Source organism: Heptranchias perlo, unplaced genomic scaffold (genome assembly GCF_035084215.1).
Source record: "Heptranchias perlo isolate sHepPer1 unplaced genomic scaffold, sHepPer1.hap1 HAP1_SCAFFOLD_50, whole genome shotgun sequence".
In the NCBI taxonomy this organism is placed as follows: domain Eukaryota; kingdom Metazoa; phylum Chordata; class Chondrichthyes; order Hexanchiformes; family Hexanchidae; genus Heptranchias; species Heptranchias perlo.
The window spans coordinates 1,637,608-1,709,696 of record NW_027139516.1 but is presented as its reverse complement, the minus strand read 5'-3'; the positions used below and the strand labels follow the sequence as shown (position 1 = coordinate 1,709,696).

At 46.1% G+C, this 72,089-nt stretch overlaps 7 non-coding genes across 7 annotated transcripts; 2 read left to right on the top strand and 5 right to left on the bottom strand.

The window, feature by feature from the left end:
- Positions 1 to 3,544: 3,544 nt before the first annotated feature.
- Positions 3,545 to 3,763, bottom strand: LOC137314033 (small nucleolar RNA U3). The gene has a single exon (XR_010961170.1). It is a non-coding gene; the product is annotated as a small nucleolar RNA U3 (small nucleolar RNA).
- Positions 3,764 to 17,643: 13,880 nt separating this feature from the next.
- trnam-cau (transfer RNA methionine (anticodon CAU)) lies at positions 17,644 to 17,716 on the bottom strand. Its single transcript has one exon. It is a non-coding gene; the product is annotated as a tRNA-Met (tRNA).
- A 28,503-nt stretch (positions 17,717 to 46,219) lies between these two features.
- trnak-cuu (transfer RNA lysine (anticodon CUU)) lies at positions 46,220 to 46,292 on the top strand. Its single transcript has one exon. It is a non-coding gene; the product is annotated as a tRNA-Lys (tRNA).
- Positions 46,293 to 46,370: 78 nt separating this feature from the next.
- trnal-cag (transfer RNA leucine (anticodon CAG)) lies at positions 46,371 to 46,453 on the top strand. Its single transcript has one exon. It is a non-coding gene; the product is annotated as a tRNA-Leu (tRNA).
- Positions 46,454 to 48,518: 2,065 nt separating this feature from the next.
- Positions 48,519 to 48,591, bottom strand: trnav-aac (transfer RNA valine (anticodon AAC)). The gene has a single exon. It is a non-coding gene; the product is annotated as a tRNA-Val (tRNA).
- A 440-nt stretch (positions 48,592 to 49,031) lies between these two features.
- Positions 49,032 to 49,105, bottom strand: trnan-guu (transfer RNA asparagine (anticodon GUU)). The gene has a single exon. It is a non-coding gene; the product is annotated as a tRNA-Asn (tRNA).
- Positions 49,106 to 55,801: 6,696 nt separating this feature from the next.
- trnam-cau (transfer RNA methionine (anticodon CAU)) lies at positions 55,802 to 55,874 on the bottom strand. The gene has a single exon. It is a non-coding gene; the product is annotated as a tRNA-Met (tRNA).
- Positions 55,875 to 72,089: the final 16,215 nt, after the last annotated feature.

The window sequence follows — 72,089 nt, the reverse complement described above, 5'->3', positions numbered from 1 at the left end:
TTTAACCGCTTTCACAACTTGCCCTGTCACATTCAATTATTTGCGCACATAGACCCTCAGATCTCTCTGCTCCTGTAACCTTTTAGAATTGTGCCCTCTAATTTAAATTGCCTCTCCTCGTTTTTCCTACCGAAATGTATCAATTCGCATTTTTCTTCGTTCAATTTCATCTGCATAGATTTAAGGTGATTGGCATTTCACCAGCCTGCCTATATCTTCTTGAAGTCTATCACTATCCACCTCACTGTTCGCTACACTTACAATTTTTTTTCGTCTGCAAATTTTGAAATTGTTCCCTGTACACCCAAGTCGAAGTCATTATTATATATCAAGAAAAGCAGTGGTCCCAGCACCGACCCCTGGAGAACATCAATGTACACCTCCCTCCAGTCCGAAAAACAACCATTCACCACTACTCTCTGTTCCCTGTCACTCAGCCAATTCTGTATCCATTTTGCTACTGCCCCCTTTATTCCATGGGCCCAATCTTGATGACAAGCCCACCATGCGGTACTTTATCAAACGCCTTTTGAAGATCCATATACACCATATCAAATGCATTGCCCTCATCTACCCTCTCTGTTACCTCATCAAAAAACTCTATCAGGTTAATTGAACACGATTTGCCTTTAACAAATCCGTGCTGGCTTTCCCTAATCAATCCACACTCTTTCAAGTGACTGTTAATTCTGTCCAGGATTATTGTTTCTATAAGTTTCTCCACCACCGACGTTAAACTGACTGGACTATAGTTGCTGGGTTTATCCTCACACCCTTTTTGAACAAGGGTGTAATATTTCCATTTCTCCAGTCCTCTAGTCCCATATCTACGGATGTTTGGAAGATTATGGCCAGTACCTCCACAATTTCCACCCTTACTTCTGTCAGCAACCGAGGATGCATCACATCCTGACCGAGTGACTTATCTACTTTAAGTACAGCTAGCCTTTCTAGTATCTCTTCTTTATCAATGTTTAGCCCATCCAGTATCTCATCTTCCTTTACTGAGACTCTGGCAGAAGCTTCTTCCTTGGTAAAGTCAGATATGAAGTACTCATTTCGTACCTCGGCCATCCCCTCTGCCTCCATTAGTAAATCTCTTTTATGGTCCCTCATGGGCCCTCCTCTTACGACCCGTTTACTTTTTACAGGCCTGCATAAGACGTTTCGATCCACTTTTATGTTGGCCGCAGTCGGAGCGGGGCATTAATGTACAGAACGTCTGCTACGAGCAGGCGGCCACCCACCAACTCTTTAACCTCTGGAATGGTGAATTGAAGCAGAATCCCCAGGCCCGAGGAACGACTATCGTTGATTCCCGACCAGTTCGATTGCTACTGGGTCCACATGCGTGACCACTGCCGGTAGTTGCTGAGGTGCGGGATCCCGCACTCCTGCAGGAACAGCAGGTCCCTCTTGACCCTGGACAGGTAGTTCAGGGTCACAGCACATCGCGAAGTCTGTTTAAGACTACGCACGTTTATGGATGCAATTTTGAAAGCCGTTTTAAAAATACAAAGGACAACAATTAACGTCTCCCAATTGCATCAGTCCAGGTTCTACGTTACCGTCCATTTCCAATCCTGGGTCCAGATTCTGCATTGGTGTCGTTCCCTGGAACTTATCGACCGTTCTTGGGATGAGGAAGGAGGCCTGTCCTCCGTTGATGGAGGGTCAGCGTCTGTTCCTTCTCCAGTGGGAGTGTGAAGAGCGGCTCATCAGTGAGAAATGACAGTGGCCTTCCCTTCCGCTTCTCCTTGAAGGCCTGGGGCAACTTTTGCCATTTTGCGACATCCTTAAAGGTCACTTCCACGTATCTGCTCCTCGGGAAACCCTCATCCATGCTTTTGTTACCTCCAGACTCGACAACTCCAATACTCGCCTGGCCGCCCTCCCACCATGCAGGAAGACGATGTCTGCAGTCTTGAAACCGCAGGTTTCGAGAAGAACCTTCTTCAGGAAAATATTTCGTTGCCATGGCGAAGTTCCTTCACCCGCCCTCGCAGTCAGCCTGACGGTATTTCACACCTCGGGCTCAGGTGCTCGGGGAGCCCTTGTCAACACGTCCGCTGCAAATTAGTTTTCACTTTACTGGAGAAAGGTGTTCGACTTGTCTCCGGCCAGCATGAGGATCCACCTCTACATCAGCAAAGCTTAAACTGGTACTAGCTGACTCTACTTGATATGGCGCCTTCCTCATAATGGGATCTCCCCTGTCAGGTAAGCAGTTGATATCGCACCTTTCACTAACTCAGGGCGTCCCAAAGCTCTTTACAGCCAAAGAAGTACTTTTTGAAGTGTAGTCACCTCTCCTCTCCTCCATTGTCCAGCTGGATGGGACTGGCCTCACCTGGTTTATTTCGTGTCTATCCAGTCATAGCCAGAGAATCACGTGCAATGGCTTCTCTTCCCACTCCCCCAAGGATCTATCCTTGCCCCCCTCCTATTTCTCATCTGCATTCTGCCCCTTGGCTACATCATCCAAAAACTCGTTTTATTTCACATGTACACTGCCGACACTCAGCTCTACCTGACCACCACCTCTCTCCACACCTCCATTGCCTCTGATTCATCGCACTGCTTGTCTGATATATATCAGTGGATGAGCAGAAATTTCCTCCAATTAAATATTGGGAAGACCAAAGCCACTATTTTCGGACCCTGCTATAAATTCCCTCCCCCTCCCTGACCAATGTCTTAGACTAAACCAGACTGTTCGCAGCCTCGGTGTCCTTTTTGACCCTGAATTAAGCTTCCGACCCCAGATTCTCTCCATCACCAAGACTGCCGACTTCCACCTCCATAATATCGCCCGTATCCACCTCAGCCCATCTGCGACTGAAACTCTCACCCATGATTTTGTTACCGCCAAACTCGACAATTCCAAGGCTCTCCTGGCCGCCCTCCCATCATGCACACTCCATAATCTTCAGCATATCAAAACTCTGCTGCCCGTATCCTAAATCACACGAAGTCCCATTCACCAATCCTCCTGCTACAAAAGAAAGAACTGGCATTTATACAGCGCCTTTCATGACCGAAGGACATCCCCAAGCATGTTTGAAGTGTATCCTCTGTTATAATGCAGGAACCGCCGCAGCCAATTTGCCCACAGCAAGGTCCCACAAACCGTAATGGTGTATTGGGCAGATAATCTGTTTCAGTGATGTTGATTGAGGGGTAAATATTGACCAGGACTCCTGGGAGAACTCCCCCCAAGTTCTTCGAAATAGTGTCATGCGATCTTTTACATCCACCTGAGATGGCAGGCGGGAATCGATTTAATCAGCACTGCAAGTCCCTCAGCACTGCAAGCCGAGATTTTGTGCTCCATTAACTACGTTATTTCAGCGACCGTACCTAATCAGTTCAGTGCAAACTCTTACTGATGAGTTAAAAACCGATAAAAGGAGGGGAAAGCAACAGATAGCAGTACGAGCTCGGCTGAGGTGGCAAAGACTGACACTCTTACTGGAGGGAAGCACCTGTAAATATAAAATAATTGACAGATAAATATTCCTACTTTTGAGCTGTAGAAACACGAACCACTCAGAATGCATTTCCTTCTTCCACTTCTCGCACACTGAGAGAAGGGAACGGTCATCAATGGCCACAAGCGCTGGTATAAAACAACACTTGCAGCCTGCTTCACGCTCAGAAGGAAAAGCTACATCTCCTCCTCGCTGGTTAGTGAGACCAAACATTTCAGAACACAGTTCTCAAGTTCAAAAACTATAGAAATGATCCCTAAAAGTATAGTCTTACTGAAAGGATGCCGCAACACCGCTCTCCACCCTCAGCGAGCCCCCTTTAACACATGCTGAGCGCGGACCAATTCTTCGACCATTCATTGCACCCGGCAGGGAATCGAATAAAAACGCAATTAATCTTCGCTTCACCCTTTGTAAACTTATAATTCTGTGAAAAAAAAGCGTTTCTGTCGTGCAGCCATGACTCAGTAGGCACTAATTTGCATAATGTAGATACCAGCCTCCAGCAACTGTCCTGATCATCAGAACATAAGAATGTAAGAAATAGGAGCAGGAGTCGGCCATACAGCCCCTTGAGACGGCTCCGCTCTTCAATCAGATCATGGCTGATCTTCAACCTCAACTCCACTTTCCTGCTCGATCCCCAGATCCCTTGATTCCATCCAGAAGGACAAGAGCAGCAGGTACATGGGAACAACACCACCTGCAAGTTCCCCTCCAAGTCACACACCATCCCGAATTGAAAATATATCGCCGTTCCTTCTTTGTCGCTGGGTCAAAATCCTGGAACTCCCTTCCGAACAGCACTGTGGGAGAACCTTCACCACACGGACTGCAGCGGTTCAAGGATCCGGCTCACCACCACCTTCTCAAGGGCAATTAGGGATGGGCAATAAATGCTGACATTGCCAGCGACGCCCACATCCCATGAACGAATAAAAAAATCCAAATGTCTATCCACCTTAGCCTTGAACATACACAACGACTGAGCATCCACAGCCCTCTGGGGTAGAGAATTCCAAAGATTCACCACCCTCTGAGTGAAGAAATTCTTCCTCATTTCAGTCTTAAATGGCCGACCCATTATCCTGAAACCATGCCCCCTATCTAAACTGTCCAGCCAGGAGATACAATCTCTCAGCATCTACCCTGTCAAGACCCGATGATTTACACAGTGGGTGGGTGAACCAGCACTGTGATCATTGATTCACACAGTGGATGGGTGACCCAGCACAGTTATCATTAATTCACACAGTGGGTGGGTGACCCAGCACTGTGATCATTGATTCGCACAGTGGGTGAGTGATCCAGCACTGTGATCATTGATTCCCACAGTGGGTGGGTGACCCAGCACTGTGATCATTGATTCACACAGTGGATGGGTGACCCAGCACTGTGATCATTGATTCACACAGTGGGTGGGTGACCCAGCACTGTGATCATTGATTCACACAGTGGGTGAGTGACCCAGCACTGTGATCATTGATTCACACAGTGGATGGGTGACCCAGCACTGTGATCATTGACTCACACAGTGGGTGAGTAACCCAGCACTGTGATCATTGATTCACACAGTGGGTGGGTGATCCAGCACTGTGATCATTGATTCACACAGTGGGTGGGTGACCCAGCACTGTGATCATTGATTCACACAGTGGGTGGGTGAACCAGTACTGTGATTATTGCTTCACACAGTGGGTGGGTGACTCAGCACTGTAATCATTGATTCACACAGTGGGTGAGTGACCCAGCACTGTGATCATTGATTCACACAGTGGATAGGTGACCGAGCACTGTGATCATTGATTCACACAGTGGGTGTGTGACCCAGCACTGTGATCATTGATTCACACAGTGGGTGAGTGACCCAGCACTGTGATCATTGATTCACACAGTGAGTGAGTGACCCAGCACTGTGATCATTGATTCACACAGTGGGTGAGTGACGCAGAACTGTGATCATTGATTCACACAGTGGATGGGTGACCCAGCACTGTGATCACTGATTCACACAGTGGGTGGGTGACCCAGCACTGTGATCATTGATTCACACAGTGGGTGGGTGACCCAGCACTGTGATCATTGATTCACACAGTGGATGAGTGACCCAGCACTGTGATCATTGATTCACACAGTGGGTGAGTAACCCAGCACAGTTATCATTGATTCACACAATGAGTGGGTGACCCAGAACCGTGATCATTGATTCACACAGTGGGTGGGTGACCCAGCACTGAGATCATTGATTCACTCAGTGAGTGCTTGACACTGAAACTGTAATAATTGATTCACAGTTATGTCCTGTCCCACCGGCAGGTCAGACACACCAGGGCTGGCAGTACAGCTGTATACTGTCAGGGGAGAATAGCCCTGGAAGTGGTTAACATTGACTCGGGATCCCAAGAAGTCTCATGTCATCAGGTCAAATATGGGCAAGACAACCTCCTGTAATTACCACCTACTGCTCTCCCTCAGCTGATGAATCAGTCCTCCTCCATGTTGATCACCAATTGGAGGAAGGACTGATGGTAGCAAGGGCACAGAATGGACTCTAGGTGGGGGACTTCAACGTCCATCACCAAGAGTGGCTCAGTAGCACCACTACTAACGGAGCTGACCGAGTCCTGAAGAAAACAGCTGCAAGACTGGGCCGGCGGCAGGTGGTGAGTGAATCAATACGTGGGAACAACCGACTTGACCTCATCATAAGACCTTAAGACCATAAGAGATAGGAGCAGGAGCAGGCCATTCGGGCCCTCGAAACTGCTCAGCCATTTAATGAGATCATGGCTGATCTGATTTTTACCTCAACTCTACTTTCCCGCCTTTTCCTCATATCCTTTGACTCCCTTGCTGATCAAAAATGTGTCTAACTCAGCCTTGAATGTATTCAATGACTCAGCCTCCACAGCTTTTTGGTCTAAAGAATTCCAAAGATTCACGACCCTCTGGGTGAAAAAATTCCACCTCATTTCCGTCTTAAACGGGCGACCTCTCATTCTGAGACTATGCCCCCGAGTTTTCGATTCCCCCATGAGGGGTAACATCCTCTCAGCATCTACCCTATCGAGTCCCCTCAGAATCTTGTATGTTTCAATAAGATCTCCTTCCATTCTTCTAAACTCCAATGAGTATAGACCCAACCTGTTCAATCTTTCCTCATAAGAGAACCCTTCCATCCCTGGAGTCAACCAAGTGAACCTTCTCTGAACTGCCTCCAATGCAAGTATGTCCTTCCTTAAATAAGGGCACCAGAACTGTACGCATTACTCAAGGTGTGGTCACACCAGCATCCTGTACAGTTGTCGCATGACTTCCCTGTTTTTATATTCCATCCCCCTAGAATTAAAGGCCAATAGTCCGTTTGCCTTCCGGATTACATGCTGCACCTGTATGTTGACTTTTTGTGTTTCATGTACAAGGACATCCAGATCCCTCTCTACCGCAGCATTTTGTAGTATTTCTCCATTCAAATAATATTTTGCTTTTTTATTTCCCTCCCAAAGCGGATGGCTTCACATTTTCCCACATTATATTCCATCTGCCAAAATTTTGCCCATTCGCTTAACCTGTCAATATCCCTTTGCAGACACTTTGTGTCCTCATCACAACTTGCTTTTCCACCTATCTTTGTATTATCAGCAAATTTGGCCAGAAGATACTCTGTTCCTTCATGCAAGTCATTGATATATATTGTAAATAGTTGAGGCCCCAGCACTGAGCCTTGCGGCACCACAATAGTTACAGATTGCCATTTTTAAAATGACTCTTTTATCCCGACTCTCTGTTTTCTGTTAGTTATCCAATCCTCTATCCATGCCAGTATATTACCCCCAATACCATGAGCTCTTAGCTTGCGCAGTAATCTTTTATGTGGCACCTTATCGAATGCCTTTTGGAAATCCAAATATACTGCGTCCATTGGTTCCCCTTTATCCACGCTGTCCGCTACTTCCTCAAAGAACTCTAATAAATTTATCAGACACGATTTCCCCTTCATAAAACCATGTTCACTCTCCTTGATTGTATTATGAGTCTCCAAATATAGAGTCATAGTGTCATAGAGTTATACAGCACGGATAGAGGCCCTTCGGCCCATCGTGTCTGCGCCGGCCATCAGCCCTGTCTACTCTAATCCCATATTCCAGCATTTGGTCCGTATCCTGCTGCTACTTCCTTAACAATGGATTCTGGCATTTTCCCAATGACAGATGTTCGGCTAACTGGTCAAAAGTTACCTGCTCTCTGTCTCACTCCCTTCTTGAGGTTTGCGGCTTTCCAATCCGCTGGGACCTTTCCAGAATCTAGTGAATTCTGGAAGATTACAACCAAAGCATCCACTATCTCTGTAGTCACTTCCTTTAAGACCCTCGGATGCAAGCCATCAGGTCCAGGGGATTTGTCAGCCTTTCGACCCATTAGTTTACCAAGTACTTTTTCTCTAGTGATAGTAATTGTTTTTAGTTCCTCCCTTCCCTTTGTCCCTTGGTTTTCTGCTAGTTTGGTACATTATTCGTGTCTTCTACTGTGAAGGCAGATACAAAATATCTGTTCAATTCCTCTGCCATTTCTTTGTTTCTATTATTATTTCCCCAGTCTCATCCTCCAAGGGACCAATGTTTACTTCAGCTACCCTTTTCCTTTTTAGATACTTGTAGAAGCTTTGACTGTCAGTTTGCATATTTCTTGCTAGTTTACTCACATGATTTATTTTGTCCCTCTTTATTATTCTTATCGTCATCCTTTGCTGGTATTTAAAGTTTTCCCAATCTTCGGGCTTACCAGTAATCTTTGGCATGTTGTATGCTTTTTCTTTTCACCTGGGACCATCCTTGACTTCCTTGGTTAGCCATGGTTGGTTCATCCTTTTTGTGGCATCTTTCCTCCTCACAGGAATATATTTTTGTTGCGAGTCATAAAATATATTTTTTAATGTTTTCCACTGCTTATCCACCACCATACCATCTAATCTGTTTGCCCGGTCCACTTTCGTCAATTCCGCCCTCATTCGTTTATAATTGCCCATGTTTAAGTCTAATATAGTAGTTTCAGACCCAAAATCCTCGCCCTCAAACTGGATGTGAAATTCTATCATGTTATGATCACTGATTCCCAAGGGATCCTTTACTTTGAGATCATTAATTAAACCTGTTCCGTTACCCATTACCAGATCCAAAATGGCCTCTTCCCTTGTTGGTTCCCGACGTATTGATCGAAGAAACAGTCCCTAATATGCTCCATGAACTGTGATCTCACGGTGTGACCTATCCAGTAAAAGGGGCCTCGCCCTGTGATCTCACGGCGGGGGGCGGGAGGGGTGTGAGGTGACCCGTCCAGTTAAAGAAGCCTCAAGCATCATCTTCCGGTCCAGAGTCCGCTGCGTGGAGCAGGACGAGAAGTGCTCGCGCTTCGTCTTCCAGAAGCTGCACCGAGAGACCTCTGTAATCAGCAGCCTGAAGGAGGAAGAGGGCTCGGTGACGTCTTCACAGGCCGACATACTGAGGATCAGCTCGTCCTTTTATGCCGGACTTGCTGAACTTCAAGGCCAACCCACCTTGTATTGTACAGAATGTAATCTAAGATATGTACTGAGTCCAGCCCACCTTGTCTTGTACGGAATGTAATATAAGATATGTGCTGAGTCCACCTCACCTTGTCTTGTACAGAATGTAATATAAGATATGTGCTGAGTCCACCCCACCTTGTCTTGTACAGAATGTAATATATGATATGTGCTGAGTCCACCCCACCTTGTCTTGTACAGAATGTAATATAAGATATGTACTGAGTCCACCCCACCTTGTATTGTACAGAATGTAATATAAGATATGTACTGAGTCCACCCCACCTTGTATTGTACAGAATGTAATATAAGATATGGACTGAATCCACCCCACCTTGTATTGTACAGAATGTAATATAAGATATGTACTGAGTCCATCCCACCTTGCATTGTACAGAATGTAATATAAGATATATACTGAGTCCATCCCACCTTGCATTGTACAGAATGTAATCTAAGATATGGACTGAATCCACCCCACCTTATATTGTACAGAATGTAATAGAAGATATGTGCTGTGTTTTGCATTGAATTAATGGGATCACAGCGTGTGCGAACTATTTTGTATTGTTTTGAACTGTAATTGCGATTTTTACGCTGAACTGTGTTTTTCCTTAAATTTTATGAAATAAAGTATATTTTGAAATTTTATAAAGGTGGCTGCTCAAAGCCGCTCCCTGCTGGTGAGTAGAGAACAATGCTCGAGCGAAACAACCGTGTTCGGGCAGACACAGAACGCTTTTAGGTTTGGAGAAAGGAAAAGAGGTGTCGACATGTTGAGAGCTGTCGACTGCCTGAAAAGTTACAAGAGCGGCCTTGAGCTAACTCCTGCTTAATCCAAAAGTGCACTCGCTCCTTCAAACTGGAATTGAAACAGTGATCTGAGAATGATTTTGCTTTGATGTTAATTAATTATACTCTCCTCGACTAGCTGAGCTCAAGAAGGGAAGCAGCGAAAAATCCTTCTCTTTGTTGATTGTTCATCGTGCACCTTTTGACACTCCCGGACTCGAGGAGTCGCGTGTGCATGACCGAGACTGACTCGGTTCCGGATTATATCACAGCACTGTGGGAGTGTGAGGTGCTACTTACTCTGCGCACGCTGGAGCAATGGATAATATGTCCAGATGATTGTCCGATCGAATCCTATCTGCCTGGATGGCTTTTGCAAACTGCCCATTACTTTTTGAATTTCGAGAGCTTGCAAACTGTCTTCCTTGGTAGTGCTGACTGGCGGCTTCCATCGTGAGCGCATTTTGAACACAGCAATTAGTGCATCGGTTTCATTAACCTGAATGGTCCTGAATTCAATCCTCAGAGAAAAGCATCAGCATTTGTGGATCTTTTTCCATCTTTGCAGAGCACCAAAATCAAGAACTTTTGCTCATTCCAGCACACCAAATGATTTGCTGCCCCTTGACCTCTGTATTGAAGTTTAGGATTTCCGTGGGTTATGGGCTCACTGACAACTGACATCATTTTTGTTTCTGGAAAATTGCCCTCAGGTTAAAAAAAAGTGGAGAAGGCGGGTGTCGATCCTGCTACTTCTCATATGCTAAGCGAGCGCTCGACCATTTGAGCTGATCCCCCAGTTATTTTTAGTAAATTTCCCTTCACAGTAGCCGCTTCACACTTACCTCCAATTGCAGAGAAATCTTGCCTTGGATTGGACCCCTCCTTGAATACATTCAATACTTTCTCCAATCGGCGGTATCGAGCATCATCAAATGAGCAACAGAAGAACGGGAAGCCACAGTAATCGTGAATGATGCTGAGAAGAGCCCGAGCCTGCGGAAGGCAGATGAGGTCACAGGAAAGGAATAGCGGCCTCGAGATAGAGGGAGCAGCGGGAGTCCTGTCTGACTGATGGAAGGCATTTTTGCCTGAACGTGAGTGCGGTTTGACGTGTTGTTGCTCAAAGGCACTCCCTGCTGGAGAGCAGAGGCAAATGCTTGAAAAAACAGCCGTGCGAGGGCAGACACAGAAAGCTTTCAGGTCTGAGAAAGGAAACTCGTGATCTCCTGTGCCTCAGCGCCAAAATGTTAAGCTCCAGGCTGCCGAGAAAGTTAAGAAAGCGGCCTTGAGCTAATTGCTGCTTACTCAAAAAGCACACTCATTTCTTGGAGCCAGAATGAAACCAGCAACCTAAGGATGACTTTGCTTTGTTTTCGACTACAGTCCTCTGCATTACCAGTTGAGCGATCGAAGGGAAGCAGCAAAGATTGCTGTCTTTGGTGATTGTTCACTCTGCGCCTTTTGACACCAAAGAGTGGGACCTTTGCTGCTTCCCTTCGATCGCTCAGCTGGTCGAGCGGAGAACTGTTGTAAAATAACAGATCAAAATCATCCTTAGGTTGCTTGTTTGAAGTAGCGAACGTGCTTTTGGAGTAAGCAGCAATTAACTCAAGGCCGTTCTCTTTACTTTACAGGTAGCCGACGGCTTAACATGTTGGCGCTGAGGCACAGGAGACCTCATTTCCTCCCTCAAACCTGAAAGCTTTCTGTGTCTGCCCGAACACGGCTGTTTTGCTCCATCATTTGCCTCTGCTCACCGGCAGGGAGTGCCTTTGAGTAACAACACTTCAAACCGCTTTCAGGCGAAATCGTCTTCTATCCGTCAGTCAGAGAGACAGACAGGGCTCTCGCTGTTCCCTCAAGCTCGGGCGCCTGTTTCTTTCCTGTAACCTTGTCTGCCTTCCGCAGGCTCGGGCTCTTCTCAGCATCATTCACGATTACTGGGGCTTCCCGTTCTGCTGTTGCTCACTTGCTGATGTTCGATACAGCCGATTGGAGCAAAGTATTGATTGTATTCAGGGAGGGGGCCAACCCAAGGCAAGATTTCTCTGCTGGTCGTGGAGCTGCTTGGAGGCGAGAGCGAAGCAGCTACTGTGAAGGGCAATTTACAAGAAACAACTTCAAATATGGAATAAAGGGGGCCGTAGCAACATGTATGCAGAATTGACGAAGGGACAGGAAACAGAGAGTAGTGGTGAACGGTTGGTTTTCTGACAGGTGGGAGGTATACAGTGGTGTTCCCCAGGGGTTGGTCCTGGGACCATTGCTTTTCTTGATATACATTAATGACTTGGACTTGGGTGTATAGAGCATAATTTCCAGATTTGCAGATGACACAATACTTGGAAGAATAGTAAACAAAGAGGAAGATGGTGATCGAATTCAAGAGGATATAGACACGTTGGTGGCATGGGCGGACATGCGGCAGATTAAAATTAATGCAGAAAAATGCAAAGTGATGCATTTCAGTAGGAATAACGAGGAGAGGCAATATAAATTGGAGGGCACAAATCTAAAAGGGGTACAGGAACAGAGAGATTTGGGGGTGTATGTGCACAAATCATTGAAAGTGGCAGGGCAGGTTGAGAAAGTGGTTAAAAAGCACACAGGATCCTGGGCATTATAAATAGATTACAAAAGTATGGAAGTCATGATGAACATTTATAAAACACCAGTTTGGCCACAACTGCAGAATTGTGTCCAGTTCTGGGCACCGCACTTTAGGAAAGATGTGAAGGTCTTGGAGACGGTCCAGAAGAGATTTACTAGAAGTATTCCAGAGGTGAGGGACTTTAGTTACGTGGGTAGACTGGAGAAGTTGGGGTTGCTCTCCTTGGAAAAGAGACGGTTGCGAGCAGATTTGATAGATGACTTCAAAATCACGAAAGGCCCAATTAGAATAGATAGAGAGAAACCATTCCCATTGGCGAAAGGATGAAGGACCAGAGGTCATAGATTTAAGATGATTGGTGAAAGAACCAAAAGGTGACATGAGGAAAAAGTTTTTTACACAGCGAGTGGTTAGGAACTGGAATGGACTGCCCGAGGGGATGATTCATCATGGAAAGGAAAAAAATGGAAGGGCTACGGGGATGGGGCGGGGGAGTGGGACTCGCTGGATTGCTCTTGAATAAATCCAGTGTGGACTCTCTGCGTCGAATGTCCTCCTTTCGTGCTGTAATTGTTGTCTGATTCTGGTCGAGTGCTCGCTGAGCATGTGAGAGATAGCAGGATCGATTCTTGCATTCTCCACTCACCTTTTGACTTGGGTCAATTGTACAGAAACAAAAGTGTCGCCAAAATACAGCGAGCCCATGGTCCATGTACTTCTTAAACTTCACTTCGTGCTACGGTACAGAGAGGTCAAGGGGCAGTAAATCTTTTGGTGTGCCTCGGGAAGCAAAAATTCTTGATTTTGGTCTTGAGCAAAGATGAGGTGAGAGATGGACAAAAACCTTTATGATGTTTCCTCTGACGATTGAACTCAGGACCTGCAGATTATGAGACTGACGCGCTGCATGCTGCGCTAAGAAGGCACGTAACGGGAAATTTATCAGGCATCACGACCAAGTAGGAAAGTTTACAAGGTGTAAAGTCACAAACTAATCGGCAGTTTGAAAAACCATCCATCCAGGTCGTAATCGAATCAATAATCATCTGAATTCTGGTCAGACACGTTACCCATTGCTCCATTGCGTGCAGAGTAAGGAGGAGCTCACACGCTCACAGCGCCGCGGTATGAGCAGGTACCGAGTCAGTCTCGGTCATGCCCACGCGATTCCACGAGTCCCGGAATGTCAGAAGGCTCACGGTGAACAATCATCAAAGAGAGGGACCTTTGCTGCTTCCCTTCGATAGCTCAGCAGGTAATGTGGTAAAACTTGTAGAGATTAAAACTTGAAAGCAAAATCGCTGGTTTAATTCCGGCTCGGAGTAGCGCATATGCTTTTGGAGTAAGCGGTACTGAGCTCAAGGCCGCTTTCTTAACTTTACAGACATCTTATTGTTTAAAATGTTGGCGCGTTTCCTTTCTCAAACCTGAAAGCTTTCCATGCCTGTCCGAACACGGCTGTTTTGCACTAGCATTTGCCTCTGTTCACCAGCAGGGAGTGCCTTTGAGTGACAAAATTTCAAACCGCTTTCAGGCAAAATAGACTTCTCTCAGTCAGACAGACAGTGCTCCCGCTGTTCAGTCAAGCTGGGGGCAGTTGTTCCTTCCGGTAACTTCTTCAACCTTCCACAGGCTCGGGCTCTTCTCAGCATCATTCACGATTACTGTGGCTTCCCGTTCTGTTGTTGCTCACTTGCTAATGCTCGATAGCGACTATTCGAGCAAAGTATTGATGTATTCAAGGAGGGGGCCAACCCAAGGCCGGTCGTGGAGCTGCCTGGAGGCGAGTGCGAAGCAGCTACTGTGAAGGGCAATTTACAAGGAACAACCTCAAATATGGAATAAAGGGGTAGTAGAAACATAGATACAGAATTGGCTAAAGCACAGGAAACAGAGAGTAGTGGTGAACGGTTGTTTTTCGGACGGGAATGAGGGGTACAGTGGTGTTCCACAGCCGTCAGTGCTGGGACCACTGCTTTTCTTGATATATATTAATGATTTGGAGTTGGGTGTACAGGGCACAATATCAAAATTTGCAGATGACGCAAAACATGGAAGCTTCGTGAACAGTGAGGAGGATAGTGATAGACCTCAAGAGAATATAGACAGGCTGGTGGTATGGGCGGACATGTGGCAGATGAAAATTAACGCAGAAAATTGCAAAGTGATGCATTTCGGCAGAAATAACAGGGGAGGCAACGTAAACCAGAGGGCACAACTCTAAAAGGGGTACAGGAAAATAGAGATCTGGGTGTATATGTGAACAAATCGTTGAAGGTGACAGGGCAGGTTGAGAAAGCGGTTAAAAAGCATAGGGGATCCTGGGCTTTATGGATAGACTACAAAAGTATGGAAGTCATGATGAAACTTTATAAAACACTGGTTCGACCACAACTGCAGAATTGTGTCCAGTTCTGGGCACCGCACTTTAGGAAAGATGTGAATGTCTTGGAATCGGTCCAGAAGAGATTTATGAGAATTATTCCAGGCGTGAGGGACTTTAGTTACGTTGGTAGACTGGAGAAGCTGAGGCTGTTCTCCTTGGAACAGAAACGGATGCGAGCAGATTTGATAGATATCTTCAAAATCACGAATGGCCCAATCAGAGTAGATAGAGAGAAACCGTTCCCATTGGCGGAAGGGTGAAGGACCAGAGGACATAGATTTAAGGTGATTGGTAAAAGAACCAAAGGTGACCTGAGGAAACACTTTTTTACAAAGCGAGTGTTTAGGATCTGGAATGCACCGCCCGAGGGGGTGATTCAATCATGGAAAGGAAAAAAATGGAAGGGATGGGGCGGGGGAGTGGGACGAGCTGGATTGCTCTTGAATAAATCCAGCGTGGACTCGATGGGTCGAATGGCCTGCTTCCGTGCTGTAATCTTTCTATGATTCTGGCCGAGTGCTCGCTGAGCATGTGAGAGATAGCAGGATCGATTCTTGCATTCTCCACTCACCTTTTGACTTGGGTCAATTGTCCAGAAATAAATGTGGCGTCAGTTTTTAGCAAGCCCATGGTCCATGTATTTCTTAAATTTCACTGCGTGCTACGGTACAGAGAGGTCAAGGGGCAGAAAATCTTTTGGTGTGCTGCAGGAAGCAAAAATTCTTGAGTTTAGTCTTGAGCAAAGATGAGGTGAGAGATGGTAAAAAAAATCTTTATTATGCCTTCTCTGAGGATTAAACTTGGGACCTTCAGATGATGAGATTGACGCGCTGCCCGCTGCGCTAAGAAGGCACTTAACATGTCACTTGTCAGGCAGCACTACCAAGTAGGACAGTTTGCAAGGTGTAAAGTCATAAACTAATCGGCAGTTTGCAAAAACCATCCATCCAGGTAGAAATCAAACCTACAATCTTCTGAATTCTGGTCAGACACGTTACCCACTGCTCCACTGGCCCAGGTTGTAGAAAGCAAGTAGGAGCTCAAACTCCCACAGCGCTGCGGTATGAGCAGGAACCGAGTCAGTCTCGGTCATGCACACGCGGCTCTACGAGTCCTGGAGTGTAAGAAGGCGCACAGTGAACAATCATCAAAGAGAGGGACCTTTGCTCCATCCCTTCGATAGCTCAGCTGGTAGTGCGGAAAATTTGGAGAGATTAAAACTTGAAAGTTAAATCGCTGGTCTACTTCCGGCTCAAAGTAGCGAACATGCTTTTGGAGTAAGCGGTATTGAGCTCAAGGCCGCTTTCTTAATTTTACAGACTGCTTAAAATGTTGGCGCTTTTCCTTCCTCAAACCTTAAAGCTTTCCGTGTCTGTCCGAACATGACTGTTTTGCTCGAGCATTTGCTTCTGTTCACCAGCAGGAAGTGCCTTTGTGTAACAACACTCCAAACCACTTTCAGACAAAAAAGTCTTCTCTCAGTCAGAGAGGGCTCCCGCTGTTCCCTCAAGCTCGGGGCAGCTGTTCCTTCCTTTGACTTCTTCAACCTTCCACAGGCTCGGGCTCTTCTCAGCATCATTCACGATTACTGTGGCTTCCCGTTCTGCTTTTGCTCACTTGCTGATGCTCGATACCGCCGATTGGAGCAAAGCACTGAATATATTCAGGGAGGGGGCCAATTAAAGATTTTTCCACCATTCGTGGCGCTGCATGGAGGCGAGTGTGAAGCGGCTACTGTGAAGGGCAATTGATTACTAGCAACGGGGGTTAACTCAAATGGTAGAGCGCTCGCTTCGCATGTACGAGGTAGTAACGTCGATACCTGTATTCTCCTATCACCCTTTATCTGGGGGCAGTTGTCCAGAAACTAAAATGGTTGTCATTTGTCAGCGAGGCTATAACCAACGTAAATCCTAAGCTTCGATGCAGAGAAGTCAAGGGGCAGCAAATCTTTTGGTTTGCTGCAGTGAGCAAGAGTTCTTCATTTTGGTGCTCAGCCAAGATGGAAAGATGAGAGATACAAAGATGCTTCATAGGTCCCGATATCTTTTCTGAGGATTGAACTCAGAATTATTCAAGGTTAGTGAGACTGATGCACTACTTGCTGTGTTAAGAACGCACTTATGCCGGAAACCGGCAGGCAACACTTCCAAGTAGGACAGTTTGCAAGGTATCTAAAGTCATCAAGTAATGGGCCGTTTGCAAAAACCATCCAGCCAAGTTGGAGTCAAACCTACAATCTTCTGATGTGTCGTCAGACACGTTATTTATTGCTTGACTGGCCCAGGGTGTGCAGAGTAAGTTACAGATCACAGTCCCACAGCACTGCGGGATGAGCAGGTACCGAGCAAGTCTCGGTCATGCCCACACGACTCCACGAGTGCGGGAGTGTCAAAAGGCGTACGGTGAGCAATCACTACAGAGAGGGACCTTTGCTGCTTCCCTTCGATAGCTCAGCTGGTAGAGCGGAAAATAACAGTTAATTAAACTCAAAATAAAGTTATCCTTCGATCGATGTTTCAATTCCGGCTTGAAGGAGCGAGTGTACTTTTGGAAGAAGCAGCAATTAACTCAAGGTCGCTCTTTCAACTTTCCAATGGAAGGAATCTTACAACACCAGGTTATAGTCCAACAATTTGATTTTAAAATCACAAGCTTTCGGAGATTATCCCCTTCGTGAGGTGCTGCGTGCTATGGTAAAGAGAGGTCAATGGGCAGCAAATCTTTTGGTGTGCTGCAGGAAGCAAAAATTCTTGATTTTGGTCTTGATCAAAGATGGAAAAAGAAAGCTTAATTATGCCTTCTCTGAGGATTGAACTCAGGACCTTCAGATTATGAGACTGACGCGCTGCCTGCTGCGCTAAGAAGGCACTTGATGTCTAGATGTCCAGGCAGCACAAACATGTAGGACAGTTTGCAAGGTGTAAAGTCATTAACTAATCGGCAGTTTGCAAAAACCATCCATCCAGGTCGAAATCGAACCATCAGTTTTCTGAATTTTGGTCAGACACGTTCCCCATTTCTCCACTGTCCCAGGGTGTGCAGAGTAAGTGGGAGCTCACACTCCCACAGCGCTGCGGTATGAGCAGGTACCGAGTCAGTCTCGGTCATGCCCACGTGATTCCACGAGTAGGGGAGTGTCAAAAGGCACACAGTGAACAATTCCCAAAGAGAGAGACCTTTGCTGCTTCCCTTCGATAGCTCAGCTGGTAATGCAGAAAATGTGTAGAGATTCAATCTTGAAAGAAAAATCACTCTTAAATGGCTGGTTTAATTCCGGCTCAAAATAGTGGTTTTGGAGTAAACGGTATTGAGCTCAAGGCCGCTTTCTTCACTTTACAGACTGCTGACTGCTTAAAATGTTGGTGCTTTTCCTTTCTCAAACCCGAAAGCGTTCCGTGTCTGTCTGAACACGGCTGATTTACTCGAGCATTTGCCTCTTTTCACCAGCAGGGAGCGCCTTTGAGCAACAACACGTCAAACCGCACTAACTTTCAGGCAAAAAAAGACTTCTCTCAGTCAGTCGGACAGGTCTCTCGCTGCTGAAAGGCGTGCCTTTGAGCATCAATTCTTTTTACTTTCAAAATATACTTTAATTCATAAAATTTAAGGATACATACAGTTCAGTGTAAAAGTCGCAATTTCAACTCAATACAATACAAAAACAGATCGCACACACTATGATCCCATTATTTCAATAGAAAACACAGTACAAATCTTACAATACATTCTGTATAATAAAAGGTGGGATGGCTTCATACAGTAGCCTTTCCCCATCGAGCCCTTGCATAGGCTGCACCGTGCCTCAGTGCGTCCTGCAGCACATTCTCCTGGACCTTGGAGTGTGCCAGTCGGCAACACGGTCGTGGTCAGCTCCTTCAGCTGGAAGAACAGCAGGTTTTGGGCGGACCAAAGAGCCTCCTTCACCGAGTTGATGGTCTTCCAGCAGCAGTTGATATCTGTCTCGGTGTGCCTTCTGGGAAACTGCCCGTAGAGCACAGCGTCCTGTGTTACCGAGGTGTTGGAGATGAACTGGGACAGATAGCAACGCATCTCTCTCCACATATTCTGCGTGAAGGTCCAGTCCACCAGGAGACGGACAACAGTCTCGTCCCCATTGCAGCCTTGAAGGCAGCTCGAGGTGGTGCTGAGATTCCGTATGTGTTGGAAGGACCGCACTGGGAAGGTCCTACTCACCACCATCCAGGCCACATCCTGGTGCCTGTTGGTCAGTTGCAGCGACGAGACTTTCTGCCAAATGGCATCAACCGTCTGGTCGGGGAACTGCCTGAGTGGATCCACCCTCTCCTTTTCCGGCAGGACCCCCAGAACGTTCCTCGTCGACCACTGTCTGACGGCCTTGTGGTCGAAGTGATTCCTCCTCAGGAACTTCTCCACCTGGGACAGGTGGGGAGTGGAGGGGGGGAGCTGGGTCGGTCCAGCTGGACGTGGCGTTCCTGCTTCTGCTCAGTTTTCTCAGTGTATTGGACAGGTAGAAGCTCAGCACGTAGAGACACTTGGTGTTTGCAGACCGGGGCACTACGCACATCCGGAGGCAGCCACACGCAAAGGTGTCCATCAGGATCAGGGCAGCATTGGGGACGCTTCTGCCCCCTTTGTCTGGGGGGCTTGTACATGGTGTCCCTGGAGACACATTCTACCGTGGAACACCAGACAAAGTGGAAGATAGCTCGGATGACTGTGGTGACGGAGCTGTGGGGAATGGGCCAGACCTGGGCCACATAGAGAAACACCGCGAGTACCTCACACCTTATCACTAGGTTCTTGTTGGCTACGGAGAGAGAGCGTCCCCCCAACATACAAAGCTTCTGTTTGGCCTTGGCGACCCGCTCCTCCCATTTTTTGGTGGAGTCCTGGGCCCCCGAACCCGATCCCCAACAGCATCAGGTAGTCGGACCTGACGATGAAGTGGACAAAGGATCGGGTCTCCCACCTGCCATTGAACATGTCCTCACTCTTACTGCGGTTCACTCTGGACCGCAAGGCCAGCTCGAGTCGTTCGCAGATGCCCATCAGTCTGTGGACCGACTGCTGATCGGAGCAAAAGACGGTGACGTCATCCATGTTCAGGGAGGTCTTAACCTGAGAGCCTCCACCTGGGATCGTCATCCCCCTGATACCTGTGTCCTTCCTGATGGACACGGAAAATGGCTCGACTCAACGCATGAACAAGACCGCAGAGAGAGGACAGCCCTGCTTGACTCCAGATTTAATTGGAAAACTCTCTGACTCCCGCCCATTGATTAGGACTGCGCGATGGATGTCCATATGGAGCAGTCGGATCCAATCGCGGATTCCCTCCCCAAACCCTATTTTGGAGACCTTGTCCATCATGTATGTGTGGGATATTATGTCGATAGCCTTCTCCTGATCCAGGCTGATCAGGCATGTGTTCACCCCTCTGCCCTGCACGTAGGCGATCGTATCCCAGAGCAGCACAAGGATATCAGAGGTCGTCCTGCCGGGTAAAGTACATGTCTGATCGGGGACGTTCACCCACTCCAGAGCAGATTCGAGCCTGTTGGCGATGGCCTTCGACAGAATCTTGTAGTCAGCATTAGCAGGGAAATGTGTCGCCAATTTCTGATTTATTCCCTCTCCCCCTTCTGCTTTTAGATGAGGGTGATGATGCCATTCCTCATGGACTCTGACATGCTGCCTGCCAGAAGCATACCCCCGTACACTTCAAGTAGGCCTGGGCCAATCCAGTCTCACAAAGCCGAGTACAAATCAACCGGTAAACCATCGCTCCCCGGAGTTCTACTCTTCTCGAAAGACTGGACGGCCTTTGTCAGCATCGTCCGAGTTCAGTCGCCGATCCAGGCTCTCCAGCTCGCTGTCATCTAAGACCTCCGTGACAGAGGACAGGAAGGTTTGAGAGGCCGTGCTGTCTCTGGGCTTTGTATCATACAGCCTGTCATAAAAGGACTTGCTGATCCTCAGTACGTCGGTCTGTGAAGACGTCACCGAGCCCTCTTCCTCCTTCAGGCTGCTGATCACCAGAGGTCCCTCTGTGCAGCTTCTGGAAGAAGAAGCGCGAGCACTTCTCGCCCTGCCCCACGGAGCGGACTCTGGACCAAAAGGTGATCTTCGAGGCCTCGGAGGTGAAGAGTGAGACTTGCTGGTCCTTCAACTCCCTGAGTTCCTCCCCGACATCGATCCACATCGACTGCAGCTGGAGCAGATCCTGCATGCGTTTCTGGAGCTGGGACAATTTCCTCTGTCTCTCTCTCGCCCCTTTAACTGGACGGTTCAAACCGTGCAATCACAGGGTGAGGCCCCTTTAACTGGACAGATCAAACCGTGAGATCAGAGGATGAGGCCCCTTTAACTGGACGTTTCACACCGTGAGATCACAGGCTGTCCACCTGGACTCACCCTGAGATCTCAAGGTTTTACGCGTCCCCTTTCACTGGACGCGTAAAACCTTGAGATCTCAGGGTGAGTCCCCGTTAAGTGGACGGGTAACAAAGTGAGACCACAGTGTGAGACCCCTTTAACTGGACGGGTCACACCGTGAGATCTAAGGGTGAGACTGTTTTAACTGGATTGGTCACACCGTGAGATAAAATGTTGAGGCCTCTTTAACTGGACGGCTCACACCGTGAGATATCAGGGTAAGGCGCTGTGATTACAGTTGGTATTTCCTCGCTCGACTAATTTAAATATGTGAGGTGGTGAGAGTGTTGGAGAAATGAAGGCTTGAGATGGCAGAAGCACGGGGTCTCAGCAGCAGTGGGAGCAGGACTGTACTTTGTAACTGGTGCAGGGAAACAGCAGTGGGAACGGAAATCACAAAATCACAAGAGACTTAGAGGTCCATGTATATAGATCATTAAAATATTATGGACAGGTACAGAAAATATTCTTAGAAGGCTAATGGAATGCTGGTCTTTATATCTAGAGGACCAGAATACGTGGGTAGAATTATGCTACAGCTATACAAAGTCCTATACACCTGGAGTACTGTGTTCAGTACTGGGTACCACACCTTAGGAAGGACATATTGGTCTTGGGAGTGCAGAGCAGATTTACTGGAATGATACATGTGAGAATCCCTGTGTGGTCAGTGTCCAGTAAAATATTAAAATGCCTACGTGGCAAAATAGCAGAATGCAAAATGGTTAGGAAAGGGTTAATAAGTTGATAACTGAGGTTGGTAAAGCCCTCCCACCCCCCTGCTGGGCCATATGTTTGCGTTGTCAGCAGGCCTGCATTGTCTTATCAATGTAGAGTATTTGATGTGTTTCAGGGTCTGGTCTGAGTGTCTCCATGCTGCGAGCTAATCAAGATTGGTAACACCTTAGCAAGACCAAAAGGCACATTCCCAGTGAGAAGAAAGGATGCATCCATCAGTGTCTGTCACTGCGGCATGATCAGGCCATGGGCTACCTGTGATTGGCTTGAAATTAGGTAACCTCGCATGGCCAGTCTATGTCCAGCTTATGATTGGTGTTGACTCTTGTGTTAACGATGTTCCAACCCCTATTGATCTGTATAAAGGTATGAATTTTTGTATATGTCTTTGTCTCCTTATTCTGTTAGAATCGTTCGGACTCCCTCAGGAGTCTGAATCGAAGCTACAGACTAAGACCTGCTATTAAAGTTGTGTTGAACTTTAAAGGTGTATTCGACTCAGTGTTTACTGAACCAGACTGAGGGGATAAAAGAATCCAGTTCATCATTTGATGGCCCGTACGGGGATCTCAACGGTCGTTCACCGAGAGTTCGCGGAGTAAGAGGCGGATTTGTTTTGGACACGGAGGAAGGAGAGAGCGCGCCCGATGCGAGTAAAACCTTTTTTTACCAATTCGGCTTTCCTAAATCTGTTAAGTCTGACGACGAATCGTCCAATCGCTAACACTCGTGTGGCGTCCTTACTAGATTCAGGTCAGTCTGGCGAATACACAGAAATAGCAGGAAGAGGTCAGTGGTTAAATATCACTGAGGGTCAGTACAGGTACTGAGGGAATAACTTGTAAGCGGTAGGTCAGTGATCGAACTGTCTCTGAGGGTCAGTGATTAAAATTATCACTGAGAGTTAAAGTTCGAGTTCTTGGTAATTGGATATAAAACGGAACTTCGGGTCAGTGATCAAAATTATCACTGAGAGTTAGAGTTCGAGTTCTTGGTAATTGGATATAAACCGGAACCTCGAGTCAGTGATTAAAAATCGCTGAGGATTAGGGTTCGAGTTCCTGGTGATTGGGTATAAACAGGAACTTCGAGTCCCTGGGGATTGGGTATCAACAGGAACTGATTGCTTGTGCTGATCGACTACAGAAGAAAGTGCCTGTCTCAAACGCGCAGCTTTAGACCGGTTGTTAAGAGGGGAGATCCCCCACGCGAAGGTCAGGACCCTGAAGTGGGCGTAGAGACCAAAGGCACTTAGGATTGTGAGGCACAAGGAGTCAGGTCCATCCTTGAATTCTGTTCGAATACGGTTGTATTAATTAGTTGACTAAGAGTAAAGGAAAACGGGACATAGAAAGGGTAATTTTCTGGATGCCACTGCAGAACCGCATAGTGCCTAACAGACTTTGTGTGAAAAATATCCGGACGAGGCAAAACAATTTAGACAATTGTCGGGCGGGTTGAATAAAAAATTGGGGAATGGTCAATGGCCGTTGGGAGGAACTAAAGACCTAGATACTGCCATAAAAGCACAGGAATTAATTTGGAAAAATAACGGAAGTAAAGCAACCAAATATTTAATTGCTTTATGGAGACAGTACTGTCAAGAACTTAAAGAAGCTTCGTTATTAGCAAGTTGGCAGGATATCGTGTTGAAGTTAGGGATAGGACTCACTGAAGGAGAAGTAATCAAGTCCGTAGAGGTCCTAAAAGGAGAATGTGCTCATGAAAAGCGCTCTAAAAAGAGGTCTGAAAAGACTTCGGGCGAGCCCAAAACAGTTGAGAAAAGGGAATTACGTAATCCAATGATTGGCCTTGCCTTGGCTGAGGGGGACGAGGATGAATTGGATGAGTGGAATTGTAGGTCCCGTGTAGCTCCCCAGGGTCTTAGTGCTCCTCCTGAGTACAGTAATATCTATTCTTCAGTGCCTACGGGACCGACTGTTCAAACCCCTGTGATAATGCCTCAAATTGTCTCCCGTACCAGAAGTAAAACTAGGGAATTATTGGCTCCAACATTTGAATTCTCAGTCAGCCCACTTAGTTTAAGACAGCAGAGAGATCAGAGACTGGACAGTCAGGGACTTAGAGACGCAGACACTGAAGAGTCAGGAGACGACTTGCCATCACTAAATTTAGAACGTACTACTGAGGCACTCGCTAGGTATGAGCCGACCCCTCGTCAGTTACCAATGAGGCCGATGCCTAATCCCGCTTTTGATCCAAACCCAGCCAACGCTGGAGTAGCCGGCAACTCCCCAACGATAGATGTGTACTGTCCATGGAAACCCAACGAGATAATGGCCATTCTAACTGGGGTGCCGGATAGGAGAAAGCCACCTACCGCATTTATAGAATTCCTTAAGACTGCCGTTTCCATCTATAATGCAGAAACAAGGGTCTGCGCTAGTCCAGTATATGGATGATCTGTTGATAGCCAGCCTTGATGAGCAGAGCAACCGAAAAGACACTGCCCAATTGCAAAATCACTTATCCTCGCTAGGGTACAGTATCCCGGTCGAAAGTACTGGTGGGCGAACAGAGGGTTAGATTTCTTGGAGTCATGCTCTCAGCAACCGAGCGGAGCCGAGAAAGAAGCAGGATTGAACCAATCTGTCAATTCCCTGTACCTCGAACTGCAAAGGAGGTACGGCAGTGGATGGGAATGGTAAACTATTGCAGACAGTGGATCCCTAATATTGCCGTGGACACTAAATTATTAACGCCATATACCAGCAAAGAGGGCGAATTTCAACTAGATTCTGACGCATTGGGAGCATTTGAGAGATTAAAGGAAGATTTGTCACAAGCACCCGCATTGGGGAGACCCCTGTACGACAGACCATTTCAGTTGTACTGTACTATCCTCGCTGATTGCTCGACTGCTGTTCTAACTCAAAAACATGGAGACAAGCATAGACCGGTTGCGTACTACTCTTCGAAGTTAGATCCGGTAGCGCTAGGGCATGCAGTTTGTACTCAGATTTTAATGGCCATTTACAATAGCCTGCTGTCAGCTGCTAATCTGACTTTACAACAGGACATCACTGCATACAGTTCACACTCGGTAACTGCATTATTAGGCCAGCTGCAGACTCAACATCTTACCATGGCTCGACAGAATAAGTGTGAGATATATCTGCTGAATAATCCTAAACTGCGATTTAAACATTGTACTACTATCAACCCAGCATGTTTTCTCACAGAGCCACCCCTTGAACGGACTGATCCAGGACACGATTGTTTATCTTTAATTAAGGAAGACACTTCTGTCAGAGACGATCCATCTGATGTCCCAATAAAGGATCCGGACATAACTATGTACGTGGATGGGAGTGCCTTTATTGGTTCCTTTGGAGAGAAACTTTCTGGATATGCAATAGTGGACCAGGACGGTAAAACTGTTGAATCTGCTGCTTTTGAGTTTCCATATTCTGCCCAGCAAGCAGAGCTGTTTGCATTGATAAGAGCTTGTGTCCTCGGGAAAGACCAAAGGGTTAATGTGTATACAGATTCAAGATACGCTTTCGGGGTAATTCACGATTTTGGACAGTTATGGAAAAACAGAGGGTTTTTGGCTTCTGTCGGTACTCAGATTTCCCATCAGAAGTTAGTCTCAGATTTATTACAAGCCCTTATGCTACCAAGACAGATCTCAGTTACAAAATGCTCCGCCCACACGACAGGACAGACCCCAGTAGATATAGGGAATAGATATGCTGATCAGGGAGCTAAGGAAGCGTCCCAGACACAGAGGGTGGTTGTCCCTAGACTGATGAATCAGACTAAAAGCTCAAACAAAAGCAAGTCTCCCTCTGAAAAGCCAATGCCAACCATCCAAGACGTCATTAAATTACAGAAGGACGCTCCTGACTGTGATAAACAATTGTGGAAACAACTTGGTTGTACTTATGACTGTGTATCTAAATTGTCGGTTACCCCTGCGAGGCAGACTTGTATGTCATATGAATTAGCAGTATGGGTTATTGAATGTGTACACTTTGCAACTCATTGTGGTGCCAAAGCTGCTCGTGACACACTGCTGGCCACTTGGTGGCATCCTAGGTTGCAAGCCCTAGCCCATAGCATTAGCAGTCGCTGTCTCATTTGTCAACAACGCAACCCTGGGAAGGGAGTGCCTTACGAATGGGGAAAAACCCCTTTGCTGGAAGGTCCCTTCGAGACCCTCCAGATGGACTACATTGACTTGGAAATATGTCAGGGTTATAAATATGTTCCAGTTATTGTTGATGTATTTAGTAAATGGATAGAGGCCTATCCAACAACGAATAACAAAGCCTCCACTTTTGTAAAAGTTCTGATGAAAGAGATCATTCCTAGATACGGAATCCCAAATCAATTGAGTTCCGATAACGGCCCTCATTTTGTGGGTCAGGTGAACAAGGAATTCTGCACCCAGATGGGCATCAAACAACAGTTACACTGTGCTAACAGACCACAGGCCGCTGGATTGGTTGAGCGTGCTAATCAGACTTTAAAAAATAAACTGGCTAAACTGCAGGCTGAGACTGGTACTACTTGGCTCAAACTTCTTCCAATAGCCTTATTTCAGATACGTACTACTCCGGCTGGGGTAGCACGGTTAAGTCCTGCTGGAATTACATACGGGAGACCCCTCCAGACCCCCTGGAATCAAAACGTTCCGAAAACTGTCCACTTTCACCACATGACGACAGAAATGACTGATTATATTTTGTCATTAACTAAGGCATTGAGAAGCCTCCACTCTCGGGTACGAGCTGCCTACGTCGAACTTCCTCCTGTAGCCAGTCCATCTAAAATCGAACCGGGAACGTACGTGTTCATCAGGAATTGGACAAGGAAAGGACTGGAACCTCGTTGGGAGGGGCCCTATCAGGTTCTACTCACCACCCCTACCGCTGTGAAGGTAGAGGGGAAGAGTGCCTGGGTTCACCTCCACCACTGTAAAACTATCAGTCCCACGTCTCAAACTTAAAATGCTAACTTCTTTCTTCTTCCAAGAAATCGTCCCTATACAGGTATCGTGACCAGTTATGAAAGTCTTCCCTTGGATCTTCTGCCTTGAACTCTTGCTGACCCTGGGAGTAACCAAAAGGTGAACATGTTGATGGGACCAGCCTAAACGCATACACCACCTATGCAAAGGAGACGTACTTCGATGCAACGATAACGACCCAGACGGATTCGGAAGGTGGATCAACACCCGGATAGACGGATGTGCCGGGCTCCTGAGGCAGCCCCACCGCTCGATAGAGTTAGGAATATCGCATGGAGGAATACCTTGTTATTGGACTGAGTGCAAATATGATTATGTTTATAAACGTGAAGGGGAAAAGACCCCTGAGCTGTGTCAACAAGACAGAGATACACAGAGGCACGAGCAGGACCTGAGATTTAACCAAGAGAAACAGCGTAATGTGTGAGCCACTATGGGTACTTTTGACTATGCAAGGTTGGAGGCATCCCTGCCACAGAGACGTAAGAGAGATTTCCAACTCCAGAAGCGCGAATTGCACTTTAACACCTTCCTGTATATGAGTTATGTGTATGCCAAACGGCAGGGTATCTCTAGTTGCTGGGTGTGTTCCCACATCCCTCTCCATTCCAAGGGAGGTATTCTCTTCAAACCAGTCCCCTTTTCGGAAAACGAGACTGCCGAGTGGGTCGAACATAGGACCACCACGGATGAGACTAGGGAGGATGCTCGGAAGGGAACCCGGTATGGGAATAGCTTGAGTGGGGGAGGATTGGTATCGCTCCTTTAACCAGGCCCTAAAACCGCCCGTCCTGGTCCTACCCGACACCTCTTGTACAAAATCACCAAAGGCGGCGGTATTTTTTTTTTATTTTTTTTATTCGTTCACGGGATGTGGGCGTCACTGGCAAGGCCGGCATTTATTGCCCATCCCTAATTGCCATCGAGAAGGTGGTGGTGAGCCGCCTTCTTGAACCGCTGCAGTCCGTGTGGTGACGGTTCTCCCACAGTGCTGTTAGGAAGGGAGTTCCAGGATTTTGACCCAGCGACAATAAAGGAACGGCGATATATTTCCAAGTCGGGATGGTGTGTGACTTGGAGGGGAACGTGCAGGTGGTGTTGTTCCCATGCGCCTGCTGCCCTTGTCCTTCTAGGTGGTAGAGGTCGCGGGTTTGGGAGGTGCTGTCGAAGAAGCCTTGGCGAGTTGCTGCAGTGCATCCTGTGGATGGTGCACACTGCAGCCACAGTGCGCCGGTGGTGAAGGGAGTGAATGTTTAGGGTGGTGGATGGGGTGCCAATCAAGCGGGCTGCTTTATCTTGGATGGTGTCGAGCTTCTTGAGTGTTGTTGGAGCTGCACTCATCCAGGCAAGTGGAGAGTATTCCATCACACTCCTGACTTGTGCCTTGTAGATGGTGGAAAGGCTTTGGGGAGTCAGGAGGTGAGTCACTCGCCGCAGAATACCCAGCCTCTGACCTGCTCTCGTAGCCACAGTATTTATATGGCTGGTCCAGTTAAGTTTCTGGTCAATGGTGACCCCCAGGATGTTGATGGTGGGGGATTCGGCGATGGTAATGCCGTTGAATGTCAAGGGGAGGTGGTTAGACTCTCTCTTGTTGGAGATAGTCATTGCCTGGCACTTATCTGGCGCGAATGTTACTTGCCACTTATCAGCCCAAGCCTGGATGTTGTCCAGGTCTTGCTGCATGCAGGCTCGGACTGCTTCATTATCTGAGGGGTTGCGAATGGAACTGAACACTGTGCAGTCATCAGCGAACATCCCCATTTCTGACCTTATGATGGAGGGAAGGTCATTGATGAAGCAGCTGAAGAAGGTTGGGCCTAGGACACTGCCCTGAGGAACTCCTGCAGCAATGCCCTGGGGCTGAGATGATTGGCCTCCAACAACCACTACCATCTTCCTTTTGTGCTAGGTATGACTCCAGCCACTGGAGAGTTTTCCCCCTGATTCCCATTGACTTCAATTTTACAAGGGCTCCTTGGTGCCACACTCCGTCAAATGCTGCCTTGATGTCAAGGGCAGTCACTCTCACCTCACCTCTGGAATTCAGCTCTTTTGTCAATGTTTGGACCAAGGCTGCAATGAGGTCTGGAGCCGAGTGGTCCTGGCGGAACCCAAACTGAGCATCGGTGAGCAGGTTATTGGTGAATAAGTGCCGCTTGATAGCACTGTCGACGACACCTTGCATCACTTTGCTGATGATTGAGAGTAGACTGATGGGGCGGTAATTGGCCGGATTGGATTTGTCCTGCTTTTTGTGGACAGGACACACCTGGGCAATTTTCCACATTGTCGGGTGGATGCCAGTGTTGTAGCTGTACTGGAACAGCTTGGCTAGAGGCGCAGCTAGTTCTGGAGCACAAGTCTTCAGCACGACAGATGGGATGATGTCAGGGCCCATAGCCTTTGCTGTATCCAGTGCACTCAGCCGTTTCTTGATATCACGTGGAGTGGTATGTTTCAACAGCACACAGGGGACTGTCCCAGTGGGTAAAAGCCGGTGCACATGGTATGTAGATTTAGATGATTGCACCAAACCACTGCCTCAACCAGAGTGGGGAGGGGCAGAGGTTAATACATCTGTGTGTTTGGGTAATAGAACCAGACCGGGGTGCCCTACAAACCGGTCGTGGGGTTCGCGGAAACAAACTTGTCGGGAACAGCAAGGAAAAGGAGAAGGGGAAGGGCTGAAGGACGTCTTCGGGGGTACCACGTATAATGGTACGTATTTCATATGCGGCCATAAGGCATTCCCATGGTTGCCTCATAACTGGATCGGGTCCTGTTGTTTAGGATATGTAGCGCCATATGTCCATCACTTGCCTTCCCCAGCGGATCATCACCATTATAGGCCTAAAAGGACAATTACAGAAACGGAGCGATATTTCGCTATTTTGTTCCCAGGGTATGTGGTAGCCAGAGCAATCAAGGAAATTCCGCAGATGGCTTCGGTATTAGAGGAGGTAGCCAATGAGACTGCAGTTGCACTAACGGAGGCCAGTGCAGAGATGATAGCCATTCGGATAGTGGCCTTGCAGAATCGCATGGCCCTAGATTACCTTTTGGCCGCAAAAGGCGGCACGTGTGCACTGATAGGGTCGGAGTGCTGCACCTACATACCGGATAGCTGAGAAAACATAACTAATCTGGCTGAGCATATACAGAAAGCCGTAACAAAATTACACCAAACCCCGGGAGCAGGTTGGTTAGACTGGCTCCTTGGTGGCTCATGGGGATCGTATTTGATGCACGGATTAATTATTCTAATTGTAGCAATACTTACCTTTGCCCTGATTATTGCCTGCATCAAAATTTGCTGTAAGGTAGCAATGGAACAAATCCGAGTATGAGGCTATGCCCATGCTGATTGGGCAAGGATTAGGTATCATGAAATGATAAAAGGGGGGAATGAGAATCTATACGCAGTGCCCCTTTAATGAAAATGCCTACATGGTCAGTTTCAGAAGAGGGTAGGATTGCTTATGTGGCAAAGTAGAAGAAGTAGTGATGTGATTAAGCAGGGGTTACTTCGAAGCCAGCCTACTGTGGGTTAGGACAATGGGCCCCTTCAAGGCTGATAGTTATATGCTGAGCTTGTTAGATATAGAGGTCTGTTTATGCTCATCATGGAAGAGACCTGACAGGATTAGGGAGTCTCTGGTGTGAGTGTCTTGGTACAGCCGGTTAATCAATAAAAGCAATAAGCTGATCAAGGCCAGAAACATTCCAAGCTAGTAGATAAGAGTGGAGGATGAACAAGAAGGCATTCCAAACTGGGAGATAAGAATACATCCATCTGTTTCTGTCACTGTTGCCTGATCAGGCCCCTGTACTAACTGTGATTGGCCGGTAATTATGTAACCTTATATGGCCTACCAATGCCCCGCTGATGATTGGTGTGGACCCTTGCTGTTCAGGTGCCCACCTCCGCTGATAAATGTATAAATGTGTGAACTCCTGTATGTAACTTCGTCTTGCTCTGTTAGGATCGACAAGGCTCTGTCCGGAGTCAAAATCGATGCAATAGACCAAGCCCCGCGGCAAATAAAATTGTATTGATCTTTAAAGGCGTATTCGACTCAGTTTTTGCTGAACCAGACTGAGGGGAAAGAATCCAGTTCGTCAGACTCAGTCCATATCTTATATTACATTCTGTATAATACAAGGTGAGGTGGACTCAGTGCATACCTCATATTACATTGCGTACAATGCAAGGTGGGGTGGACTCACTCCATATCTTATATTACATTCTGTATAATACAAGGTGGTGTGGACTCAGTGCATATCTCATATTACATTCTGTACAATGCAAGGTGGGGTGGACTCAGTCCATATCTTATATTACATTCTGTATAATACAAGGTGGGGTGGACTCAGTACATATCTTATATTACATTGCGTGCAATGCAAGATGGGGTGGACTCAGTCCATATCTTATATTACATTCTGCACAATACCAGGTGGGGTGGACTCAGAGAGACGGAATATGACACAGAGGGGAATATTACACAGAGGGGAATATTACATAGAGGGGAATATTACATAGAGAGGGAATATTACAGAGATGGGATATTACACAGAGGGGAATATTACACAGAGAGAGAATATTACAGAGAGGGGGAATATTACACGGAGAGGGGGAGAGATTGAAAAGGGAGGGGGAAAGATTGAATAGGGAGGGGCGAGCTTCTAATTCAAACAAGAGAAAACAGTTGAGGGAAAAGCTGTTGACCTTTCGCTGAGAGCAACTGACAGAACAAAATTTGCAACAATGTCCAGAGCAGGTGTGTGCGGGGCCCAGGGACAGAAGAGAAAACAAACCCAGGGGAGGGTTGGATACTGCAGCAAACACTGAGCAGCTCAGACAGGCAGTGCGGCACCAGTTAGGAGCATTCAGAGGAAAGGCAGGGGAGAAACATGCTGCAGACTTGGATTAGGGAGAGATTCTGTGCAACTGGGGGAGTGTGGGAGAGAGGGGGGAGAGGGGGAGAGAGAGGGAGAGAGAGTGAGAGGGAGAGGGAGAGAGGGGGAGAGAGAGAGAGTGAGAGGGGGAGAGTGAGAGAGGGGGAGAGAAAGAGTGAGAGGGAGAGGGAGGGAGAGAGAGAGAGAGAGGGAGAGGGAGGGAGAGAGAGATAGATTGAGAGGTAGGGAGAGGGAGGGAGAGAGAGAGGAGGGAGAGGGAGGGAGTTCTGGGCTCTTGCTGTGCCTTTTTAATCCCTTGCGTTTGTATTTTAATCAATTCCCTCTCTCTCTCTCTCCTCAGGAATCTTTTTGATGAAATGCTGCAAGGAGATGATCCAGAAAGAGACATTTTGTGAGGAGGAGGAGGAGTGGGAGAAATCCTGGGCCAAGAATTGTTCTCTCCGCTGGGGACGGACTGACTGAGACCTTCACCGCAGCCTGGACCCGATGGGGGGCTCGTGAGTAATGTCTGGGTTACTCTGGGGTCACTGGGTGCACACTGGAATCACTGGGATATTCAGGGGATACTGGGGCGGGGGTCACTGGGACATTCAGGGGACACTGAGTGGGGGGGGGGGTCACGGGGACATTGTTGTGGTAGTTCTTGTTGTTGTGGTGGTGGTCTGAACATCAAGACCGCCACTCTGGCATCACTCTGGGCTGACTGGGTGCACCCTGGCATCATTCTGGGTTCACTGCCGGATCACCGGCGACACTCTGTTGGCTACTTGCCGCCATCTGAACAAGATGGCGGCAGCGGCGCAGCCGCCATTTTTCCAAAAGGTTGGCCGCGCTGTGCTCCATTTTGTCCAAGGTGTCCGTCCCCTAATATCACCCACAGTCATTTCTAGGCTGCAATCCTCAACCTGCCCTTTAACTGTCCTCGTCTCAGAAACTCACAATTCATATTATAACTGGGAAACTGCAGGAACAGAGTGAAACGGGTCTGCTTGTGTCCCTGGATTCAGTGCACACTGCGGAGACATCTGTCCAAATTATAAATGAATCACCAGGAGTGAACATGGTCAATATAGTTATATAAAAGCTGTTAATGAAGCCGTTTATTATTGTTGGATCAGTCCTGTATGAGAACAGATTTAAACTTTATTCCTGAGAGAGGTCTGATTAAGTAATATCGTGGACTTTGAGATGTTTGTGTTTTATTCACCACATTATTTACAGCGGAGTCAAAGCTGCAGATGCAATGTGTTTGTTAAACTGACTGTAACTAATAGCAATGGTCAGGGGTATAACCGTGTCATTGGAGACTTCTCCCCTGTATAAATCAGGGCTTGTTGGAATGGATCCTCTCAGAGTGCCTGCCGGAGCTGTGGTTTCCAGGCCAACAGAAGTCAGTGCTTCTCACAGGAATGGGATATCCAGTAATCTATCAGATTGAAGACATTTATTATCCTGTTCTTGCAGCAATTGGAGTTCCAGGTAAGCCATTATCCCAACTGTTAATGGTGTAAATCGGTGTTAACTCTGCTGCTGTAATGGCAAATTGTTTTTTGTCCCTGCATATTTTACACAGTCACTGTTCTGTTGTATTGGTTGAATGATGGAATGTGTTAAGTCTCTGCTCTTTCGGTATTGAGGCGCTGCATTATATCTGTCATGAATTTGTCTATCCAACACTGGCATTGTTACTGGATTATTCTCTGTACTGAATGTATTGGAATCAGGTGTCTGGGCTAAGAGTTGGTATCAGACTATCAGGAGCTGTTAAGGGTTTCTTGTTGTGGAACTAACCTGTCCTGGAATATGTTTTCATCAATGTGTTTTCAATGATTGATAATGAGACAGCTCACGGTCTCAGTGTTTACAAGGAGGCAGCGGAATGTCCTCCCTCCCCAATAACATGCTTCAATTCAACTGAGATTTCAATGTATTTATTGGTGATCACTGTTATGAAATATTATTTCATTATATGTGTATCTGACGCCGCTTCAGATGTCTGGTTACTGAACTGAGTTTTCTGCTGACTCTTTCACATCTCCTTCTCTGCTTCACTGTGGATGAATTCACTGACTGTCACTGGACTTTAATGTAAAATGAAATGTTTTGATGTTTTGTGGTCTCAATTTGCACCGTATCCGTTAGAATCAGGAGTCCTTCTATGTACCTGTAGGATATAAGTATGATGTTGGCGTTTTGTAAATTGATCAATCCCGCCATCTATCCCAATACCCTATAATTACTGGAGAAGGAATCTCAATTATTGTGAGATCTGCCTGGGAGAGGGATTCGATTCTGTTCATTCCATGATTTGTAGATGAAGTGAACAGTGTAGGTGAACAGGTGGAGACTTGGATGATCTGTAGAAATATTAAACTATCCCACAGAGGCTTCACTATTTAACAAACTAACATTGAGAATAGGATCGGTGAAACAAGGGGCTGGTGAACAGAATGCAGGCACAGGATGATAGGATTTAATCGAATATAAAAATGTACTTGAGAAAGAGAGTAGAGTGAGTGATGGAGAGGGCGACTGAGAGGGAAAGCGAGAGGCTGTGGTGTGAATAATTCATCAGAATGAACTGTTGAAAATTCCAGTGCAATTAAACATTGAAAATGTGATTTGAAGGTGTTATTATGATGTGGTCAGATTGGGTGAGTTTTTATTGTGGGACTCGCTCCTCGTGTTTATATCCCTGTCAGGTCCTCAGTCTGTTTTTGTGACTGTTCCTTGTTTTCCAACTTAACACTAAATATAATTAAAATTTGCTGAAAAAAATATAATCAGAAATGTCTTGATCGTAATGAATTGTTCGGATACAGCACGTTAAAGTTAAGTGAATTCAATAAACAACGAAGTTGATTTAATTAATACTTTTAAATTTAATTTCAAGTGAATTACAAAGTAAATTTATTGTACACATTTTATAACTACACAGGTTCCCTGACATCAATAACCACAGAAATGAACTATTGAATGTAATAGTTGGATTGTTTTAGTGGGACCGATAGATTAGATTTCCTCTCACACTCTGCTGCAGTCTCTCCCTGTGAATCCCAGACTCTCCTCTCACTGCATTGAACCCTCTGTCTCCTCATCCGTTCCTTCAATTTGTCCACTTTCCCAATCCATCTGCTGCTGACACCTCTCCAGCTCCTACATGTCATTTACCTGTCTCCCTCCCAATCTCTCTCACTGGCTCGGTCTCCAGCTGACTTTCCGGTTTCGTGCCAGCCACTGTCGGCTCACTTAACACAGAAAAATAAACCAGCTGCACCTCCCCCTGTCCCCTCACATTCCCCACCCTTCCCCCTCTTTCCCCGTCAGTCTGGAGCCCAAATCCGGCTTTAATCCGCTGGATTCCCGGTGTGTCAAACCCCTTCTCCCTTCCCCACCGGCACTGCGCCCTCACTCAGCCCTTCCAGTGGATCCGGTGCTCACTTTATTCACTTTCTGTATCCATCTCCCAATTCATTATTCATCCTTGTGTTTAAAAACATCTCTCTGCCCGAAAGCGCTGCCCAGGTCAATCAATCACTTTCCACCCTTCGATGCAACAACGAAACTGGAAATTTCACCCCAGATCCTCTCAAACTGCTGCTTTGGCACCAGGTCTGATCAGTAATTTCTCTGATTCCTTTTCTCTCTCTTACAGTTAACTTGGTGGCGATTGTGATCCTGTCCCGAGGAAAGTGCGGTCTCTCCAAATGTATCAGTGCCTACATGGTGGGAATGGCAGTGTCTGATCTCATGGTCGTTATCGCTGATCCAATATTGACGGTGATTAATGAGATATATCTCCCACTGTCATTCCTGGACATTACTCCCGTGTGTAGTTTTATTATCTTTTTGAGTAATGCAGCCACGGTTGTTTCTGTTTGGTTCACAGTCGCTTTCACCTTTGATCGATTTGTGGCCATTTGTTGTGTGAAGCTGAAAACTAAATATTGCACCGAGAGAACGGCGGCTGTGGTTCTGGGAACAGTGAGTGTGCTGGGCTGTTTGGAGAGTCTCCCCTGGTATTTTATATATAAACCTGACGATATAATTGATAATGTTCCCTGGTTTTGTGAGACTAAACCGAGTTTCCGTACTTCCCCCGCATGGGCCGCATTTGACATGTTTCACCTCATTTTAACCCCTTGTGTCCCGTTCTGTCTGATTTTGCTGTTTAATGTTCTGACGGTCAGGCGTATTTTAATGTCCAGTCGAGTCCGCAGGGGACTCCGGGGCCGCAGCAATGGAGAGAATCAGAGTGATCCAGAGATGGAGAACCGAAAGAAATCCATCATTTTACTCTTCAGTATATCGGGCAGTTTTATACTGTTGTGGCTGACATGGGTTGTCTTTTACTTTTATGTGCGATTTGCAGACATTCAGGATTATTACTCCGCCTCTGACCCTGTTTATATCACAGAACGCACAGCAAAGATGCTGCAGCTTCTCAGTTCCTGCACAAACACGTGTATTTATGTCCTGACCCAGACTAAATTCAGAGAGGAGCTGAAGAACGCGGTGAAATACCCACTCAATCTAATTGTTAAATTAGTGAAATCATAGAAAGAGCTGAAGGGTTTCAAGCACTAGAACTAAATCCCATTTCATACTCCGTCCCCGACACTTCCCAGGGGATGGAAAGTACATTTTATATTAACAGCAAAGAATCCTGAAATGATCTTAAATCTGATTCTGATATATTTTATTGACAATCTTTCCTATTGAGGCAGGATTTACTGTGCAGACGACACATGAATTGTTGCTCGAAATGGCGGCTCGAAAGAGCTCCGCTGGACTTCAACCAATCGGCCGCCGGGCAAAATTTGAAAAGCTGGTAATAAAAGTAGTTGCTGTGGGCGTGATCAGAATGGATGCAGTCCTCATAAATGGAAAAGGAGAGAGCGAGGGAGGGTGATGGAGAGAGAAAGAGAGATCATGATAGAGAGTTAGAGAAAGAGGGAGAAAGAGACAGAGATAGGGGGAGAGGAAGAGAGGGTGAGGGAGAGTGAGACAGGGGAGGGAGAGAGAGAGTGAGAGAGACAGCGGGATAAAGAAACAGAGATAAGGGGAAAAAGAGAGAGAAATTTAGACAGATGGGGAGAGTACACATGGACAAAAGAAATATAATGATTAAAAAAGCGCAGAAAATTTCAGACAGATTCACATGAAAGCGAGGGTGTGTATGTGTGTGTGTGTGAGAGAGAGAGAGAGAGACAGAGAGAGAGAGAAACAAAGAGGGAGAAAGACAGAGCTACTTGGAGAAGGAGAGAAATAAAGACAGTTTGTCAGAAAGGAGAGAAAAACAAAGAGAGAAAGAAAGAGTGAAAGAAATCATCGATGTATATAATGAGAGAGAGCAAGCAGACATGGATGGAACGACAGAGAGACACTGACAAAAAGTTACAAAGCGATGGAAGTAAAAGTGGAAAGAACAAGATAGAAAAACACACAGAAAATAAATAGAGACAAACGACATAAACAGAGAACAGATACAATGAAAGACGGACAAACACATAATGAGATAGGAGGATAGAGAGAGGAGTGAGAATAGAACACAGAAAGCATTAAATAACCAAACAAACTGTGTAATCAGCCTGGAGTGTGTGAGAGTGCTGACCAGCAGAACAGCAGCAGATGAAGCAGGTCAGACAGTTCATGTTTGTTCTGTGGTAACACTATTGTGGATTTAAATTTGACATTTATAAGGGTGATGCCTGGAGGCTGCACAATAAAGTCACTCAGTCTTGTGTACCTGACCCTGACCATTACTGACTGCAGGAGTTTCCCAGCTGCTCTGTGTTGTAAACATTCATCCGATAAACGAAAGCCTGAGGAAAAGGACTGTTAAAAGGTGGAAGGGTTGTTAAAATGTTTGATAATGACACATTGTAAAAGATCACACAGCAGAGGATAGATCACCATAGCAACAAGAACGATTCCAGAGGGCTAGAGGTGGTTTGAAAATCTGCCGAATTAACTTGGTTACGTTGTGGACACTGAGTGAAAACAAGTGAAGTGTCAGTCAATCGTGGGTTGTATTTGTAGGAACCTTTTGTTGATAAGCCATCGTCCCAGAGATGTGATTCTCTGTTGAAAAGGTCTTTAAAAGCTGGGCAGAAGTTGAGTGGGGAGAGACACAGATCCACCACTCGGGCTCCAACCTCACCTTTCGCTTCCTGTCAGCACCACCTCACCTCGAATTTTCCTGACTGCTCGCTACCTCCCAGCTTGATGCCTCGATGCTGGTTTACCGATTGCCTGTGAATCAAATGACCTGGATACAAGAGAAAGCCATGCTACACTGCAACATTATCCATCAAAATACCTGGAGACTTGCTCCAAGTTTGAGCCAACCACGAGGATATAAATTTCGTTACGGACTTCGCCTCAGATCGAAATTGGATTTCCAAATGGTTACGTGTTTTGGGAATTCAGAATGTGTTGTTTTATTGGTGTTAAAGCAATTTTAAGTGGGGCATAAACCCAAGATGTCGTTTAAATTATAATCTCAATTTTTATCGTGTATTAATATTAATAATTTGTTGTTTTCTTCATAAAACCATGGTTTGTGCCTGAAGTTTCTTTAGGATAAAGAGCCCGTTATTTAAATATACAACTAAACCTTGTGGAGATAAACATCATTGCCCCAAATTAAAGTGTAAAATCACTTTGCACCTTTTTATTCCTCCATCTGTACCGTGTGTAACTTTCCCAGTGAGCTGCTGGGATTCTGTAATAAATCACAATGTATCTTACCCCTTCTGCTGTGTCACTAAGGTGCTCTGTTACTGTTACAAATACTGTTATTGTTTCAGGTTAAAGAAAAATATGAATAATGGAGAAATAAACCAAATCCCAGATCAGAACGACATTCAGATTGAGTCCAATTTTACTCTGATTTATTTAGTAGAAGCGAGAATTGCAAACTCTATTCAAAACGGCTCATTTGACCTTTCCTCCGAATGTCTGGTCTCTCCTTCTCTGTAAGAATTAAGTCCAAATAATAAAATGCTAATCCATTTTTTTGCAGAAGTTCACATTTTGGTCTTTGATTTCCTCACTGCTCCGCTGTCTTTTGTTAAACACCAGCTAGTGCCAGTCTCACTCAGTTTGTATATTTAACTATAGTGCAACAGGGATTTAACAGTAACACCAAATGAACCCTCTCCGTCTCTCTCACCAAAACAAGCTCCACCTTGCCCCTCAGTGAGGTGGCTGCCTTATTGGCGGCCATTATGTTTCAGGATCAGGACGGCCATTTTGTTTAAGCTTCATTGCGGCCAATTTGTTCAAGATCACCATATTGCCCCCATTAAGTTCGGCAACTTGCGTCTCAGTTAAATGGCAGCCTTGCCCCTCAGTAAGATGGCTGCCTCACTGGTGTCCATTTTGTTTCAGTTTCATGGCATTGAAGTTGTTGTTTATAGATTCATGGTCTCATGGTGACTGTGGCAGAAGACGAGGCCATTCGGCCCACTGTGCGTGTGCCGACTCTTCAAAAGGACTGTCGACCAATTTTCCCCTCTGCTCTTTCCCCACATCCTTTATGGAGGCTTTATAATAGTAGTTGTATGATGGAAATATATGTGCATGTATCGATGCAAATTGATGTTGTAGTCGTTGCTCTAATATATAAATACAAGTTGTTGTCGATAAAGATTGTCTCTCAATCTTTTACTCTTTAGATTCTTCTCCTTTATAAACTGGGCTTTGTTTCTGTGTAAATGAATGTTGCTGAGAGATTGTCCTTGTAACTCAGTGAGGGATCATGCTGTGTATTCGGTTTTTAATAAAAGTTTTTTGCTTTCGCTGTTTTAAACGTCATGAATTTGTTTGAACTCTTTGGCTAATTGGAAAAATCAACAAACTGTAAGTTGACCACAAACTACAGGCTTTGTGTCCACTGCTAATTTAAACAAGAGTAAAGAGCAAAGGGAAAGTTCGTTCACCTTTGCAAACTGCAACATAAAGGGTCAAGTAGCAAAAAATGCCCGGGATTTTTGTCCCCTGCTCCAGGAACAGAAGAGAAAATGAGCACAGCGGCAAATTGGACCCTGCAGCAAACGCTAACCAGGACAGGCAGACAGACCAGCACCTTTAAGGGGAGGGGCGGGGGATGGTGAGTGAGGGAGTGAGGGAACGAGTGGTAAAGCAGGAGAGAACACGCAGCAAACTTGTATTAGAGAGAGAGAGAAGCAACATGTGCTCTCCAGTCTGCCCTGAATGTCATTCTCTCTCTCTCTCTCTCTCTCCCAACTTTTCTCACTTTTCTTTAGATTCTCTGCTTTGTAACTGGGGATTTTGTTTGTCAGTGGTGTTTGCTGAGAGATTGCCTGCCTGTGTAATGGGATGAGTGAATGACTGAGTGTGAATGTGTTTGAGTGAGTGAGTGTGAGGGAGCTCTGGGTTCTTGCTGTGCCTTTTTAATCGCTTGCTTTGTTTACAATCAATTCCTTTTCACAATCTCTCCCTCCAGAGGAATTTGTTTGTGGAATTGCTGTAACATAAAGATGTGGAATGAGAATGTTTGGGAGGAGGAGTATTCCTTGTACAAGAAGCTTTCTCTCCTCAGGGGACTGACCGAGGCCTTCACCAGAGGGTGCACGCAATGGGGCTCACGTGAATTTTGTCTGGGTCACTATGGGATCAATGGATCACGGTGGGATCACTGGGAACACTGTGGGATCACGGGCTGCTGGTGGATCACTGGGACACTGCAGGCTCACTGGTACATTGTGGGATCACTGGGACACTGTGGGATCAGTGGGACAATGTGTGATCATTGGGTTGCAGTGGTATCACTGGGACACTGCAGGTTCACTGGGACATTGTGGGATCATTGGGTTACGGTGGGATCACTGGGACACTGCAGGTTCACTGGGACACTGCAGGTTCACTGTGACATTGTGGGATCACTGGGGACACTGTGGGACCAGTGGGACACTGTGGGATCATTGGGTTGTATTGGGATCACTGGGAACCTGCAGTTTCACTGGGACATTGTGGGATCATTGGGTTACTGTGGGACCACTGGGACACTGTGGGATCATTGGGTTACTGTGAGATCACTGGGACACTGGCGGCCATTTTGTTTAAGATGGCCGCCTTACTGGCCGCCATTTAGTTTCAGCTTCATGGTATTAAAGGAGAAATTTCTTTACGCATTCTATGCAATATATAAATATTATAACGCACGTTATTTTATATACACAAGTTGTTGAATACAAATAAAGTCTCTCAAACTTTTACACAAAATGCAGTTTGGATACTGGGACCTCTGGGTGCACCGTGAAATCATTGGGTGCGCTTTGGGAACACTGGGTGCACTGTGGGATCATTGGGATCATTTTGAGAGCACTGGGACACTTTGGGATTCCTGGGGCACTTTGGATCACTGGGTCACTTTGGATCACTGGGTGCACTGTAGGATCAGTGGGTCACTCTGCGATCACTGTGGGATCACTGGGTGCACTGTGGATCACTGGGACACTGTGCATGACTGGGGAACTATCCTGATTGCGGATATTCCCGTGATTAAACAGGAATAAAGTACAATAGGCTCAGGAAAACCCGAGCCTTTCCAGCAGCATTTATCTCACCAAGCACTGGAGTGAGGGAAACTTTCTCCGGGGGTGTCTCAGCGTGGAAATTGTGACCAGTGAAGAAGGTATTTGGTGGTCAGGATTGCCGAGTACTTTAAGGCACTGCGTTTCGGTCGCTTTCTCCTCGCGAGGTGTGGGTTCGAATCCCAATTCTAACATTGGTTATTTTGACTTCTGTTTCATTTTTACCTTGAGCTGCAGTTGATTTTTCGGCCCAGTTGATTTGCTCTTCCCGCAATAACCAACCCGGTCTCCATCCACGGCACGTTTTGACGCCCACCGGCTCATCCTTAAACCGAGCTGTAAACGAAAATATGCTGGAAACACAAGGCGGTCATTCAACAACTGTGGAGCTGGCCACAGTCACAGAATCAGAATGGCGACTTCCTGAGCGGGGGAGGCCGGTTCATGTGGAAAAGGATCCGGACGAGAATGATCTGATTCATAAGGTTAGGGGAGGGAAATTAGGGAGCTCCTTCGGAACGTTAATGACTTGAAAATGAAGTCTTTTTCCCGTGTAACTTGTGTGGTTTTAATGAATGAAATGTTTGTAAAAAGGCATCCGTGGAAAAGGATTGAGAGCTTTTTCGGACGAGAGGGGAAATGAGGAGATTTCTTTTCACACAGAGGGTTGTTACTATCTGGTAGCCACACCCTGAACGGGTGGTGGAAGCAGCTTTCATAGGAACTTTCAAAAGCCAATTGGACAGGTGCTTGAAGAGGTTTGATTAGCAAGGTTAAAGGGAAAAGGCTGGGTTTTTTGGATGAAACTGGACAGCTCTTTCAAAGAGCAGAAATGGCGGCACGGCCGAATGGCCTCCTTCTGTGCTGTAATATTCTATGATTCAATTCCATTATTTTAGTGTGGGACAGGAGAGATGTTGTTTAAAGAGAAGTAAAACTGTCCCAATCAGAGCAGAGAGAGGTGACTGGTCAGTTCCCCTGTCCAGCAAAAGTCACCAGCGGTTTTTTGTGGGGTGGTGGTTATCAGTTCGCTTTATACGCGAACGGCCCTGCTTTCGATTCTGGGCGGACAATTTATGTTGCAATTGCTGTTTACATTCTATATTAATGACTGAGATGAGGGGACCGAGTGTAATGTATCCAAGTTTGCTGATGGTACAAAGGTAGGTGGGAATGTAAGCCGTGAGGAGGACGCAAAGGGAGGTGGACAGGTTAAGTGATTGGGTAAGAAGGTGGCAATTGGAGTATAAGGTGGGAAAATGTGAAATTGTCCACTTTGGTAGGAAGAATAGAAAAGCAGAATATTTTTTAAAAGGTGAGAGTCCAATAAATGTTGATATTCAGAGGGAGTTGGGTGCACTTGTAAACAAATCACAGAAAGTTGACATGCAGGTACAGCAAGCAATTCGGAAGAAAAATGGTATGTTTGCCTTTTTGCAAGGAGGTTGGAGTATAAGAGTAAGGAAATCTTGATGCAATTAAATAGGGCTTTGGTAAGAACACCCCATGACGACTTCGATGTAGTCTACACAGATTTTAGCAAGGTTTTAGACAAGGTCCCATTTGACAGACTGGTCAAAAAAGATGTCATTGCACTAGAGAGGGTACAGAGGAGATTTACGCGGAGGTTGCCAGGGCTGGAGATTTTTGGCTGTGAGGAAAGATTGGAGAGGCTGGGGTTGTTTTCTTTGGAACAGAGGAATCTGAGGAGTGATTTAATTGAGGTGTACAAAATTATGAAGGGCCTAGATAGAGTGGATGGGAAGGACCTATTTACCATAGCAGGGAGGTCAATAACCAGGGGGCATAGATTTAAAGTGATTGGTAGAAGGATTAGAGGGGAGCTGAGGAGAATTTTTTTCACCCAGAGGATGGTAGGTGTCTGGAACTCACTGCTGAATGGGTGGTCGAGGCAGAATCCCTCGTTACATTTAAAAAAGACTTGGATTTGCACCTGAAGTGGTGTAACCTGCAAAGCAAAGGAGCGATTGCTGGAAAGTGGGATAAAGCTGGTTGGCTCATTTTCGGCCGGCGCGGACGCGATGGACCGAATGGCCTCCTTCTGTGCCGTCAATTTGCGATGATTCTGCAAAAGTGGCTAGTGTTTTTTGTAACATCGAATTCCCTGACCGGGAATCGAACCCGGGCCGCAGCCAAGAGAGCGCCGAATCCGAGCCACTGGACCACCAGGGAAGGGGTGGAAAATTTCTAAATATATCTGGGAGTGTTTGTATTAGGTACAAATAATATTTCTGGTTTAGTGACTCTGTTCGTTGCAAATGTATTTACATGAATCTATTATTTATTTATTTATTGGGGTGTATATATTGTAAATCTACTTCTGGCGCTGATAAGAGTCCATATAATTCCGCAATTAATCTTCCATTTGCGTTTTCACAATGACAGGTCTGTCTCACTGGTTCCCCAGTGTCAGGGAGGGAAGTGTCTGATGCCCTCTTTTATTTGATGTTACAAACAGAAGACAAACACTCGTATTCGTTCAAAATCAACCTGAAGGTGGACAGACACACAGAGATAAACACAGCCAATGATATGGTCGTTATGTTGGGATTGCTGCACATGCATACCCAGTGGCGAGTTTACTGCATGATAGACAAGAGCGGCTGAGTTTTTCTGGCCTGGTTAGCTCAGTCGATAGAGTGTGAGACTCTCAATCTTCGGGGCGTGGGCTCAAGTCTTATGTTGGGCGTATTCTGATTTAAACTTTTTATGTTGCTTTCAGGGGTGAACCCAAGCTCTGACTCCCCCCGACATCCCGTGCAGTGTCACCGCGCACATTGTGGCCGCGCCCGGGCTGATTTCTCTCTCTCTCACCCGGGACCGCTGAGTCTGCTGTACCGTGATCACCAACTCACCCAGTTTGTGAATTTAAACCGGAACAGGTGTCTCGCAAAGGGCAAGAGAAGCAGGGAAGGCTGCAACCTCTGACAAAATCTCATTCCCATTAAAGGTTTGTGAAACTGAATCCCAAACACTTTCTACAACTTTTAAAAGTTTTGACATTCACTGCACAGGACGCGGCACCGAGAGACTCGTCTCTGACACTCACAGTGATGCGTTGGAGTGTTTTCACTCGTAAAACAGCTTTTGTGATATTGTGATATTGTCTTTGACTCCCTCACCAGCGGAAAGGGTTTGCCTATCTCCCTTTCAAAATCCTAAAAAGCCTTCCATATTCCAGGGAAGACAATATGTAACCGCTCCTCATAATTTAACCCTTCGAGCCCTGCTAACATTCTGGTAAATCGGGGCCGCGCTCCTTCCAAGGCCAATATACCCTTTTGGAGGAAAAGGGAATAACATTTAAAATGAGCGTCACTGAGGATCAGTTTTCTGTCGCTCAGAGTTATCTGCTTAATGAAGTAAAAGATGCAGCTTACAAAGAACAAGGGAGCAGCCACTGTCTCCTTTTTTGGCAGGAGAAGAAAATCAACCTGGATGTTTATGGAGACCAAGTTCCAACATAATGTTTCCGCCCGGGATCAAACCAGCAACTTTTCGCGTGTAAAGCAAATGTGAGAACCACGACACTACAGAAACCGATGGTATCTTGTTCAACGCAATGGGCAACTGAATGGTGTCCTCTCTCTGCTCGTACTTGGAATGTGTTCTTTCAAGTATAGCAAGAGATTCAGACAGTGGCTGCTCCACCTTTTCTTTAAAAACTCTCAGGGTAGTGGGTTTGAGCCTCACATTGGGCGAGTACCGTTTTAAACTTTTATGCTGCTTCCACCGGTGAGCCCCAGCTCTGACACTTCCCCCACCCCCCTCCATCTCACCGCGCACGATGGGGCCACGCCCGGGCTGAATCTCTCCAATCAGGTTTCCGCCCCAGTTGCAGCATGAAATGGTCCTTATCAAAGTCACAAATGATACTCCATGTGACTACCACCATGATAAACTATCCCTCCTCATCCTTCTCAAATACAATATCTCACCGTGCTGTTACGCTGTTAGACGAGTTTCCTCTCTCTGCTCTTATTTGCAATGTGTTGCTTTTCCGACTGATAACACTTAGTATCATTGCATTCTGTGAGTCCATGAGAGGAGATCATTCGGCCCATCGTGCTGTGCTGGGTCAAACACACGTATTCGTTCAAAATTCGTTCAGAGATGGATTGAGTGCCTTGTTGTCAGAAAATTGCCTGAACCCCCACAGTCTGCAGCTTTCCACCTCGCTATCAACCACATGGCCGATTTTTGTGTCACCCGCAAATTTCTTAATCATGTCCCCTAAGTTTCGGTCCAAATCGTTAATGTAGAGCATAAAAAGCAAAGGACCAAGTACCGAGCCCTGCGGCACCCCACTGGAAACAGCCTTCCAGCCACAAAAACACCCGTCGACCATTACACTTTCCTTCCTGCCACTGAGCTAATTTTGGATCCAACAAGCCACATTCCCTTGGATCCCATGGTCCTTTCCTTTTTGGACCAATCTGCCATGTGGGAATTTTTCAAAAGCTTTGCTAAAATCCATGTAGACGACATCAATTGCGCTGCCCTCATCGATCCTTCTTATCACCTCCTCGAAAAATTCAATCAGGTTAGTCAGACACAACTTCCCCTTAACAAATCCATGCTGACTGTCCTTGATTCGTCCGTGCCTTTCGAAGTGACAGTTCATCCTGTCCCTCAGAATTGATTCCAATAATTTGAAATGGAGTCTTTCTCCTGCTTGCTGCAATAACAGATAAGGTGATTCAAGGAAGCAAGCCCGGCTAGCTCAGTCGGTAGAGCATGAGACTCTTAATCTCAGGGTCGTGGGTTCGAGTCCCACGTTGGGCGAGTATCATTTTAAACTTTTATGTTGCGTTCACTGGCCAACGGTGCAGAATTGATGCAGAATGGAACATTAAATTTGTAGTCAGGATGGCCGAGCGGTCAAAGGCGCTGCGTTCAGGTCGCAGTCTCTTCTGGAGGCGTGGGTTCGAATCCCACTTCTGACAATCCTTATTTTTACGAAGACGTGAAAATATTTTATTTGTGGATTGGGATGCAGCTGATTTTTCGACCAAGTTGATTTACTCCTCCCACAAAAGCAACTGGCTTTCTGATGGAATTGTGACTTGAGAAGTTTCAAACGGTGAAATGTTTGACATATTAATGACCTGGACAAAGAAATAGAACAACAGTGGGAAACATTTAAAACGGTGATCAATAGAGTCCAGGAGAAATATATCCCACTAAAAAGCAAGAACAAACCAGCCAGAAATGACACACCAGGGAAGAATAAAGAAACAAGGGCAAAATTGAAACTGAAGAAAAAGGCACACACTAGACAATAAAGGAGAGAGGGGAATGTGAAAAGACTGGGAAAGAAGTCTAAAGAACTATTAGAAAGGCAAAAAGGAATATCAAAAAAAGAAAAGTATTCTGGACACATCAACAGCCAAAGAAAATTTCGGATAGGAATAGGGCCACTAAGGGATACACACGACAAACTCACAGGAAATGACAGCGAAATGGCAGAAATATTAAATAATCACTTTGCTTCAGTCTTTACCAGCGAGACGAGTATTGTGGGCGTGACAGTAGAAGAAGAGATCAAAAAGATATGTAAAGACATTTAAGATCGAAAGGGGGAGATAATTGATCAACTAATCAATCTTGGAGAGGAAATTTCCAGTTAGGAGCCTAACCAGAGTTTCAAACCGCTCAGCCACACTAATTTCCGTATTACTGTTCAGGAGCTTATTTCACATGGACACGATTACTGCGCTCCATTTAGGGAGGCTACGTGAAAGGCGGAAATTGATCTATTAATAGAATCATAGAATAAGATAGCGCCATTCGGCCCATCGTGCCTGTGTCAGCTCTCTGAAAGAGCTGTCCAGTTAGTCCCACTCGCCTGCTGTTTCCCCATAGCCCTGAAAATGTTTCCATCCAAGCGTTTATCCAATTCCCTTTTGAAAACTGTGAGTTAAGAAAAACAATATTGAAAGGGGTGCTGGGGCCTCTGCAGTGTCGATGTGGAGTGTGTGATGATTGAAGTTATCAAGATGGTTGCTTTACACATGGTATGTTGTGCAATCATCCTGAAATATCTTCAATATCCAATACAAATTGAATTGCAAACCTGACGGACCAACACTGGAAAACAAATCACGAGTGAACGCAAATCATCTGGGACCCGTTTTTAGCCTCACGGCACTTTAAATAAAGTGAAATAACTTTGCATTGAAAGGATTTGGAACTTGCGTCTGTGCCTTTATCTGTTCCATTTCTTAAAGTTGCTGGCGTCTGATGATGGACACGCCTCTGCTCCCTCCATTGCACAAGAAATGAGATGTTTGACGTTGACGGGACCTGTTGGTTATGAGCTCATCCTTTACATTGAGTGGGTTCGCGTCCTTTAAACGGCGTCAACTTTTGCCCAGCGGTGAACTTCGCAGCAAACAAGTTCATCACCGTCTCACCGCGGGCACTGACTGACACGTTTATCGTTATTTCTTTCAGACCGAAATAAATAGGAACCGTGATTTTAAATTTGCACTAAGTGATTTTTAGGTCGTCGCCTTTAAATGTTTCAAAGGCGAATCCGAATTTATGATAGTCTGGCCATTTCACCAGCCGTGTTGAAAACAGAACATGTCTCTAACTTTCGCGTCTTTTTTCGAAAGGCAAAAAACATATTTCCCATGACCTCTGAAGGATGGGCAAGTACATTTCAGAAATCAGAAGCAAGTTAACCAGCCTTTTAATCCGGAGTCAGACCTTTGCGCCACGCACTCTGAAGATAGGATCCTGGATGTTATTATATTTTTGAATGTTTCTTAAACACCGTTTCATATCTTGGTTGAATGGATGAGTCTTATCAAATCTCCGCCAGGTCCCACCGGGTGTGAGACAGTATTGGAAGCAGCCTTCACCCCCAATATCACGCTGGCTTTCATCGCCTGCTCTCAGCGGACTGCATTGACAGGGCTGGGAGATATGGACTTTGTTCACATTTAATGAGCAATGTGAATCGTTAAACATTTAATCATTTTTAATGGGGACAAGGTTTCAAAATATTTCCGCCCGGTTTCGAACCGGGGAATTTTCGCGTGTTAGGCGAACGTGATAACCACTACACTACGGAAACCTGATATCCGCAACCTCGTGTTAGGGATATAACCCCTCAGCCAAACTAATTTCCGTATTACTGTCCAGGAGCTCATTTCACAGGGATACATTTACTGCGCTGTATTTCGGAAGGCTGCAGAGAAGGATCGGTGGCGATGGTCAGGCAGGGAATCCCAGAGCATCGCGCCGACACAAACATTTCACTGTTTTATTTTCATGTGCCTGATATCCGACCGCAGTGTAAATTATGGCGAATCAGGCATGCTCAGATGACATTGTTCACAGAGTGTTTTATTGCAGCCAAATCACACATTAGAAAACTTGAAATGAGATGAAGAGATCGCAGCCATTTAAAGTGCTCCCAGTTACTGCAGATCAGGAATCGAAACTTGGCACCGGCTTCAGGGCCATCAGAATGAGGCAATGAATCCGAAAGTGGGAAGAAAAAGGTGCAATTTCCGTCCCTGGGTGGGCTCGAACCACCAACCTTTCGGTTAACAGCCGAACGCGCTAACCGATTGCGCCACAGAGACCGTCTGTTTTTTTTTTCTTGCAAGATACACTAAAGCAGCGTGTCACCTACCCAAAGTTACATGTTGCAGCCACAGAAATGCAATTGTCCACTATCAGTGTTACTTTTCCAGAAATAAAGGATGGGACATTGTTTGTGGAAATATGGGAACGGTCTGGTCTCGCTCACAGCGTCGATATCACCGCCAACCAGCTCTCCTGCAACCGGCGTGCCCACCGGTGCTTTGTCTGTTCGTTAGTTGCACTGTGGGAGAATCTTCACCACACTGACTGCAGCGGTTTCAAAAGCCGGCTCACCACCACCTTCTCAAGGGCTTTTTGGGATGGGCAATAAATGCCGGCCTCGCCAGCGACGCCCACATCCCATGAACGAATAAAAAAAATATTCTGAGCGTCCTGATGCTGATGTCAGGATTTGATGCCTGATCTGCAGTAACTGGGAGCGGTTTAAATGGCTCCGACCTCTTAATTTCACTCATAACATCAGAGTAACTGTTCCAGGGGGACATGCCGACTCAACTGCGTCTTGGCCGCCTGTCTGGACAGTCCTTTATTCGTCTCCAATTCCGTTTCCCAAAGCGTATCTGCAGATTCACAAAGCTGTTTGTCATTTCGGTTCCTTTCGATTTGTCCAGCTCCCGACTGGCAATAATTTTCAAACCTGGTTGCAAACCTCCGCCTTGCATCGTGTCCAGGGATGGGTTATGTGGAGAGACTGGAGAAGCTGGGATTGTTCTCCTCGGAGCAAAAAAAGGTTAAGGGGAAATTTAATAGAGGTGTTCAAATTATTTTGATAGAATGGATGGGGAGAAGCTCTTTCCATTGGCAGGAGGGTCGATAAACAGAGGACACAACTTGTATTTACATAGCGCCTTTAACGTAGTAAAACGTCACAAGGTGCTTCACAGGAACGTTATTAAACAAAACTTGACACGAAGCCACACAAGGAGATATTGGGACAGGTAACCAAAAGCTTGGTCGAAGAGTTAGGTTTTAAGGTATGTGTTAAAGGAGAGAGAGGCGGAGAGGTTGAGGGAGGGAATTCCAGAGCTTCGGGTCGAGGCAGCTGAAGGCACAGCCTCCAATGGTGGAGCAATTAAAATCGGGGATGCGCAAGAGGCCAGAATTGGAAGAGCACAGAGATTTGTTTTATTCGTTCATGGGATGTGGGCGTCGCTGGCGAGGCCAGCATTTATTGCCCATCCCTAATTGCCCTTGAGAAGGTGGTGGTGAGCCGCCTTCTTGAACCGCTGCAGTCCGTGTGGTGAAAGTTCTCCCACAGTGCTGCTCGGTAGGGAGTTGCAGGATTTTGACCCAGCGACGATGAAAGAACGGTCGATATATGTTTGATGCAGTGTTCCCTAGTGATTGGGAATAGTTCATTGCACAAAAATAATGCATGTCTGTGAGACACTTAATGTTTTTTGTAAATCACCATTAATACGTTCTGTTGCACACCGAAGGAAATGCTAACTTGTTTACCAAGTGACAATTAAAACGTTAATAAACCTTTGTGCTTTGCATGCTATGAACTTTTATCCCTTCCCATTTTACATACTGTATTTTAGGAGTCTGCTTAAAAATGTTTAGTGCTTATTACACCAAGAATCTGGTGCAGCTGTTGTTAAATTTAAAAGGTTTGTAGCCCCTTCCACGCTTGAAGAAACTCGACCCTGGAGGTTTATGGGGAGCAAGTCCCAACAAAATGTTTCCCACCGAGATCAAATCGGGGACTTTCTGCGTGTAACTGGTGAACATGATAACCGCTACACTACGGAAACGACAAACTTTTCGGTCTCAGGTCTGAAGGAAGTGTCTCGGGAAAACATGAACCGTTGACTCTCTTTGCACTGACTCTTTTCACGAATATTTCATCGATCGAAACGATACAAGTCACAGGGAAAAAATGTCAAAGTCATTAAACTCCCGAATTAGCCCCAAAATCTATCAATCTCAGTTTTGAAATTGTCAATTGACCCCCAGCCTCAACAGCTTTTTGGGGGAGAGAGTTCCAGATTTCCACTCCCCTTTGTGTGATGAAATTCTTCCTGATATCACTCCTGAACGGCCCAGCTCGAATTTTAAGGTTACGCCCCATTGTTCTGGACTCTCCCCACCAGAGGAAATAGTCTCTGTCTGCCCTGTCAAATGTTTAATCATCTTAAACACCTCAATTAGATCACCCCTTAATATTCTAAACTCAAGGGAATGCAAGTCTCGTCCATGCAACCTGTCCTCATAATTGCTTATCAACGATAGCCACCAAAAAGGGTTTCACGATGGCTGGCTCTGGAGTGGATTGGTTGTTAGTAGTGGGCTCGTTGGTCTCGGGGTCTGATTCTTGTTTCGGGTTTGTTATTATGAATATGTGAGAGGTCCCGAGTTCAAATCCCAGATGAGCCCTTATTTTACTTTGGATCTTGAACTTCCAAAGACAGAAAAGTACCCAAATCACCCCACATGAGTGAAACAATTCCGATGTTTCATACTCGTACCGAACACAACTGCCCAACTTGGTTCTGATGAAAGGTCATTGACCTGAAACATTAACTCTGTTTCTCTCTCCACAGATGCTGCCTGACCTGCTGAGGGTTTCCAGCATTTTCCATGTTATCAGAGTATCACTTCCCTCATCACCTAACTGCACTCCTCCACTAGATGTCGCCTTGTGGTGCAAACAGGCTCCTTCCGCACAGCCAGGTGTTCTGCTTCAGGCATTCATCATAACTATAACTTTTGAACTTGATAGTTAAAACATATGGCCTTGCCAATTGACCAGAAAACAGAATGGTGTTTATCTCTCACCAGTACAGTCCTTTCCCGCAGCATCAGCTTGGAATGATACGTAGCAATCATACAGATGTCACACCTCTCCTGCTTGCCTGTGAAGCTGGTAAGACGAATAGCACACAATGCTGCCTGACACACATACACAGCAGCTATGAATGACTTAAAGGTCTTGTTATGATTGTCAGGCAATTGTTTATATCAAAAGGATAATTAAACTTACGAGTATAATGATATCAGCAACAATCCAAGTGTTTCTGGACTTCAGAATCTACTCGTCTCTATATTCAACATATGCATGCATATAAAATGAAGCAAATCTGTCTTATGATTGTAGTTTCATTCTCCCAACGGAGATTTATACTTCCTCACTTAAGAGGCAAAAGCTAAAGGTTAATATTACTTCAATATAAAGACTGACTCTTTCCTTACAATACAGATACCCCAAACTAATATAACACCTCAAACTGATGGAGCTCCTCAAACTAAAACAGTATCTCAAACTGATACAGTACCTCAAACGGATAGAGAATCTGAAACTACTATAATACCTCAAGCTAATTCATCATCTGAAACTAATGAAGTACCTCAAACTAATACAGTACCTCAAACAAATACAACACCTTAAACTAATGCAGTACTTCAAACCGATACAGAACCTGAAAGTAATATAATACCTCAAACTAATACAGCATCTCAATCTAATACAGTATCTCAAACTAATAAAGTACTTCAACTAATACAGCTCCTCAAACTAATAGAGCACCTCAAGCCAATACAACACCTCAAAGTGATACAGCACCTCAAGCGAATACAGTACCTCAAACTAATATAGTACCTCAAATTAGTACAGCGTCTTAAACTAATCCAGCACCTCAAACTATGTATCGTTGTCTCTCCACTGCTTTAAATGTATCTATCTATCTATATATTTATCTATCCATCTATCTATCTTTATATCCATCTATCTCTCCATCTATCTATCAATCGATTCATCTATCTCACTATCCATCTATCTCTCTATCTATCAATCTCTCTATCCATATATCTATCCATCCATCCATCTGTATTTCTATCTCTATATCTCTCTATCCATCTATCTATCCATCCATCTGTTTAAATATCTAGCTATATATCTATCTATATATCTCTCTATCCATCTATCTATCCATCCATCTATCCATCCATCTATCTATCTATATATCTCTATCCATCTAACCATATATCTATCTACCGATCGATCTATCTCTATCTATCCATCTATCTATCTATATAGCTATCTATCTATCTACCTTTATCTCCCTATCTCTCCATATCAGTTCCTCGTTCAACCTGTTTATTGCTCTGTTGTTGTTTCTCTATCGCTTTCTGTCTCTCCTCCTTCATTACTCAAGTTTATCAAATAACTTTCTAATCTTTATTTAAAAAATGCAATATTAAAGCATGAGCATGAGGTAAATGAGCAAATTACAAGGTGGGGTGGACTCAGTTTGTTGGTCTGTGAGGTCTTCCTTCTTCAGGCTGCTGATCACAGAAGTCTCCCTGAGCAGCTTCTGGAAGAAGAAGCGCGAGCACTTCTCGTCCTGCTCCACGGAGCGGACTCTGGAGCGAAAGATCATTTTTGAAGCCCCTTTAACTGGATGCATCACACCGTGAGATCACAAGGTGAGGCCCCTTTAACTGGACGGTTCATAGCATAAGATCACAGCATGAGGCCCCCTGAACTGGACGGTTCACACCGTGAGATCACAGCATGAGGCCCCTTTAACTGGACGGTTCATACCGTGAGATACGGTCTGTATTGTACTGTATTGCTTCGAAATTGTGAAATTTAGTTTTAACTCTGTGTATTCTTAAATTTTATGCAGTAATATATGTTTTGTAATAAAAAAAATTCGCAGAAACTTTCGAATCAAACGGGTATCGACCCTCCACACGTTATCCATTGCTCCACTGGCCCAGTTTTCAAAAAGCATGCAGTAACTCACACTCCCACAGCGCTGGAGAATGAGCAGTTACCGAGTCAGTCTCGGTCATGCCCACGCGATTCCACGAGTCCGGGCGTGTCAATAGGTGCACGGTGAACAATCACCAAAGAGAGAGACATCAGCTGCTTCCTTTCGATCGCTCAACTTGTAGAGCAGAGGTCTACAGTACAATTAACAGATCAAAGTTTGCTGGTTCGAAGTAATAAACGTGCTTTTGGAGTAAGTAGCTCTAGGCCATTCTCTTAACTTTACAGGCAGCCTACGGCTTAACATGTTGACGCTGAGGCACAGGAGACCACTTTGCCTTTGTCAAACCTTAAAGCTTTCTGTGTCTTTCAGAACACGGCTGTTTTGCTCGAGCATTTGCCTCTGCTCACCAGCAGGGAGTGCCTTTGAGCTACAACACCGCAAACCGATTTCAGGCAAAAATGTCTTCGATCAGTCAGACAGGGCTCTCGCTGCTCCCTCAAGCTCGGGGCCACTGTTCCTTTCCTGAGATCTCATCTACCTTCCGCAGGCTCGGGCTCTTCTCAGCATCATTCATGATTACTGGGGCTTCCCGTTCGACTGTTGCTCACTTGCTGATGCTCGATACCACCGATTGGAGCAAAGTATTGATTGTCGTCAGGGAGGGGGCGATCCCAAGGCAAGATTTCTCTGCTGGTCGTGGAGCTGCTTGGAGGCGAGTGCGAAACAACTACTGTGAAGGACATTGAATAAAGGTGGCAGTAGCAACATGGATACAGAATCGGCTAAGGGACAAGAAACAGAGTTGTGGTGAACGGTTGTTTTTCGGACTGGAGGGAGGTGGACAGTGGTTTTCCCCAGGGGTCGGTGCTGTTACCACTGCTTTCTTTGATATATGTTAATGACTTGAATTTGGGTGTACAGGGCACAATTTCCAAATTTGCAGATGACACCAAATTTGTAAGGGTAATGAACAGTGAGGAGGATAGTGATAGACTTCAAGAGAATATATGCAGACTGGTTGCATGGGCGGACACATGGCAAATGACACTTAACGAAGAAAAATGCGAATTGATGCATTTCGGTAGGAAGAACGAGAAGAGGCAACATAAACTACAGGGCACAATTCTAACAGTGATACAGGAACAGAGAGATCTGGGGGTGTATGTGCAAATATCATTGAAAGTGGCGTGGCAGGTTGAGAAAGCGGTTAAAAAAGCATACGGGATCCTGGGCTTCATAAATAGATGCAGAGAGTACTAAAGTATGGAAGTCATGATGAACCTTTAGAAAACACTGGTTCAGCCACAACTGGAGTATTGTGTCCACTTCTGGGCGCCGCACTTTAGGAAAGATATGAAGGCATTAAAGAGGGTGCAGAAGAGATTTACTAGAATGATTCCAGGGATGACGGACTTTAGTTACGTGGATAGACTGGAGAAGCTGGAGATTTGATCGAGATTTTCAAAACCATGAAGCGTTTAGAAAGAGTATATAGAGAGAAATCGTTCCCATTTGCAGAAGGGTGAAGGACCAGAGGACATAGATTTAAGGTGATTGGCAAAAGCACCAAAGATGAAATCAGGAAAAACGATGGGGCGGGGGAGTGGGACCAGCTGGATTGCTCTTGCATAGAGCTGGTGTGGTCTTGATGGGCCGAATGGCCTCCTTCCGTGCTGTGTTCTTTCCATGATTCAAGTCGAATGCTCGCTGAGCAGGTGAGAGATAGCAAGATAGATTCTTGCATTCTCCACTCACCTTTTGACTTGGGTCAATTGTCCAGAAACAAAAGTGGCGTCAGTTTTCAGCGAGCCCATGGTCCATGTACTTCTTAAGCTTCACTGCTTGCTACGGTACAGAGAGGTCAAGTGGCAGCAAATCTTTTGGTGTGCTGCAGGAAGAAAAAAATATTGATTTTGGTCTTGAGCAAAGATGGGAAAAAAAAAAGCTTAATGATGCCTTCTCTGAGGATTGAACTCAGGACCTTCAGATTATGAGACTGACGCGCTGCCAACTGCGCTAAGAAGGCACTTGATGTATAATGATCCAGGCAGCACTATCAAGTAGGACAGTTTGCAAGGTGTAAAATCATAAACTAATCGGCAGTTTGCAAAAACTCTCCATCCAGGTGGAAATCGAACCAACAATCTTCTGAATTTTGGTCAGACACGTTCCCCATTGCTCGACTGGCCAAAGGTGTGTCGAGTAAGTCGGAGCTCACACGCTCACAGCGCTGCGGTATGAGCAGGTACCGAGTCAGTCTCGGTCATGCCCACGCGACTCCACGAGTCCGGGAGTGTCAAAAGGCACACGGTGAACAATCACCAAAGAGAGGGACCTTTGCTGTTTCCCTTCGAGAGCTCAGCTGGTCGTGTGGAAAACTTGTAGAGATTAAAACTTGAAAGCAAAATCACTCTTAAATCGTTGGTTTAATTCTGGCTCAAAATAACGAACGTGCTTTTGGATTAAGCGGTATTGAGCTCAAGGCCGCTCTCTTAACTTTACAGACTGTTTGCTGCTTAAAATGTTGGCGCTTTTCCTTTCTCAAACCTTGAAGCTGTTTTGCTCGAGCATTTGCCTCTGCTCACCAGCAGGGAGCGCCTTTGAGCAACAACACGTCAAACCGGACATCACTTTCAGGCAAAAAAAGACTTCTGCCAGTCTTTCGGACAGGTCTCTCGCTGATCAAAGGAGTGCCTTTGAGCAGCAATGCTTTTTTATTTTCAAAATATACTTTATTTCATAAAATTTAAGGATACATAAAGTTCAGGGTAAAAGTCACAATTTCAATTCAAAACAATACAAAACAGATCGCACACACTATGATCCCATTATTTCAATACAATACACAGTACATGTCTTTAAATACATTCTGTATAATAAAAGGTGTGATGGCTTTACACGGTGCTCTTTCCCCATAGAGCCCTTGTATAGGCCGCACCGTGCCTCAGTGCATCCCGCAGCACATTCCCCTGGACCTTGGAGTGTGTCAGTCGGCAACACTCGCTCGTGGACCGCTCCTTCAGCTGGGAGGCCAGAAGATTTCGGGAGGACCAAAGGGCCTCCTTCACCGAGTTGATGGTCTTCCAGCAGCTGTTGATATCTGTCTCGGTGTCCGTCCCGTGGAACAGCCCGTAGAGCACAGCGTCCTGTGCTACCGAGGTGTTGGGGATGAACTGGGACAGAGACCAACGCATTTCTCTCCACATATTCTGCGTGAAGGACCAGTCCATCAGGATACGGACGATGGTCTCATCCCCGTTGCAGCCTTGAAGGCAGCTTGAGGTGGTGCAGAGATTTTGTCCATGTTGGAATGCCCGCACTGGGAGCGCGGATCTCACCACCATCCAGACCACATCCTGGTATCTGTTGGTCAGTTCCGGCGACGAGATGTTCTGCCAAATGGCATCGACCGTCTGGTCGGGGATCTGCCTGATCGGATTCATCCTCTCCTTTTCCTGCAGGACCCCCAGAACGTTCCTCGTCAACCACTGTCTGACGGCCTTGTGGTCGAAGTGGTTTCTCCTCAGGATCTTCGCCACCTGGGGCAGGTAGGGTGGGGTGGTCGAGCTGGACGGTACGTCCTTCGTCTCCTCGGCCAGCATGGCCAGACCCAGTTTTCTCAATGTTTTCGACAGGAGAAACTCAGCACATAGTGACACTTGGTGTTTGTGTACCGGGACTCCACACACATCCTGAGGAAGCCACACACAAAGGTGGCCATCAGGATCACGGCAGCATTGGTGACGCTTCTGTCCCCTTTGTCTGGAGGTTTGTACATGGTGTCCCTGTGGGCGCGTTCTAACTTGGACCTCCAGACAAAGTGGAAGATAGCTCGGGTGACCGTGATGACGGAGTTGTGGAGAATGGGCCAGACCTGGGCCATGTAGAACAACACCGCGAGTACCTCACACCTTATCACCAGGTTCCTGCCTGTTATTGAGAGAGAGTGTCCCACCAACATACCAAGCTTCTGATTGGCCTTGGCGAACCGCTCCTCCCATTGCTTGGTGGAGGCCTGGGGCCCCCTGAACCAGCTCGCAAGTACCATCAGTTCGTCGGACCTGACGGTGAAGAGGACAAACGATCGGGTCTCCCACCTGCCATAGAACATGGCCTCACCCTTACTGTAGTTCACTCGGGACACCGAGGTCAGTTCGAAACGATCGCAGATGCCCATCAATCTGTGGACCGACTGCTGATCGGAACAAAAGGCAGTGACGTCATCCATGTACAGGGAGGCCGTAATCTGAGAGCCTCCGCTTCCTGGGATCGTCAGCCCCCTGATACTTGTGTTCTTCCTGACGGACGGGGCAAACGGCTCGATACCACATATGAACAAGTCCATGGAGAGAGGACAGCCCTGCCTGACTCCAAATCTGATCAGAAAACTCTCCGACTCCAGCCCATTGATTAGGACTGCGCTCTGAATGTCCACATGGAGCAGTCAGGTCCAATTGGACATTTCCTCCCCAAAGCCCATTTTGGACAGCACATTCATCATGTATGTTTTGGATATTCTGTCAAAGGCCTTGTCCTAGTCCGGGCTGATGAGGCAGGTGTTCACCCCCCTTTCCTACATGTAGACGATCGTATACCTGGACAGTACCAGGCTATCAGAGACTTTCTGCCGGGTACAGTACAGGTCTGATCCGGGTGGATCACCTGCTCCAGAGCGGACTCGAGCCTGTTGGCGATGGCCTTCGACAGAATCTTGTAGTTGACATTTAGCAAAGAAATGGGTCGCCAATTTTTGAATTCCCCCTCTCCCTCTTCTGCTTGTAGATGACAGTGATGATGCCTTTCCTCATGGACTCTGAAATGCTGCCTGCCAGAAGCATACCCCCGTACACATCCAGTAGCTCTTGGCCAGTCCAATCACACAGAGCCGAGTACAACTCAACCGGTAAGCCATCGCTCCCCGGAGTTCTACTCTTCTCCAAAGACCGGACGGCCTTTGTCAGCTTCTCCAAGGTCAATGGCCGATCCAGGCGCTCCTGTTCGCTGTCCTCTAAGACCTCCGTAATAGAGGACAGGAAGGATTGGGAGGCCGTGGTGACTCTGGGCTTTGAGTCATACAGACCGGCATATAAAGATTTTCTGATACTCAGTATGTCGGTCTGTCAAGGCGTCACCGAGCCGTCTTCCTCCTTCAGGCTGCTGATCACCAGAGGTCTCTCTGTGCAGCTTCTGGACGAAGAAACGCGAACACTTCTCGCCCTGCTGCACGGAGTGGACTCTGGACCGAAAGGTGATCTTCGAGGCCTCGGAGGTGAAGATCGAGACTTGCTGGCCCTTCAACTCCCTGAGTCCTTTCCCGACATCGATCCCCATCGACTGCAGCTGGAGCAGATCCTGCATGCTTTTCTGGATCTGGGACAATTTCCTCTGTCTCTCTCTCGTCCCTTTAACTGGACGGGTCAAACCGTGAGATCAGAGGGTGAGGCCCCTTTAACTGGACATGTCAAACCGTGAGATCAGAGGGTGAGGCTCATTTAACTGGACGGGTCAAACCGTGAGATCAGAGGGTGAAGCCTCTTTAACTGGACGGGTCACACCGTGAGATCATAGCGTGCGGCCCCTTAAACTGGAGGTGTCACACCGTGAGATCACAGGGTGAAGCCTCTTGAACCGGACGGGTCACACGGTGAGATCTCAGGGTGAGACTGCTTTAATTGGACGAGTCACAACGTCAGATCTCAGGGTGAGGTCCCTTTAACTGAATGGGTCACACCGTGAGATCTCAGGGTGAGACCGCTTGAACTGGATGTGTCACACCGTGAGATCATGAGGTGAAGTCCCTTTAGCTGGATGTGTCACAACGTTAGATCTCAGGATGAGGCCCCTTTAACCGGACGGGTCACACCGTGAGATGACAGTGTGATGCCCCTTTAAATGGACAGGTCACACCGAGCGATATTAGGGTAAGGCTCTGTGATTCCAGGTGGTATTTCCTAGCTCGGCTAAATTAAATATGTGAGGTGACGAGAGTGTTGGAGAAATGAAGGCTTGAGATGGCAGAAGCACAGGGTCTCAGCAGCAGTGGGACCAGGACTGTACTTTGTAACTGGTGCAGGGAAACAGCAGTGGGAACGGAAATCACAAAATCACAAGAGACTTAGAGGTCCATGTGTATGGATCATTAAAATATTATGGACAGGTGCAGAAAATAATCAATAAAGGATAATGGGATGCTGGCCTTTATATATAGAGGACCAGAATACAATGGGGTAGAAGTTATACTACAAATATACAAAGCCCTGATTAGACCACACCTGGAGTACTGTGTTCAGTTCTGGATACCACACTTTAGGAAGGTCACATTGGCCTTGGGAGTGCAACGCAGATTTACTAGAATGTTACCTGGACATTGAGGGGGATAATTGGATAGGACCTGTTTTTGGGCGGGTGCAGCACGATCCGCTATTACCCCGCGCCCAATGGGCCCTGCGCAGGCAGGACAAGATTTTCGTCAGCCCTGAGGACTCACCTGCAATCTGCGTTGGAAATCAGCGTTGAACGAGGATTCCATGCAATTCGCACTTTCCACCAGCAGGGGGTAGCTCCTATTTCTTAAAGGCAGGCTGTCTGTTAGAAATCTCTTCAAGGTAGCGAGTACCTGTTATTTGCTGAATATAACAGACTGCTGTCTGCACGGAGTCTGAACGGAGATCAGACATCGCACGTGTAAAGCACAGATGCAGGTCCCATCCCTATTTTTAAATACTGATGAGTTAATTAAAAATATTAAATAAAGGTTGCACACCAGTAAATCCCACATCCTCCAATCTGCAGGCCAGACCTCACCAATGTGCCGGCCTGAGACTCCGTGCACCAAGGTTCTCTGCTGATGCACCAGAGGCCTTGGTGTAAGAGGTGGACTGAAGGAGGGGCATCCGATATCCACGGTGGGCAAGAGGTCCTCCAGACATACACCCAAAAGGTAGTGGGAGGCAGTCGGGGATGAGGTCAATGCCAGGTGCACAGCATCATGAACATGGATGCAGTACAGGAAGAAATTCAATGCTTTGACATGAGTGGTCAAGGTGAGTGAGGTCAACTGTCAAGTAGCGCCTCCAACCAACTACACCACCAGCCGCACCCATTGCTCCATGCACTACACCCCCCATCACCCACATAGCAACAAACTCTTTCCTTCAGTACTCAACCCTCTCACCATTACACATTATCACCGTTGCAAGCAGCACACCCACAACTCACAGGCCACACACACTGGCAGCTATTCAACCATGATCGGAACATCACCCGCTTTCTTGCAGGAGAAGCTGGCACATATCAGGAGACAGCGAGTGGCCGTGGCATTTTGCCCCTCGAGCCTTTTCTACCATTCGATCAGATCAGGGTGGACCTGTAATCTGACTCCATATACCCGCCTTAGCCCCATATCCCTTTATACCCTTGGTTCACAGAAAGCCATCAATCTCAGATTTAGAATTCTGGATTGAGCTGGAATGAACTGCCGTTTGCAGAGGAGTATTCCAAACTTCTCCCACCCTTTGTACGTAGAAGGATTTCTTAATTTGACTCCTGCACGTCCTGGCTCTAATTGTTATGCTCAGTCCCTGCATCCGAGCTGAGGTACGAAATGAGTACTTTACCTGTATCGTTACCAAGGAAGAAGATGCTGCCAAGTTACAGAAAAAGGGAGGTAGTTGAGATACTGGATAGGCTAAAAATTGATAGAGGAATTACAAAAAAGGCTGGCTGTACTTAAATAAATAATTCACCCGGTCCAGCTGGGATGCATCCATGATTGCTGAGGGAAGTAAGGGTGGAAATTGCAGAGATTCTGGCCATAATCTTCCAATCATCCGTAGATATGGGGGTGGTGCCCGAGGACCGGAGAATTGCAAATGTTACATCCTTATTCAAAAAAAGGCTTTAAGGATAAACCCGGCAACTACTGGCCAGTCAGTTTAACCTCGGTGGTGGGGAAGCTTTTAGAAACGATAATCCGAGACAACATTAATAGTCACTTGGAAAAGTGTGGATTAGTAAAGGAAAGCCAGCACGAATTTGTTAAAGGCAAATCGTGTCTAACTAACTTGACTGAGTTTTTTGATCAGGTAACAGAGGGTTGATGAGGGCAATGCAGTTGATGTGTATATGGACTTTCAAAAGTTGTTTGATAATGTTCCACATAATAGGCTTGTCAGCAGAATTGAAGCCCAAGGAATTAAAGGGGCAGTGGGAGCATGGATATGAAATTGGCTCAGTGACAGTAAACAGAGAGTGGGAGTGAACGGTTGTTCTTCAGACTGTAGGAAGTGTTCCCCATGGGTTGGTATCAGGAACAATGCTTTTCTTGATATATATTAATGATTTGGAATTGGGTGCACAGGGCACAATTTCAAAATTTGCAGATGGCTCAAAAATTGGAAGTGTAGTGAACAGTGAGGAGGATAGTGTAGATTTCAAGAGGACAAAGACAGGCTGGTGGAATGGGCGGACACATGGCAGATGAAATTAACGCAGAGATTTGCGAAGTGATACATTTTGGCTGGAATAAAGAGGAGAAGCAATATAAACTAAATGGTACAATTCTAAAGGGGATGCAGGAAAAGAGAGACCTGGGGGTATATGTGCACAAATCTTTGAAGGTGGCAGGATAGTTTGAGAAATCGGTTAAAAAGCCATGTGGTGTCAAGGGCTTTATAAATACAGACATGGAGTACAAAAGAAAGTAAGTTATGTGGAACCTTTATAAAACACTGGTTCGACCACAACTGGAGTATTGTGTCCAATTCTGGGCACCACACTTTAGGAAGGATGTGATGAAGATAGAGAGGGTGCAGAAAAGATTTACGACAATGGTTCCAGGGATGAGGGACTTCAGTTACGTGGAGAGTCTGGAGAAGCTGAGGTTGTTCTCCTTGGAGCAGAGAAGGTTAAGAGGTGATTTGATAGAAACGTTCAAAATCGTTTCAGGTGATTGGCAAAATAACAAAAGGCGACATGAGGAAAAACTTTTTTTACGCAGCGAGTGGTTATGATCTGGAATGAGCTGCCTGAAAGGGTGGTGGAAGCAAATTCAATCATGGCCTTCAAAAAGGAATTGGATAAATACTTGAAGCGAAAAACTTTGCAGGGCTACGGGGTAGAGCGGGGGATTGGGACTAACTGGATTGCTCTTGCAAAGAGCCGGCACGGGCTCGATCGGCCGAATGGCCTCCTGCTGCGCTGTAACCATTCTATGATTCTCTAATTTTGCAGTGTAGTCATTGTGGTAATGTAGTAAATGCTGCAGCCAATTTGTACACAATAAGATCCCACATACTACAATGAGATGAATGACTAGAAAATCGGTTTTAATGAAGATCGTTGAGGGATAAATATTGCTCAGGACACCGGGGAGAACTAGCCCGCACTTTTTCGAATAATGCCGTGGGATCTTTTACATCTACCTCGGAAGGCAGATGGAGCTTCGGTTTAACGTCTCGTCTGCAAGGCGGCATCCACAACAGTGCAGCACTTCCTCAATACCACCCCTTCGACAGTACAGCGCTCCTTCACTACTGCCCCTCCGACAGTGCAGAACCTCCTCAATACTACCCCTTCAACAGTACAGCGCTCCTTCACTACTGTCCCTCCGACAGTGCAGCACTTCCTCAATACTGCTCCTTCGACAGTACAGCGCTCCTTCACTACTGACCCTCCGACAGTGCAGCACTTCCTCAATACTACCCTTTCGGCAGTACAGCGCTCATTCACTACTGACCCTCCGACAGTGCAGCACTTCCTCAATACTGCCCCTTCGACAGTACTGCGCTCCCTCAGTACTGATCCTCCATCGGTACTGTGTTCCCTCAATCCAGCACTCCATCAGTACTGCCCCTCCGACAGTGCAGCATTCCCTCAGTACTGACCCTCCGACAGTGCAGCACTCCCTCAGTACTGACCCTCCGACTGTACAATGCTCCCTCAGAATTGCACTGTAGTGTCTGCCCGGATTATGTGTTCAAGTCTCTGGAGTTAGACTTGAATTCACAACCTTCTAACTCAGAGGCGAGACTGCGACCACTGAGCCACGTCTGACACCTGAAAGGGGGAGAGGGAGATGGAGGGGCTCAGGTTGTGCTTTCTGGAACGTGGATATGGCTGAAGGCACGGGTGTCAAAAGTAGGGTAAATGGACTGCGGGTGCACAAGCGACCATAGGTGGAGGAGCAGAGTGTTTGGGAGGGGGTGTCGTAATGGAGGAAGTTACAGAGATCGGGAGGGGTGAGGCCCTGATGGATTTAAATGTAAGAAAGAATAAAAATAAACTACAGGCTTAGGAGACTGGAATCCAATGCAGGACAGTAAAGGCTTTGGTGATTGGTGAGAGACTCACCAATCAAAAAGCCAGCGGTGGGGATGGAATCTGTGACTTCCCAGTTTTTAACTGGAGGAAATGTTGGCTCATCTAAAGCAGAAAGTGTGGGCCTGAAAACACAAAGACATTGGAAGGGTCAATGGAGTTGGTGCTTTTTCAGCGTCTATCTGAAAGCTGCTCCAAGTCTGTGGACGATGTCACCAAAGGGCAGCATGTGGATGAGGAAGAGGAGGGATCCAAGGACTGAACTTTTAGTAACATCAGAGATAACTGTGATAGGGTGGGAAGAGAAGCTTCGCCTGGCTCTGATCAGATAGGTTAGTGGAACCAAGTGAGTGTAGTCCCACCAGAAGAGGCCAGTGTCCGATGGATGAGGAGGTGACGGGTGGGTTGTCTGTGGGTGTAGAGATGGGGAAGCGCTGGCCATGGAGGGCATTAAACCCAAGGATAAGAATTATAAAAGTAATGGATATGGGACCGGAAGCAATTGAGGGTCAATAAGGCCGAGCAGGACCTGATGCTGGTTGGACACGGACTACACAGTTTTGGAGATTTATGGAAGATGGAGGTTGGGTGGCCGGTCAGGAGTGCATTGGGGGAATGGAGTCTGGAGGGGACAGAGGCATTGATGAGGGTTTCAATGGCAACGGGCTGAGGAAGGAATGGAGGCGGGTGAGGGAATCACGGGGCCGTTGTGATGGAGGTCACTTCGGGTCATGAGCTCAGCTCGGTGTTACACGGGGCCAATTTTACTGGAGACGTTAACCAATGTAGAATAAACGGGGAAACATCCGCAGTAAAATAGCGGAGAGAGGAATGTCAATGGGGCACGTTCAGTGTCAGTCCCCTAATATCACCCACAGTCATTTCTAGGCTGCAATCCTCAACCTGCCCTTTAACTGTCCTCGTGTCAGAGACTCACAATTCATATTTTAACTGGGAAATTGCAGGAACAGAGTGAAACGGGTCTGCTTGTGTCCCTGGATTCAGTCCGCACTGTGGAGAAATCGGTCTAAATTATAAATGAATCACCAGGTGTGAACATGGTCAATAAAGTTATATAAAAACCGTAAATGGAGCAGCGCATTATTGTTGGATCAGTCCTGTATGAGAACAGATTTAAACTTTATTCCTGAGAGAGATCTGATTAAGTTAATAACCTGGGCTTTGAGATGTTTGTGTTTTATTCACCACATTATTTACATCGGAGTCAAAGCTGCTGATATAATGTGTTTGTTAAACTGACTGTAACTAACAGCAATGGTCAGGGGTAAAACCGTGTCAGTGGAGACATATCCCCTGTATAAATCAGGGCTTGTTGGTATAGATCAGCTCAGAGTGCCTGCCAGAACTGTGTTACCGAGGGCAACAGAAGTCAATGCTTCTCACCGAAATGGGATATCCAATAATGATTCAGATAACACGCATTTATTATCCTGTTCTTGCAGCCATTGGAGTTCCGGGTAAGCCGTTATCTCATCTGTTAATGGTGTAAATCGGTGTTACCTCTGCTGCTGTACTTGGAAAATTGTTCCTTCACCCTGCATATTTTACACAGTTACCTGTTCTGTTTTGTTGGTTGAATAATGGAATGTGTTAAGTCTTTGCTCTTTCGATCTTGTAGGAGATGCATTTTTTTCTATATTCGTTCATGGGATGTGGGCGTCGCTGGTGAGACCGGCATTTATTGCCCATCCATAATTGCACTTGAGAAGGTGGTGGTGAGCCGCCTTCTTGAACCGCTGCAGTCCGTGCGGTGAAGGTTCTCCCACAGTGCTGTTAGGAAGGGAGTGCGGGGATTTTGACCCAGCGGCAATGAAGGAACGGAGATATATTTCCAAGTCAAGATGGTGTGTGACTTGGAGGGGAACGTGCAGGTGGTGTTGTTCCCACGCGCCTGCTGCTCTTGTCCTTCTAGGTGGTAGAGGTCGCGGGTGTTGGAGGTGCTGTCGAAGAAGCCTTGGCGAGTTGCTGCACCGGTGATGAAGCGAGTGAATGTTTAGGGTGGTGGACAGGGTGCCAATCAAGCGGGCTGTTTTATCTTGGATGGTGTCGAGCTTTTTGAGTGCTGTTGTAGCTGCACTCATCCAGGCAAGTAGAGAGTATTCCATCACAGTCCATATATCTGTAATGAACATTGTATATCCAACACTGGCATTGTCACTGGATTTTTCTCTGTACTGAATGTATTGCAATCAGGTGTCTGGGCTAAGAGTTGATATGAGACCATCAGGAGCTGATAACAGTTTCTTGTTGTTGAACTAACCTGTCCTGGAATAAGTTTTCATCAATGTGTCTTCAGTGATTGATAATGAGACAGCTCACGGTCTCAGTGTTTACAAGGAGGCAGCGCGTGTCTTCCATCCCCAATAACATGTTTCAGTTTAACTGGGATTTCAATGTATTTATTTGTGATCACTGTTATGAAATATTATTTCATTATGTGTGTATCTGACGCCGCTTCAGATGTCTGGCTACTGAACTGAGTTTGCTGCTGAATCTTTCACATCTCCTTCTCTGCTTCACTGTGGATGAATGCGCTAACTGTAACTGGACTTCACTGTGAAATTAAATGTTTTGATATTATGCTGAATTAATGACTTGGATGAAGGGACCGAATGTATGGTTGCTAAATTTGCTGATGACACAAATGAAGGTAGGAAAGTAAGTTGTGAAGAGGACGTAAGGAATCTGCAAAGGGATATAGATAGGTTAAGTGCGTGGGCAAAAATTTGACAGCTGGAGTATAATGTGGGAAAATGTGAACTTGTCCACTTTGGCAGGAGGAACAGAAGAGCAGTATATTATTTAAATGGAGGGAGATTGCAGAACTCTTAAGTGCAGAGGGACCTGGGGGTCCTCGTACAAGAATCTCAAAAAGTTAGTCTGCAGATACAACAAATGATTAGGAAGGCAAATGGAACGTTGTCATTTATTGCAAGGGGAATGTAAAATAAAAGTAGAGATGTTTTGCTCCAGTTGTACAGGGCATTGGTGAAACCACATCTGGAATACTGCGTGCAGTTTTGGTCTCCTTATTTATGAAAGGACATAATTGCATTGGAGGCGGTTCAGAGAAGGTTCAATCGACTGATTCCTGGGATGAGGGAGCTATCTTATGAGGAAATGTTGGACGAGTTGGGCCTGCACACACTGGAGTTTAGTAGAATGAGAGGTCGTCATATTGAAACACACAATATCCTGAGGGGACCAGAAGGCGTAGATGTTGAGAGGGTGTTTCCCCTTATGAGAGAGACTGGAACCAGGGGTCACAGTTTAAAACTAAGGGGCCTCCCATTTAAGACGGAGATTATGAGATTTTTTTCTCTCCGAGGGTCCTGAGTCTGTGGAACTCCCTTCCCCAGAGAGCGCTCGAGGCAGGGTCATTGAGCATTTTTAATGCTGAGTTAGATAGATTCCCGATTAACAAGGGAGTCAAAGGTTATAGGAGGTAAACGGGAAAGTAAGATTGAGGTCACATTCAGTTCAGCCCTGATCTTAAAAAATGGCAGAGCAGGCCTGACGGGCCGAATGGCTTAATCCTTCTCTTAATTCGTATGTCCGTATGTTCGTAGTTTGCACTGTATCTGCTGGAATCAGGAGTCCTTCTATTTATCTGTAGATAATAAGTGTGATGTTAGCGGCTTGTTAATTGAACAATCCCGCCATCTATCCCTTTACTTTATAATTGCAGGAAAAGGAATCCAAATTGTTGAGAGATCTGTCTGGAAGAGGCATTCGATTCTGTTTATTCCATGATTTGTAGATGAAGTGAAGAGTGTAGGTGAACAAAAAGAGAATTGAATGATCTGCAGAAACATTAAACCATTCCACAGAGGCTTCACTATTTAACAAACCGACAATGAGAATAGGATCCAAAAATCTCTGAACTCGGCAAAGGTCCCGGCAGATTGGAAAACTGCAAATGGAACACCCTTATTTAAAAAGGGTAGTAGGCAGAAGGCTAGAAATTATAGGCCAGTTAGCCTAACATCTGTGGTGGGTAAAATTTTGGAGTCTATTATTAAGGAGGCAGTAGCGGAACATTTGGATAAACATAATTTAATAGGACAAAGTCAGCATGGCTTTATGAAGGGGAAGTCATGTCTGACAAATTTGCTTGAGTTCTTTGAGGACATAACGTACAGGGTGGATAAAGGGGAACCAGTGGACGTAGTGTATTTATACTATCAGAAGGCATTCGACAAGGTGCCACATAAAAGATTATTGCTCAAGATAAAGAATCACTGGATTGGGGGTAATATTCTGGCACGGGTGGAGGATTGGTTATCGAACAGGAAGCAGAGAGTTGGGATAAATGGTTCATTCTCGGACTGGCAACCAGTCGCTCGTGGTGTTCCGCAGGGGTCGGTGCTGGGTCCCCAACTCTTTACAATCTATATTAACGATTTGGAGGAGGGGACCGAGTGTAACATGTCAAAGTTTGCAGATGAGACAAAGATGGGAGGGAAAGTAGAGAGTGAGGAGGACATAAAAAACCTACAAGGGGATATAGACAGGCTGGGTGAGTGGGCGGAGATTTGGCAGATGCAATACAATATTGGAAAATGTGAGGTTATGCACTTTGGCAGGAAAAATCAGAGAGCAAGTGATTATCTTAATGGCGAGAAACTGCAAAGTACTGCAGTACAAAGGGATCTGGGGGTCCTCGTGCAAGAAAATCAAAAAGTTAGTATGCAGGTGCAGCAGGTGATCAAGAAGGCCAACGGAATGTTGGCTTTTATTGCTATGGGGATAGAATACAAAAACAGGGAGGTACTGCTGCAGTTATATAAGGTATTGGTGAGACCGGACCTGGAATACAGCATACAGTTTTGGTGTCCATACTTCAGAAAAGACATACTTGCTCTCGAGGCAGTACAAAGAAGGTTCACTCGGTTAATCCCGGGGAAGAGGGGGTAGACAAAGGAGGAGAGGTTGAGTAGATTGGGACTCTACTCATTGGAGTTCAGAAGAAGGAGAGGCGATCTTATTGAAACATATAAGATTGTGAAGGGGCTTGATCGGGTGGGTGCGGTAAGGATGTTCCCAAGGATGGGTGAAACTAGAACTAGGGGGCATAATCTTAGAATAAGGGGCTGCGCTTTCAAAACTGAGATGAGGAGAAACTTCTTCACTCAGCGGGTAGTAGGTCTGTGGAATTTGCTGCCTCAGGAAGCTGTGGAAGCGACATCATTAAATAAATTTAAAACAGAAATAGACAATTTCCTCGAAGGAAAGGGAATTAGGGGTTACGTGGAGCGGGCAGGAAATTGGACATGAATTAAAATTTGAGATTAGGATCAGATCAGCCATGATCTTATTGAATGGCGGAGCAGGCTCGAGGGGCCGATTGGCCTACTCCTGCTCCTATTTCTTATGTTCTTATGATCGGTGGAACACGGGGCTGGTGAACAGAATGCAGGCACAGGATGATACGATTTCATCGGATATGAAAATGGACTTGAGATAGAGAGTAGAGTGAGTGATAGAGAGGGCGACTGAGAGGGAAAGCGAGAGGCTGTGGTGTGAATAATTCATCAGAATGAACTGCTGAAACTTGCAGTACAATTAAACAGAGAAAATGTGATTTGAAGGTATTATTATGATGTGGTCAGATTGGGTGAGTTTTTATTGTGGGACTCACTCCTCATGTTTATATCCCTGTCAGGTCCTCAGTCTGTTTTTGTGAATGTTCCTTGTTTTCCACATTAACACTAAACATCATTAAAATTCAAGAATAGAATCAGTAATTTCTTCATCGTAATGAAATATTGGGATACTGTATTTTTAAAGCTCTGCTGACTTCAATAAACAACGAGGTTGAGTTTGTTGATACTTTTAAATTTAATTTTAATTGAATGTACAAAGTAAATCTATTGAACACATTTTATACCCAACACAGGTTCCCTGACACCAATAACCACAGAAATGAACAGTTGAATGTATTGATTGGATTGTGTTAGTGGGACCGATAGATTAGATTTCCTCTAACACTCTGCTGCAGTCTCTCCCTGTGAATCCCAGCCTCTCCTCCCACTGCATTGAATCCTCTGTCTCCTCATCCGTTTCTTCAGTTTGTCCACTTTCCCAAACTATCTGCTCCTGACTCCCCTCCAGCTCCTACATGTCCTTTTCCTTGTCTCCCTCCCAATCTCACTCACTGGCTCGGTCTCCAGCTGACTTTCTCGATTAGTGCCACCCCGGTCGGCTCTCTTAACCCAGAGCAACAAACCAGATGCACCTCCCCCTGTCCCCTCACCTTCCCGACACTTCGCTCTCGTTCCCCTTCCGTCTAGAGCCCAAACCCGTCTTTAATCCGCTAGATTCCCGGTGTGTAAAACCCCTCCTCCCTTCCCCACCGGCACTGCGCCCTCACACAGCCCTTACACTGGATCCAGTTCTCACTTTATTCACTTTCTGTATCCATCTCCCAATTTATTATTGATCATTGTGTTTAAAAACATCTCTCTGAAAATGCTGGAAATTTCATCCCAGATCCGCTCAAACCGCTGCTTTGGCTCCAGGTCTGATCAGTAAATTCTCTGCTTCCTTTTCTCTCTCTTACAGTTAACTTGGTGGCGATTGTGATCCTGTCCCGAGGAAAGTGCGGTCTCTCCAAATGTATCAGTGTCTACCTCGTTGGAATGGCAGTGGGCGATCTCATGGTTGTTATCATTGGTGTGATATTGAATTGGATTGGTATGATGTATTTCGGAGTTTCATTCCTGCTCATTACTCCAGTGTGTAGTTTTATTGCCTCCTTGAGTAATGCAGCCACGGGTGTTTCTGTCTGGTTCACAGTCGCTTTCACCTTTGATCGATTTGTGGCCATTTGTTGTGAGAAGCTGAAAACTAAATATTGCACCGAGAGAACGGCGGCTGTGGTTCTGGGAACAGTGAGTGTGCTGGGCTGTTTGGTGAATGCCCCCTGGTACTTTACATATGAACCGTACTATATAATTGATAATATTCCTTGGTTATGTGTTATTAAACCGAGCTTCCGTACTTCCCTCCCATGGGCCGCATTTGACATGTTTCACCTCATTTTAACCCCTTGTGTCCCGTTCTGTCTGATTTTGCTGCTCAATGTTCTGACGGTCAGGTGTATTTTAATGTCCAGTCGAGTCCGCAGGGGACTCCGGGGCCGCAGCAATGGAGAGAATCAGAGTGATCCAGAGATGGAGAACCGAAAGAAATCCATCATTTTACTCTTCAGTATATCGGGCAGTTTTATACTGTTGTGGCTGACACAGGTTGTATATTCCATTTATGTGCGAATTGCTGACATTCGGTATTTTTACTCCATCACTGACCCTGTTTTTCTCACAGAACACACATCAAAGATGCTGCAGCTCCTCAGTTCCTGCACAAACACGTGTATTTATGTCCTGACCCAGACTAAATTCAGAGAGGAGCTGAAGAACGCGGTGAAATACCCACTCAATCTAATTGTTAAATTAGTGAAATCATCGAAAGAGCTGAAGGGTTTCAAGCACTAGAACTAAATCCCATTTCATACTCCATCTCCTGCACTTCCCGGGGGAGGGAAAATACATTTTATATTAGCAGCACAGAGCCATTAAATGATCTGAAATATGCTTCTAATATTATATTTTATTAAAATCTGACGTTTTGAGGCAGGATTTATTCTGCAGACGACATATGCATTTTTGCTCGAACTGACGGCACGAATGAGATCAGCTGGACTTGAAATAAATTACAAAGCTTCGAATAAAAGTAGCTGCAGTGGGCCTGATCACAATGGGCGACACTCCACATAAATGGAGAGGGAGAGAGATAGGGAGCGAGAACGGGAGAGAGAGGGAGGAAGAGAGAGAGAGAGAGAGAGAAAGACATAGAGATCGATAAAGAGGGAGCGACAGGGAAAGGAAGTGAGGGGGAGGGA